Genomic DNA, 72089 nt, shown 5'->3' with positions numbered 1-72089 from the left:
CAGAGAGAAGGGGGAAAGAGGATCCGAAGCAGGCTCTGTGCTGAGAGCAGGGAGTCCCCCATGCGGGGCTTGCTGGGGGCTGCACCGGCCTCACTGGATGACAGTCAGAGCAAGGAAATGGCAACGTTTGCACAGCTCCTGCCATGAGAAGCAAAACTGGTGTCTCCTTCTTCTACTACTGGCTCATGTTGGAAATGAGCCTGCTGGTATTGACCTGGCCTCACAATATTCCAAATCAGACCAATATTCCCCACACAGATTCCTTATAAGGAAAAGCATATTCCTGCCTCTTCAAAAGAGATTTTAGATGAAAGCACAGTGGATGTTTGTCAAAAGGCTCTTCCTATGGGCCTTATAGACCCAAGACTTAGATAATAAAGGGGGTTAAGAACACAAGAGTTACAACTGAGCCTGGCCCTGAGACAAAGAGCCTAATTTAGAGTTAAGGAACAGATAAAGACAGAACTTAAGTTAATACTTACACCTTTTCTAACTGGTGATGGATGGCAGTCCCTTCCCTAAAGCCTACATTCCACAAACACCACCCCTTACACTGGCAGCTGGGATGAGGATAGATAAGAGTAGCTAAAACATAACCTCAAACAAAGGCTAACACATTTAGGGTCTCTATGGTGTTTACACATTCAGCGTCAAGCCAAAAAAGTTTCCACTAACAACTTATTAACCAGCTCAAAACCCTTCGTCCTCTTGTGAGCCAGACAGAATAACTCCTAGCCTATCTATATACTTAACCTATGTCCTAATCCTAGCGTTATTCACTTAGAACAAATATGTATGTCATCCTGTTTTTCACTAAGAATATCCTGTTATTTCCTTAGTTGTAAGATTTATTTAACCTCACTGTGATTGGGGTAATTCTGCAAGAATACTTCTATAAAACCTGTTTTTGTACACTTTCCAAAGCATCTTATCACAAAGAGTTTTCCATTGTAAAAATTCCTTTTTCTGATGTCATGTTAGCGTTTGACCTATAAATAAAGACACCAAAACCTACAGTGAAGAGATGCCCACCTGGTGATCAGAAAGAATCTCGGGGCTGTCTCTCTCTCTCACCGACACCGTCCATCCTTCAGGGACCCCTGGACCGGCCGGAGTGGGCCTCCATCAGGGGCTCAAAGTCACGAACTGTGAGATCGTGACCTGAGCCGAAGTCAGTCACTTAAGCACTTGAGCCACCCAGGGGCTCCCTCAGTATTGAGATGTTTAAAAGCTAATCAGATGAATCCCAAATGCAGCAAAGTATGAGAATCGTTCATATAGAACAGCAGTTCTTAAATTGGGGTCCCCAGACTGGCAACAGCTGCAGCATCCCCTGGGAACTTGTTGGAAATGCAAAATAACAAGCTTTCCCCCATACCTACTGGATCAGAACCTTGAGGGGTGAAGTCTAGCAATCTGTTTCCACAAACCATCAGACAATTCTGACACATGCCAAAGTTTGAGAATCCACTGATCTAGACTTAAAAAGATGTTTTTAGAGAACCAATTCCTCAATCTTCAATCCCTTTCCATGAATCTAATTCAGGATCTCCTAGTGTGTCTCTGCAAACTGTCTGTGTTTGAAAATCCCTGTTGTGGGTCTTATAGAAGAGGGTGGCTTGCTAAAGGTTTTAGAATGTGACAACCAAATTAATGGCATGTCTAGATTCCCTCCTAATCACTAGCCCAGTACTTTTTAGAAGAGAGAAGAGGAAGATAACAGGGCAAGATATTATTCTGACATATTAACCAAGATTTCATTAAGATGTACACCTGGCCCCTTTTCCCCAGTTGAAGCATTTTGAATTAATACCCCAGAAGTAGACAATGCTACAAAAAGTGGAAGAAGGAAAGAAGAGTTGGTTCCTTAGAATTTCAAAAGCCAAGTTCTTAAATGTAAATAAATAGAATTCAGAGCATAAATATTAGATTTCCAAATCAGATGCATGATGAATCCGAGAAGTGCTTAGAATCCCAAAGACTAAAAGAAAGATTCTCCCAGTATGGAAAGAAAAGAGGTAAAACCAAAGCAATGTGTGCTTATCAACTGAGTCCCTGAAAAAGGCAGTTCTATGATCTGTCCTGATCACCACCTCTGTGCAGAGCTGGAAGCTTGATAGAAACCCAAAGAATCCACCAAAGAGATAGTCTATGCCTCTTTGTCTGTGTAAGCTTCAGGGAGGTAGGAAAGATACCATAGTGTGGTAACTATGTGCTGGGTCTGGGAAGTTGTGATTTATAGCATTTCACTGAGTTTCGAATAACCCAGGATGACAAGAGACAGACCCTTGAATACCATGTTCCATTCAAGGACAGTTGCGAGACATGAGGTTGTCTTGAATTGTATGAAAGAAGTAGCAGCAACAACTTAATATGAACTGACAAACCTAAGACCAAATAGGATAGGGGATATCACAGAAGATGCCAGTATGGGAAAATACCAAAAGGGGCCAGTGATTTCCTCTAGACCTCAGATACAGGGACATCCTCCAAGTTAACTGAAATTTTCTCTGCCACCTGGTAGAACAGGGATTTATAATCTAAACTATAGCACCACAGAAAATTTCAGAAAGTTCTAGAAAACTTCATCTGAGGTGAGCAACGAAGATTGGTTCCTTTTATATAATGAATGATCCATCTTAACTTCAAGAACAGTTGGTCTGTGGGGCTGTGAATAGAAGATAATGTGTGAAAAGCCAGCAACAAGAAAATTTTGAAAAACAAAATCAGGGAAATGAGGAAAGAGATATCACCAGGTGGTGGGACATTGTCAAATGAGTGGCAAATTAACCGCTGAATACTGAAAAGATTTTGTGAACTCTAAAGCAAAATAGAAATATTGACTAGTATCCTAGGTAGAGGAATTGTTGAACAGTCCAAGTAAGAAAAGTTCTAGGAATTGGCAAGTACACCAGCCCAGAAGAGGGGGCTGGAATGCTGCTCTTCAGAGCAAAGTCTAACATGAAATGACTACAGTATTGAGCAGATTCAAATTTAGATCCAACTAATACATGTTGAGCTCCTGTAAACACTTAGAGTATTTGTCACTTTTTGTCACATGGAAGACCCTTTTGAGTTATATTTTACAACATCAGTAGTGACCAGTAATTCTTATGCCACTTGCCAAAGAGTATATTGTATCTCTCCTATTGGGTTATATACTCACTGAGAGCGTGGAGACTGACATGGGGCTCCATCCCACAAACGATGAGGCAAAATTAGGAGTCAGATACTTAACAAACTGAGTCACCCAGATGCCCTTGGGTTATACCTCTTGAAGAATAATAATGCCTTCAATATCTCTTCTTGCTGTTCTCACTTAATTGTTTCATTCTTAAATACTGGGATATGGTGCTTAGGCTTTGTCCTTGGTTGAACTGGAAGTGCTTAAATTTAATAAACACAGAATATTATCTCTCCTTCAACTAACAGGTATTAAGTGCCTGTTCTGGGTGAAGCATTAGACAAGTTGTTTAACCACAGTCAGCATTACTGAGTACATATTCTTCAACAGGCTCTGTGCTAGGCTTCTAGAAGCTTTCTATGTCACAGATACCTCATGTTTGTTTAACTTATAAGCAGTTGTCCAAGGTAGAATCTGGAAAGTTGTCTTCTTTTCCTTCTACCTTACCACCCACTTAAAATTTGTCAACAGATGCCATCAATTCTGATCCTAAATATCTCTGTTTTGCATCACTACCACTTAGGTCTTTGTTATTTGTTGTGTAGACATTTACAGTGGCCTTCTAGCCAATGATGCTTCCATTGGCTGCCCCTACAACAAGTGCTTTTCATCACTTGAAACACTCTCAACATTCCACATAATCTGCAAAATATAATCCAAGCCACGTGGCCTGCTAGTCAAAGCCCTTCAAGTTCCATAAACTCAGTGAAAACAAGAGGTTGTGACCACCCTATTTACTGAAGCAGTCCCTGACACAAAATAGGTGTTCAGTTAATACCTGGTAGTGTTGTTATTATTGCATCCGGCCCAGCCTGCTTTCCGGTTTCTCACCCTCCTTTGTATCTGTTAGTCTGTGCCCCAGCCACACAGGTCCTTGCAGTCTCCAAACAAGCCACACATCAGCCCCTTCACACAGTCAGTTCCCTCTAATGAGAATGGCCACCTCTCTAGGAGAAAGCTCAAATTCTACAAGTTGACTAAAAGTTAATCTGCAGGATGAATTGTTCTCACTTGATTTCCAAGGAGGGTTGGCTTTGCCCGAATACATTCAGGAAAAGCTGATAACTTCCTTCACCTGTTACTATAGGATGGCTTCTTGACAACTGGTCCTATAGCTTTCTCTTCAGTTAGAGCCCTGTGTGTCTCTCCTCAGTCACCTCAGCAGACTGTGTTACTCCAGAGTAATGGCGAGCACTACAGTCCACTCCTTTAAGATGAGAAGTCTTTCTCCCATGTTTGGGCATGGGCTACACAATGGTGAGTACACAGTTTAATTCCCAGCATGTGAGAAAGCACCTGTGCACAATGCCCAGATGGCATCACCCACAGGAAGTAGGGGACAGAGGATGAGATTAGGAAAGCAGTCCTTTACTTTCATTCAGGGAATTACAGTAAAAATGTAAACAACTTTTGGTAATCAAGATCTTTGTGTATAACAAAAATGGGAGTATAATTATAAAAAGTATCATAAGGAAACAAATATTCACTGTTCCTCGTTTGTGTGTGTGTGTGTGTGTGTGTGTGTGTGTGTTTTACAACAATGTACTTCCTAGTTGTTTTCCAAATAAATAGATGCAATCACAGGATATGATACTTACTAACATGTACTGAGCACTTATGTACCAGAAGCTGCTCTAAAGGCTTTCCACTTAAATTAATCCTCTGAGCAATTAAAAAAATTACCCACTATTGTTCTATTCATTTAGCAGGATGGTTACGAAACTTGTTCAAGGAGAGACAGCTAACAAATGGCAGAGCTGGGATTTGAACTCAAGCTATCTGACTCTAGGACCTGAAACAACATGTAACAGGTCACAAATAGAAGAGAGGCCACTTCAGTTGTTATCTCACCTTCTTCACATTATCCTAATGGAAGCTTAAAACCCATTTATATTGTTAGGGTGCCTGGGTAGCTCAGTCATTCGGGCATCTGATTTGATTTTGGCTCAGGTCATGATCTCATGGTTCATGAGATTGAGCCCCACACCGGGCTCTAAGCTGACAGCATGGAGCCTGCTTGGGACTCTCTCCTTCTCTCTCTGCTCCTCCCCCACCCACATGGACACACATGTTCTCTCTCTTTCAAAATAAATAAATAAAAATATTTTATAAGCAACCTATTTACTTTGTTCAAGTCTCTGGCATGGTATCACTGTTATGAATTTCTAATGCATTCACCCATATAGTAATCAAGATTTTGATAAAAATTATTCACATTCAGTGACATATTGCTAACCGTGACTTGTCACCAACACATCATTTTTTTAAAGGAACGATTTTGGCCCATTAGTAAAAAGTGTTAGTGGCAAAAAATATTTCACTTGTGCCTATAGTTAAGAAAAACATTAAAAATATTTAAAAACTGCCAGGCATGGGCAGTGACCAGAAAAAAACAAATGCCTGCAGTCATCCAGAACGGCCATTCTGGAACATGCTAGCTGAATGCTGCCCAGCTTTGAAAGGTTGTAACAACACTCAAACTTCTTATACATGTGGTTGAGCCCCAACCATGTAACCAGTGCACTGTTCTTTGATCAAAGTGGAACACTTTTGAAGGTAAATGTAACTTGTTTTTGAGTTTAGCCATAAAGGGAGATATTTCTGGATTCTTGAAAGTTTTCATAAATAGATGAATGAATGAATAGAATTGTCTAAGTCTAAAATGTATGCACAAAAAATATGAGCCTCTCATCTACCCACACCCTCATAACCCACCCTCAAACTAGTCAGCTTATCCAGGCAGCAATTTCCTTAAAACAAAACATCAAAAAGAAAACAAAACAAAATGAACAAACAAACAAAAAACCCACACACGATAAGTAGTGACTACTTTTTGGTTATAGCAAAATCAAGAGCTGCAAAAATTCTAATGTGGTTTTCTCTCCCAGCCCTCCTCTTGCATGTATCTGTGTCCCAGCTGTCAGCCTCAGTGTATCCTGACATTCCAGCATTTGTACATTTCTTCATTCATTCAGAGTCTTCGACATGCCAGCACTTTTTCTTCCAAATTCACTTATCAAAATTGTATCCATTCTTCCAGATTCTTTCTAAATCTGAACTTTTCCAAGAAGACTCTTGTGATTAGATGTCAGAAATGCTCTCTCCCTCATTTGAACATTGTCTCCATCTTAAGTCATTCATTTCACATTGCCTTATAATTATTTGTAAACTGAATAAGAAATCTCTCCAGCCAGAATATAGGTGCCAAGAGGTCAAAGAAAATATTATCTGTGCCTTCTTGTCACACAGAACAGTCTTACTCATTATATTTTAAAAGACTGAATGAATTCTACCAAAGAGGGCAATAACCATCAATTCTTACACAACTTGCAAGAAGATGTATTCTGTCTCCCCACCTAGATTGTACATTCTCCAGGAATAGTGACCCTGCCTTCAATTTCTTTTCTGGCCCTCATTCCCTGCACACGAACAAGTGCCTAGTTTAGGACTCTATATAAAAGAAGTGAATTATGGCACACAACTGGCTTTGAACAATAAACAAGAAATCTGTTTCATGACTTTGTCACAGGGGTAAAATGCCTTCAGAGATTATATGTGGTGAGAAACATTGAGAATGCACACGTTTCTTTCTGATACTAATTTCTTAAAGTTTCAGATATCGTATCTCTGCAGTGTTGGCCATTGCAGCAAGTGGCATTCATGATATTTTTTTAACTCTAAAAGTATTCAATTATACACCATGAATATAAAATGTGCTATGCAATTTTTCAATTTCTTAGGAGCCTGAATGAAAACAATGAAATGGGAAACAATCAAAACGTGTACAGTTGGAATACATGCTTGGATTCAGCATAACCGAGAAGTTTACAAAAAGGATGAGTTCAGGGCAGTCAAAAGCTAACCAAAAAAGCAGGGCTGGAACTGATAATAACTCTTGCTGTTCTGAGAGTTTCATTGACTCTAAATTCTGAAAAATTTACTTTGGATAGTTCTATACAGACAGTAATATATTAGCCAGTTTTATCTTTCCAGTATTCTTCAGGGAAACGGAGGATAAGAACCACAGAATAAAATACCAATTAAAATGATTAGCTAAGTAAGTTCAGAAAAAGAGCCCTTGGCTGAAACTCTATATTCACATCCTGTTGGTTTCACTCAGCCATGTAATCATGAACAAAGCACTGAACCTGTCTCTTTATCTCTAAATCAGGAATACTAACAATATTCTACCTTCGTTACACTTTGCTTTTACGATCAAAATAATTTTTGAGAAATCACACTACAAACTATAAAATGTCATAAAAATGTGAGACATTAGAATTAAAAAACAGTAAACGTCCATAATGAGGACTGCAACCTTATTCTCTAAACCTGAGAAAATGTCCGGTTTGTTCTGACAAAGCATTTTCTTCTTTTGAATATATACACCAGGTCTTAAATGGTAGTAAAAATTAAATCACATTTGGGTAGACAATAAGTTTAATGAAACGAGATTTATTTGCAACCAGAGCTGCCCTGGAAAATCATGAACATAGGTAGGTACGTGGACATGACAGGGTCTGGAGAGAGAAGCCAAGGGTGGGTGGGGACACGCTTGTATTCTCTTCACCAGTTTGTCATTAGATACCACTCAAGTCCCATTTCTTCCATGAAGGTTCCCCAGCTGCCTCCAGCAGCACCACACTGAACTTCCCCTCTGCGGGAACTGACGCATTACACATGCTCTCACTACATATGCTCTTCCTTGCTATTGCTCAGTTGTGCCCCTCTGAAATACACTGTACAATCCTTTTGAGCCACGGCCATGGCTTACCCTTCTAAATAAAACACCTGGCAGAGGGCTGGGAACAGAGACTGTGCTGAATACATTTTTGTTGACTAATATATCATTTTATCATCAAAATGTAATATTCACCCCTTAACAACCTGACCCTCTATCTCCACAGAGAAGCCATCAAGAGTTTACAAAGGTTTGATTTGTCAAAGGATCAAACAAAGAAAACTCCTCACTGCATAATCCTCTTCCTCCATGTCACCTTTCCTTTGTAAGTCTTTAACAATCAATCGGTCATTAATCCATACCCAATTCTCAGGGCACAATCTGACCAGGAGACCCAGACAAAACTGGCCTGTGGCCAGAGAACTGGGTCCCCACCTCTGTCACCACTAGCTACGGGCATGTGGGAGAAGCTCACCTCTTCCAGACCCTGGAGTTTCACCTATAAAATAAACCAGTTGGAGCAAATGGTTTCCTGGAACTCTTTGCCTTTCTAAACTCAATAAAAGTAGGGCACAGAAATAAGTGGCTTACTGGATCCTGGCTGGTGATTCAGTAAATACACTTGGATCATGAGACAACTGATTAAGTAGTAAAATGGTGGCAAGTCTTGGTGGAAAACCAAAAAAGAGATTTTGCTTCCAACTGTGGCCATTTTTTCTTTCCAGGAACACAACTGTGCTTGGGAATCAGACAGTCAGAAAAGCACAGGTGACCGACCGCACACTTCTCTCATTAGAGAAGGAGAAAACAGAGTCCTGGTTCCTTGCAAATTGCACGCGCATAGAAATAGGCTTCATGAAAAACAAAAATTACATCAAATTGCTCTTTAAAAAGAAATTCACCTTTATGAACAAATACAGCCTAGGGTATACTCGGAGTTCAGGGAAGGGCAGAACTGAGGTTACATTTGCAAAATCTCCCAGCAATGCATAAATGAGTTAGCTACAAATGAACACTAGATTTGCTTCAACCCTAAGAGCTTCTATAAAACATAAAAGCTTTTAACTCCCTGTGAATAATACTTTCCCATAAAAATCTGTCTTCCTTAGCTCTATTTCTATAATTTCTGTATCTATAATTTGGGGCCCTGTTGTTATTTTAAGATACAGTGAAAAGTAGTTTCAAAGAAATAGCTCTTACAAGCACATCTGCTTGCTGAGACGGTTAACTACCATCGTGTTTTCTCAGCAAAATTTCCGATTATCCATTTATCAATCACAGATTCAACGTACTTCCTGCTTGTCACCCCTGCCTCCCTTCTACTGTCCAGTTCTCAGCAATCTTTCAAGCCCAGATCTGGGAGGCATGCCCTCCTTCCTGCCGGCCACAGTGATCTCCCCTTCTCTAGCTCATTTTGACTTAGGCTACATCAGATAATTTAGCACTTGACAACATATTTGGAATTCTATTCCTCTCTAATAATTTTATAAGGCTTAAAAGAAGTTGCTTTTACTATTATTTCTTTGAGACTTTAAAAACATAACTTCTTATATATGAATCCATGGTAGATGCTTAACAATGCCTGTGGAAGAAAAGGAGAGAAAAGGGAGGGAGCAAGGGAATCCAAATACTTGTGGCTTGACTGATGATACTGAAAAATATCTGGTAGGACAAGAGCAGTGACCAAATAAATTCTTTTGATAAAATAACAGCTGGACCCTGAAGAGATCTAGATGTAGAACATTTAAAAGTAAGGGCCCCAGAGTCAGAATCCCCAAGTTTGAGTTCCGGCTACACACCTTTCTCACAGTGTTATGGAGCCTTTGCTCCTTCTTTTCGATAAAGTTATAAAGTAGGGAAAATAACTGTACTCACTTCACATGGTCTTGTGAAGACTAATAAACTGACATGTGGAAAGTACTTGGTTAGCAGAGGGCTATTATGTAGTACACGTTCCATAATGCTATTATCATTAAAACTTTGGCTTAGGCTAATAGCAGTTCTCCTAGTGATATGGGATTTACTTTCAGTTGTTTTTGCTTTAGAGAGATCAATTGACAAATAAGACACAAAAGAGGCTAGGTTTATAGCTAAAAAGAATTTAAAATGATTAAACCAGTGGGTTTTGAAATTAACACAAGAACTGCTTAAGGAATGAGCTTGAGGCATTAGAAAGAGATCCATGGAGGGTGGGAAGGGGTGGAGGAAGATCGATTAACAAACTTAGTGTGCAGGGACTGTATGAAAGGGAAGGGCCTGAGAGAGTCATCACAGTAGACCTAGATTAAGTGAAGAAGAGAAACCAGTTATCTCTTTCAAGCCAAAGAAAGCTATGCTCTATATCTCCATTGGTGAACTATATACCAAAGATGCATCAGTAAGGACTTACTAGGTTATATTATAGTAACAGACATCCCCAAAATCTCAATGGCTTAAAAAACAAAAATTTTTATCTCTTTCATATATGTATGAAAGACATATGTATGTCCACACCGATCAGCAGGGACTAAGGAGGACGCTGCTCATTGTAATTACTCAGGGACTCAGGTTACCAGAAGCTCCACCATCTTCTGATACCACCATCTCCAAACAGTGGTTCCTTGTGTTCTAGAGTAGAGAAAGAAAACTGGAGGCTTGTGTAGCATCATTTAAAGCCCTCAATACAGAAGTAGCACATTATCTTCACTCACATTGCATTGGCCATTGTAAGTCACATGCCCATGCCTAATTTCAAGGAGTTATATACTAAGAAGGAAAGAAGTAGAGATTTGGATGAGACTTAGAAAAGTCTAGCATTAGTAAAGTATACACATATTGCACATTCCTCACACTCTGAAGAGCTGAGTGGCAATATCATATATATAATACAGTATATTACAACACAGTATACCACTTTATTGAGCATGGGCAAATGCTAGACACTGATAAGCTTGGTGCTCAAGAAATGGTAGCTATATCATCATTGTGGTTGTCATTATCATTTAGTCTAATTCTAGGCACAGTTGTGCAAGATAATATTATTTCCACTCTGTAAATTTGGGGAGGGGGGGTAACAACCCTGAGACTCAAAGAGGTTAAGAAACTTACACAAGGCCATATAGACTACAAGCTATTGATTCCCTATCCATCTCTCTATTAGAGCATTCTATCTCCTCTAGAAATCTTTAGCACATCCCTAACTTATCTTTCCAAAGATATTTCCCATCCATCCCCTGTTGCAACTCACAATTTAACCAAACTACTCTCTCATCCTTCACAATCCTTCACAATCACATTATTTCCTACACTCAGAAAGATCTCTTCCTCATTTGCACACATCTAAATTACATCAGTCCTTCAAAGTGTGCTCAAAAAATTATTTCTCCATGAAACTCGTCCTCATACCCTCCAACAAAAATTTTTCCTGTCTTCTGAATTTCTATAATTCTTGATCACTGCCTATGTCAGCATTGGGTTTATGTCTGACTTCTTTCATCATACTGTGACCTCCATAAAGGCAAGGCATCTTCTGAATGTGTGTAAATCTCACTGCACAGACACGTGTGCAGGGTATGCTGTGGAACCTTATTATCTTGACATTACCACAGATCTGATTCTGACCCCTCACCCCTTCTTCGTGTCCAGTCAGGTAAAATATTCATATTCAGATCCTTCCTCTCTAGGGCCCTGTAAATGTCCCAGGTAGGAGGAAACATTCCTTAAGACCTTTGGTCTGGTTTCTCAGGAATCACTGCTGACATGCACATAGTCTCTTAGAGTCCAACTCAGTCCAGAACAGATGTTGGGGAGTCCTTAGCCTGTCCTGACAGAAGACAGACTAAGCAGTCACACCCCTCTCACCCCTGTCTCAGCATCCAAGCTCCTCCTGTCTGCTCTCCAGGTTACTAAGAGGGAGGTGACTACAGGGACCAAGGGCCATGCCAGCCCCTCTAGGTCTTGATGAAATCACCTCCACTGTGTTGGACTGTTTTGTTTTCTCAGTTCCCCCTTTGCCAACATAATTCCCTTGCTCTAGCTTTCAGAATACAGAAACCAAGAAACAACACCGCAGGCAACTTCCACTATGTGCTTTGCAATCAACCCTCCCTAATGCAAAGAAGGTCAAAACACTATCTACTCCTTTGAATGTGGACAGAAAAATACTTAAAAATAAATTTCAAGAAATTATCCAACTACACAAGCTAATGGACAGAGTGCTGATTTGCACAGAAGAGACTTTCTCCACCAGATTAAAGGCAGGGATGATGGGAAGATAATCCAGGAAACGAATGATTCAAATAAAAGAACCAGGACGAAAGCAGCTACTACACTTATTAATGGAAGTGACAATATTATCATGTGCATTTCTGTATGTGCAACAACACAGGTGACTGGCGTGTAGTTGCACAGAAAGTTAAAATGGCAGATCCCACTTAATGAGGCCCAATCAATAAAAGTGGGTTTTAAAACATTGTTTAAAAATATGACTGAAATAAATGTTGAGAGTTGCTTCAATACAATCGATATTGAACTGTTTTGTTTAAAATAAAGACTTTGAATCTACTCCTGAAATCATTGTTGCACTATATGCTAACATGGATGTAAATTTTAAAAATAAATTAAATAAATAAAATAAAACCTTTGACATATGAGCTCACATATATAACGTATTTGCCATTAGCCTGCATATCCAAGGATGTTCCATTTTGATATTTTCTTGGCCTTCAGTACATGGAATTAAAGAGATCTGTGAAACTCCTAGAGTTTTATGTAAATTTATGTATGTTACTACGTGTATGTGTGTATGAGAAAGAGAGAGTACAAGGAGTCCATGGAATCCGTCAGACCATCACAGGAGTAGGTAGTTTATAAATGACAATGTCGAACGTATGTATTTTTCTCCTTTTCTAGGTAAATTAAAAAAATAAATCAGAAAATTACCAAGCAGCCTTAAAATTGACACATGATTTTAAAGCCTTCTATTTAAAAGCCACCTATAATGACATTGTGCCTTATTTTGCAACCTTTGTCCAAATGAGAATTCTAAATCACTGGAGTTATAATATACACAGAAGCACAGTACAGAATTCTAAGTAAAACCTGTGGCTGTGTGAGAGGAGGTCGCATAAAGAAGCCTTGAGCTCAAATAGATGTGAAAACCTTTGCAAGTCAAGGTCACTTTGCTCCTGTAAATAAGAGGAAATTCTTCAGAGATATAGAAGAAATGAAAGACCACCAGCCACTAGTAAGCTCACTGTATGGTTGATAGAAAAATTTCTAACATCAAAACTGAATGTGATATGAAAGGTTGACAAAATGTTTACACCTCATCACAGAGAGGAAGTTTAAATCTGGTGGTTAAATGCAGCCTTTTCTTACCAAAGGAGCCACTTCTCCCTCAATGGAAGTGGTGGGAAGTGGAAGCAGGCCTTAGCCCCAGCGACTCCCACCCTTTGCTTTAAAGGAGGCATGTAACTTCTTGGGTTCCTGTCTTGACAATTCCTAGAGCAGTGACTCTCAATTTATTTTCTGCAGGGACACCCATGATGAAGAATGTTCAAGTGCAAGCTTCTTGAGGACAGGCAGAATAATAATAGTGACTGATACATTATCTCGTGGAATCCTTGTAATAACCAAGGGGATACTGCTATTATATCATTTTACAGATGAAGTTGAGGTAGATGTGTTAACCAACCTGCACAAGGCTAAGTGGTAGAGATGGAATTTTAACTCAGCAGACTATTTACTGAGTCAATTCCCTCAATCACTACCCAGTTTTGCCTCCTCTACCTGTCTCCTTCAGTGCTACATTCCCAACACCACGTATAGTGATTTTTAAGGAGTAAGCATTCAGATATTTGTCCAATGAATCAATGAGGCTCATGTGTGATTTTGCTGGCACACTAGTTCTAAAGCCACCCATTTTCCTTTTACCTAAGGAGGCATACCAGCATGAGAGAGGGCAGTTTTTCTAAGAAACAGCATGAGTTTGCCTACACAAATTTAGGTGTGTTCTCAAACTTCAGTACTCTCATAGTCTACCAATTAATAGTAACCAGAACATTACGACACCATGTTTAAGAGAACAGAGGCTAGTTGCTCTGTGTAATGACTCCCTGTTGTTGGCTGCTAATGAAGGACTCGGCAAAGATGATGTAACAGAATCTGCTGGTTCTCCACCAGTATCCCTCCTCCTCTTCTTCCAGAGTCAGAGAATATGGCTGCCCACCTAGGTGTGCATTTACAGGGCTCCCTTGCAGTTTGTGGCCACATCACTAACTTAACCGCTGAAATATAAGCGGAGGTGTGATGTGCCACTCTCGAGCCTGGTCCTTGAAACTTGCATGTGGACTTCTCCATGCCACCACCTCAGTAGAAGCTGAAAGACCCAAACTCAGGAAAGTAAAGAGGACAAGGTCTTCTGGCCTTCCTTACTAGAAATGCAGATCCTGGGGCTCCATCTCAGAGTCAGAAACTACATTAACAAGCTGTTCCATCTGTATGTGGAAAATTGAGGAACATTGAACCAGAAGTCAGAGAAACCAGATTCCCTGGACTCTCTCTCAGAATGATCTTTGGAACACAGCTGCCCAGTAGCCTTGACACAGCCACCTTGGACCATTCCATGAAAGAAAAACCAAATTCTACCTTTTTTAAGCCACTAAATTATTGTCAAGCCTCTCTGAGAGCACCCTAGGTTTACCTTAACACAGTGAGGAAATAGTCTACTTGATGAGTTTCTCCTTCAGAAATCAGAAGCAAAAACTTTTTTTCTTAAAGCAGTGAAAACCTTTGAGAGTATATGGACAAGAGTCAAAGGGAATTCAATCCTTTACTTCTGATAATGCATTTGAAGGACATCATTACAAGTGTGTCTTTTGTTATACAGCCCAGATGTCAGGCAGTTTCTCACCCCTTTCAGATCTGGTTAAGATTGACTCAAAGCACAGTTCTAAGACGTGGGAATATTCTCCTTAGCTTTTGCAAATTCTCTGATTTTCCTTTTCCCCATTATTCTCAGTCAATGTGTGCCTGTATTACTGCACACTGCCTTGCCTTTATCCCCTGTCAGTGTAGATGTAGAAACCCAGATCTTCCCCAGATGGTCCATAAAAAGCCACACTTCTCCCTGGATTCCACAGGGAGAACATTAGAAACATTATTAAAAATGAGGGCTATTACACAAAGAAATCCTATATGACCTGAGTCCTCTTTCTAGATTCTCCCTATATTTTCTCCCTACTTCCACCCTTACCCTCCCCTGGTAAATGTGTTTACTGCCCAGGCACAACCAAACTAGAGGATGTGATGAGGTAGTCAGCACCCATACCCAGAATCACTGTGAAGGCAAGAGTTCCAGATGCTAAGTGATACAAATGAACTCAGTCAGCAATTTAAATTCCTTGATAACTATCGCTACTGTGATATGAGTTTTCCAACAAACATAGAACAGCTCACGTTCCAAAACAAGACAAAATGTAATCTTTTGTCCGTTTGAACATCAGCTACATTCCTGGAAAACTCAGTGTCCGTGAAAACCTTGCAAAAGTACTTTGTGTTCATAGTGTAAGGAAGGTAGTTTACAGGTTCAGACCACCGTAACCAGTTTTTACCCTGAATGACTGGTGGGGCATCTCAAAGACTTGTGGACAGGGACCAGTTTACTGATGTGCATCACTGCCCTGTGCACTGCAGGATGTCTGAAATCTTGGCTGTAGATCATTTTCATTGTGAAGTCCAAAAGTTTACCCAATGACATACTATACTGGACAATATCATTCCTGTTGAGAATCATTAGTATAAAGTAGTCAGGATCTAAACTAGCAAGCTAGCACTGTGTGTGTGTGTGTGTGTGTGTGTGTGTGTGTGTGTGTGTGTGTGTGTTGGAGGAGAAGAGGAAAAATGGAATGGATTTGGAAAACTGCCAAGAGAAATGGCCAATTTTACAATATTTCTGAGGTCTATTTCTAAAAAGGGAAAGGTTGAGAGTGCTTATAAAAGGCTGAAGGCCTTGACAAACTAACTACTCTATCAATATCCAGATTTGGTTAGCAAATCTGGCTTCAAAAAACAAAATAGTTTTAAAAGGAACAGAAAAGATGTTTGCTCCACCAGCCTCTTCAACTGCACCAAAGGGGAAAGTTACCCTTTGACCTCTCAAGCCATTTACTAATGACCTGCAGCATGAGATTGGATGGCTTTTCTCATTAGTGCATGACTACATTGCAAATGTTATTGCCATCCAGCCGATTATAAAAGCATAAAGAGAAAGTAATTAGCACAATCATTTTACATAGAGTAAATTTTACTGCAGCCAGTTTGTCAGAGATGCAATTTCGTGGGATCACAGCCATGCATTAATGGAGTTATGGGAAACTGTTAATTTGTTATTTGAAATGAAGTCCTTATCTCTGGCCAGTTAGCTCAGTTAGTTAGTGCCTGATGCGAAGGAGGTCAAGGGCATGTGTTGGCCTCCTCTGCTGTCCAGTTTGACTTTGTGATGCTGCACAACTGCTGACTGGCACTGCCCGCCAACCAATTCATGTGGGAGGCTGTTCATTCCAAGCAGAATAAATTTCTAGGGTTCCATGAGCATAGATGACTCAGGAAAATTTGCTGGGAGAATTTAAATTCAAAATGCCTGTATGAAAAAAACAATATGAGGGCTCTTCATGATGATGAAACTGTTCTGTATTTTGGCTGTGAGGGTGAACACACCAACCTACTCACATGATAAAATTCTACAGAGCTAAATACACACACATACATGCACACTCATACACACAAGAATACATGTAACACTGGGGAGCTCTGAATAGAGCTACTGGATTATATCAAAGTCAGTACTTTAGTTGTGATATTGCACTTTTATTTTGCAAAATGTTACATTAAAGGGAAACTGAATAAAGGGCATAGAAGTTTCTCTGCATTATTCCTTACCATTGCATGTGGCTTTATAATTATACCAACAAAATATTTTTCTTAAAAATGCACATTTGGTTAAACCCTGTATTCCCAACATAATTCCTAATTCAGCAAGATTTTCAGTGGTTTCCAAATACTACATCTTGGTGCTCTAAAAACACAGTGTCTCTGATTTCACAACCAGCCATTTGTTCTGTTTCAAAAAAGATGGAGGCTAGATATTCTAAGTTGCCATTCTCTAATACTATCATTTTGGTTCATATTAGATATCATTATAGTCTCATGTACGAATTGATGGAAAAAGTCTAACAGATTTTCATGCAAAGAAACCACCATATTTTAGCTTCTTTTAAATATGAATCCTCCTAAATTCATAATTGTATCAAATTCCCATCTAAAGGTGGAATTACTTCTCAATGGAATCTTGTGAGAAAGCCAGACAAAAGTTAAAGGCCATATTTAGCCTTAGGCTCCAAGTTTCTTACTTCTAAAAAATAATTACAGATGAGACTTGGAATCACTTTGGATTGGACTACAGAAGGACCCTATGGAATTCCATTCTTAGAAGACTCTCAGAGGGAAATCAACAACCAAATATCTAGCATGGCTTAGCTGCTCATCTAGGTCTCTCCTTTGAAGAAAGAGTTCCCTGACCAATTGTGTTGTGGGAATGCTTCATTCCATACATATCCTTCTACTTCTATAGTGAATTGAGTAGTGTCCATCCAATATTCATTTCTATCCAGATTCTCAGAATCTCATTTTATTTGGAAATAAATAAATACCTCTTAGAAGAGGTAAGCAGTAAGTTAAGATGGGTCATAGTAGATAGGGTGTGTTCTAAATTCAATGAGTGGTGTTCTTATGAGAAGAGGATATACAGAGACACATATAGGGAAGAAGCGCATGCAACAATAGAAGCAAAGATTTGAGTGATACAGCTATGAGCCAAGGAACACCAAAAACTGCCAGAAAGCACAGAAGCTAAGAAAGAAAGATGGAATAGATTCTCCCTCAGAGGCCCCAGAAAGAATCAACCATAACAACCCCTTGATCTTGGACTTCTGGCCTCTTGAATTGTGAGAAAAGAAATCTGTGTTGTTCCTAGGCACCCAGTTTAATGGTAATTGGTTACAGCAGCCCTAGGAAATGAATAAAACCTTCCATCTCAGAAGGTTGAAACTTTTGAGAAATTTTGAAAGACCTGAAATGTATTTAATCTTGGAAATAGTTTCCCTTGATTTAACACCTAGTAGTCTTTCAAGGAAAATATTCTAAAAATGCTATTTGAGACCATTTCAAAGGTCAGTGTGTATATGAATCACTTAAAGATTTTATTAAAATGGGGGCACCTGGGTGGCTTAGTTGGTTAAGCATCTGACTTTCGCTTAGGTCATGATCTCACAGTTCGTGGGTTCGAGCCCCGCGTCGGGCTCTGTGCTGACTGCCAGCTCAGAGCCTGGAGCCTGTTTCAGAGTCTGTATCTCCCTCTCTCTCTGACCCTCCCCTGCTCACACTGTCTCTCTCTCTCTCTCTCTCCTAGAAATAAATAAAAAATATTAAAAAAATAAAATAAAATGAAGATTGTAATGTAGCAACTCTGAGGTGGGACCTGAGATTCTGCACTTCTAACAAGCTCTCAGGTAATGTTTATGCTGCTGGCCCTCAGACCAACTTGAAGTGCAGGCTTATACACCAGGAGGTAGGGGGCTATGTTGGAAAATCTTCAGCATCTTTTCCAGATCAAAGGACAATGACCTAGTCATTCTAGGATGGCTTGATTTTTGTTCCCAGTTCTTGACTTCCTTATAAGGAACTCTGCAGTGTCTCTTCTCACAGTGGACAGAGAAATTTCCCTAACTCACTCTTATCAGCTGACCCACGGGACTTGTGTTGAGTATTTCTGGATAAAGAACATACCCCAGAAATGTTAGCTGATAAAAAGCCTCTACCCCTTAAGACAGCACCCCAGAATTAAGACATGCAGAGAATAGAACACCAACAGAAGCCTTGGAATCCAGCCTGGCCTGGCCAACCCCAGCCTAAATCAGTCAAATCAGAGGCTACCTGTAGACTCCTGAGAGAGAAATAAATGCTTACTGCTGAAAACTACTGAGATTTTTGAGATTGCTGGTTATAAAAGAAAACTAAAAAAGTACACCATCTTGGTCTTCTATCCATCCACCCATAACTATGGATGCAAATGTGTGTGAATAACCTAGAAGGTATTCATTGACTGCCAACCATCCACCCATTACAAGGAAGTAGAAGAGGAAGTAGAAGATGTGATTCCTACTCAGAGAACTGACAGTCTAACTTAAGGAAAAAGTGGCTCACAAATGAATGAATAAATTATAGTGTAAAATCATATAAGATTAAGGGTAATAGAAGTTTGGTGTCATCAAAGTAGGCTGGAGTTGTCAGAGAAGGCAATGGATGGGCTTTGGGTAGGTAAGGAGAATTTGAGAATCCATTTTGAGGGGATGAAGGTGTCCCCTGGAGAAAAGGCTCTAATAGGGTAAAATGCTACAAGCTAACAAAATATTGATTGAAAAATTCAAACTACCTTTTCTAACCATTATGGGAAAACCCACATACATTATTACACTGTGGCAGGCCATCTGTGACCATTTGGAGGAGAAAAAACATTCTCCTTGTACATTATTCACTCCTGGCACAGTAACAATCGGAGGCACAATGAAGAACCGCCAGTGGCCAGTTTTTAGTCACCATGACAAAGCGAAGGCAGTGAGGCCAGTGGGCTGCAGGCTGGACTCAGTGTGTGTTATGTGCCCAGTGGAACTGACAGAGGCTGGAAAATATTGGAGCAGAAGAAAAAGTGCTTTGTACCAAATTACTTTTTATTCCTCTCTTAATAAAAATTTCCCAGGTTGCCTTCGGTTATCGTGGCTAAGTCCATGATTCATAGTTCATAAATGTATGCTTAGAGTGGTTTTGATGATGTGCTGAGGATTAGGGGAAGTTCAGAGAGAAGAGCGAGTCTGCACAGCCCCAGGGTCTGCTCACCAGCAGGACCACAACAACAGTCCTGTGTATGACAGAAGGTGGAAGCAACATCCAGTGGCTCCCATAAGAAGAAATGTAATTGTTTTAAAGATAGACCTTATCAGTATTTGATTCCTATATACTCATCTTATAGCTTGGGAAGCTGAGACCCAAAGAAAAGTGACTTGTCAATTTAATCAGTGTGGGCCCAGAACAAGAATCTCAGATTCAGGACCCCCTGCGCTCTTTTCCCACTTGCCACAGGAAGTTTCAGAATGACAAAGAGATGTATCTCCGGCCCCTGCAGAGATTCTGAAGTGCCTGCTCCCAGCCGTGTCTCTGCCACAGTGTTCTAGAGGCAGCTCAGCCTGGGGAAAAAGAAACATAGGACACACAGAAGCCCAGCCATGGTCAAAGGGAAGGGAACAGTTCAAATATAGGAGGGTCTATACTCTTCAGACTGCCCTCTGGCTCCACATCAATTCCCTCTGGTTCCCACAACTGGACCAGAACCTTCAGAATGTGAAGAAAGAAGGTAGTAACCAATAATGTAACAGTGAATATTTTTTGAGCACTTCATATAATTATTTTATTCAAGCTCACCAAAGCCCATTTTACAGAAAAGGAAACTCAAAGACATCAGTTAACCTGCCTAGGGTCTTGATAAGTCTATGTGGTATACAGTTTGAAGGTCAAGTTTTGACTCTAGGGCTCTTCCTCGTAGCCTCACATACACATTGCACTATCACTGCAGCAATCACTATTGCAGTGATATGCGGCAGGCCAGCACTTCGGTTCATGCAAACCTAGCCACATTCTCTTCCTCCCCACCTCCCCAAGAGAATTCTCTAATTGCCAAATTAACTCCCCTGACCCACCCTTTGTCCTCAGAAGAAAAGATTATCTTATCTTATAGGAGTTGAGAATGGATAAGTATTAGCTGGATCTGGAGGGAGAATACAGGGAAGTCCCAAGTCTTATGAGGAGTCACAAAACAAGGAGTATTGAAGAAAAGGAGAGGGAAGGAGAAAGTAAAGGTAGATGCGTCTAGTAATGGCAATAAGTGGTGAAGGAGAAGCCCCAGGCAGTGCGGAGTACAAGAGAACTGAAGAGTGAGTATCGGAAATGCTGCAGAGGATTAATGTTCTTCATAGATAAAAGTGAAAAATGAAGTTCCTTTCATATTATGGTATGGCTATTAAACTGTACTTTGGCAAATGTGATACAATTCCAGAGCTAAATAACACTGTGAATGAGCCACAGATTTGAAACAAAAGTGTGCAATTTCAATAGGTTCACAGGAAACACAAGTCATTCTCATGTCACAACATGGCATACGTACTGGGGTGGGGAACCACTTTCCAGGAACACAACAGGCCTCACAGCAAAGGCCATCAGCCCCACAAAGGACAGAAGGGTCCTCAGGGGACCCATCTGCAAGTCATAAACCTGCAAGTCCAATGTCTAGAGCAAAAAATGAGAAAATGGAAGAAAATAAAAGGCCATAAAACACACTGCTCCAAACACATAGACAGTGCCCTCTGGGGACTTCCTGAACTAGCTGTAAGATTTGAGGAGTGTATTTGCAGTAATTCTAGTGAAGACAAAAGCAGAGAAATGCTGTTGGTTTTGTTCTCATGATCTTAATGTACCACTAATTTGGGGAGACCTGAGGAAACATGGATCATACTCTCTATCTCCATTGAAAAGTTAGAAAAATAGAAACCAGAAATTGGTAATACATTTAGATGGTATGTATGAACTTTAAAGACACGTAGCAAGACAGATCTGTACACTTGAGCGATGGAGTGGAGATGTCAGTTTGTATCTTGAAGCAATGAGGGACCCTAAGATGTGGAGATAGGAGAAAACAGCAGAAACCATCCAGGCTGGGCAGCAGCACAGGGAAAAAAGGTCTACAGCATCTGAACCTTCAACACCCAGCTTCCTAGGTTGCTTAGCAACCACTTGCATAGAGATTAAGCAGTTACTCTTTCAGAACTCTGCAGTGAGCTCTTTGTTGTAAGTAACAAAATTGTATTGGAGTCCCCAAAGAGTTACTTTGGCTTTCAGAGGTGACAAACTCACCACAAGAAGCAGCCAGTCGCCATGTTTTATTAGGGTTTGACACTGTGAGCTGTCCTGGGGGATTCAAAAGAAACAGGAGACCTCCCCAATCAATCTCAAAGAGTTCACTGCCAAGGCAACATATACTTATATGTGTAAAGTTATTGAAAAGAAATACATCTACCTCTTATTTTTAATTAAGTGTTCCAAAAATTCACTGGATTATTTTACTCATTTATGTTTATGTGTGTCCTCATGTCCATTTTAATGTAAAGAAACTCAATCAACTTCTTTGCAAAGAAGTATCTAGGGCAAACGAAGAAGTGTAGTCAGCCAGCATCTTAGGATAAGGGTATAACAAATATCATGTGACTTAATCAGGCCATTATCCCCCTCGGTCATTACTATCCAAAGATGTTCACTATAAAGAAGTAATGAATTTCAGTATAGAGTACACAGCATTTGGAAGGAAAATAGTTGACACATCAACCCCAGCATCCCAAGACAAGGAGTTAAAGCAACTTGAAATAGATTCAATCAAACTCTCCAATCAAACTTTAGTGACTAGGAGGACCAACAAGGCTCTAGGAATAAAATTACTCTCAGGTAGAGGGAAGTCTAGAATGGATTCAAGGGTCAGGGTCTGTATAGTGAGTTGTATTCAGAACAAACCAAATGCATGATAGTGTAGGAATTCCTAGTCTTAAGTCTTTGCCTTGGGAATGACAGTGCATGTAAAGCAAAGGAGCACCACTGACCGCAGCTGGCACTCTGGAATGAGATCATCCTTTCTCCACAGCTGCACCCTGGAGCAGGCACAGCAGCAGACTGACTGCTGAGACCCTCACCCACACACATGGGGCAGCAGAAAGTGGTGGGCTTCAATTCAAGGAGTGAGAGGCAGGTGGACATACTACTTGGAGCAATGTTAGCCAGCCCATCCCAGAGTTCTAGAAGAAAATCAAGGGACCCCGCATCCCAAACTCAAAACCTCATTAACTAATCTGACCTGTTGAAATCTGGCTGGTTTTAATTTAAAGAATAAGGAGTGATGGTGCAATTGCTGGATCATAAGCTTCTATTTTTAACTTTTTTGAGGAACCTCCATACTGTTTTTCCGGAGTGTCCACCAGTGTGCATTCCTGCCAGCAGTACAACAGGGCTCCCCTTTCTCCTCACCCTTGCCGATACCTGTTGTTTCTTGTGCTGTTGATTTTAGCCATTCTGGCAGATGCGGAGTCATATCTCACTGCAGTCTTGATACCATATGATTTCACTTATATGTGGAATTTATAAAACAAAACAAATGAGCAAAGGGGGAAAAAAAGAGAGGAAAACCAAGAAACAGACTCTTAACTATAGAGAACAAACTGATAGTTACCAGAGTAGAGGTTGGGTGGGGGAATGGGGGAAGTAGGTGATGGGGATTAAGGAGTGCACATGTTGTAATGAGCCCAGGGTGTTGTATGGAGGTGTTGAATCACTGTATTATACACTTGAAACTAACATTACACTGTATATTAACTAACTGGAATTTAAACAAAAACTTCAAAAAAAAAAAAGAAGTAGAAGAAGAAGAAAGAGTGACATTACCAAGATGAAAGAGTAGTACACACACCAGCTTCTGTCCCCACAAAGAACAATTAGATAGCTTCCCGTGAACTCTGGGACATCTCAAGAGTCCACCACAATGGAGTAAAGCACCTGATAATAACTGGGCAAAAAGAGAAGAAAGAAGAGTTTTATTTTGCCTGCATCATCTCATTCTTCGGGCTAGCACTCCTCAGAGCCCCAGAGAGCAGAAAAAGGAAAGCATGGTGACTGACCAACTTCTCCAGTCTTTTGTGGCACTGTGCAAAGGACATGCTTCTGTTTCACACCACACAGAGACTGACATAGCCGAGGCATGTGGAGACAGCTGGGAACAAGAAGGGCAAGGACTGCCAGTATCAGCCACACAGTGAGAGCAAGTGTGTTCTCAACAATCGGCTCTCTGAAGGACCCCCAGCTTTCACCACTGAGGAAACTAACAGCCAGCACAGCTACCATGGGGGTCCTAAAGCTTTCTCTGCTGAACCTTCCAGTCTTTCAAGTTTGCACGCTCTACCCGTCTGAGTCCCTCCCCAATCCCATATCTTTATCCCTGATGGAGCCGCCCCAGCCCCTAGGATCCAGGCAGTCACCCCTCCCAGAAACCATTCCCAGCCTCTCTGGCTACATGTTTACACAATGTCAGACCAGGCCCTGGCTGCCAGTCTCCAACACAACGCTCACTGAAGAAGATAAAAATAAATGAAAAGATACCCATATTTATAGATAGAAAGAATACTGTTAAAATGTCCATTCTCGGGGCGCCTGGGTGGCTTAGTCGGTTAAGCGTCCGACTTTCGCTTAGGTCATGATCTCGCGGTTCGTGGGTTCGAGCCCCGCGTCGGGCTCTGTGCTGAGTGCCAGCTCAGAGCCTGGAGCCTATTTCGGAGTCTGTGTCTCCCTCTCTGTCTCTGATCCTCCCTGCTCACGCTCTCTCTCTCTTAGAAAAAAAAAATGTCCATTCTCCCCGAAGTGATTTATAGAATCAATATAACCGCAACCAAAATTCCAGTGGCATTTTACCAGATATATAAAAAACAACTCCAAATTGCATATGAAACCACAGAAGACCCCAACTAGCTAAAACAATCTTGATCCCGAAGAGCTAAGCTGGGGACATCATACTTCCAGATTTCAAACTATATTACAAAACTACAGTAATTAAAGCAGTACAGATTGACATAACAGAACCATAGACCAATGAAACAAAATAGAGAGCTCAGAAATAAATTCACACACATACAATTAATTTATGACAAAAGAGACAAGAATATTCAATGAGGAAAAATATTATCTTCAAAAAAATGACAATGGAAAAATTATATATCCACATGCAAAAGAATGAAATCAGATTCTTATCTTACGCATACCCAAAATCAATTCAAAATGGATTAAAGACTTCAACATAAGACCTGAAACTATAAAATTTCTAGAAGAAGGCCTATGAGAAAAGCTCTTTGACACTGGTTTGGCAATGATTTCTTTACATATAACACCAAAAGCAAACAAAATACAAATCAAGAAGCAACTCAATAGCAGAAAGAAAGAAAGAAAGAAAGAAAGAAAGAAAGAAAGAAAGAAAGAAAGAAAGAAAGAAAGAAAGAAGAAAAAACAAACCTAATAAATATGGGCAAAGGACCTGAATAGAAATTTTTCCAAATAAGACATACAAATGGCCAACAGATATATAAAAGATGCTCAACATCACTAATCATCAGGGAAAAGCAAAACTGCAATGAGATATCATCTCATATCTATTAGGATGGTTATTACCAAAGAGTCAAAAGAGAAATGTTGACAAAGATATGGAGAAACAGGACCCTTGTGCACTATTGGTAGGAATGTAAATTGGTACAGCCATTATGGAAAACAGTATGGAAGTTTCTCAAAAAATTGAAATAGAACTACCACATGATCTAACCTTCCTACTTCCACTCTAAGTGTGTATACAAACGAAATAAAATCACTATCTCAAAGATATATCTGCACTCTTATGTTGACTGCATCATCAGAGTAGCCAAGGTGTAGAAACAACCTAAAATATATATGCATATATATGTAATGCATAAATACATAAACACAATGAATGTTATTCAGTCTTTAAAAAGAAGGAAATCCTGCCATTTCTAACAATGTAGATATACCTGGAGGCTATTATGTTAAATGAAATAAGCTAAACACAGAAAAATAAATATCACATGATGATGTCACTTATGTGTGGAATCTATAAATAAATAAATAGGTCAAAATCTCAGTACCAGAGAATAGAATGGTGGTTACCCAGAGGTTTGAGGGTGGGAGAAAAGGAGAGATATTGACCTAAGGACAAAAAATTTTAGTGAAAAGATGAAAAAGTTCTGGAGACCTAATATAAAGCATGATTACTACGGTTAATAATAATGTATACTTGAAATTTGCTAAGAGGGTAGATCTCAAGGATTCTCAACCACATACACACATAAAATGCCACCTGTGGAAGGTGATGATATGCTAATAAGTTTAATTGTGGTAATCACTTTACAGGTATACATATATCAAAACATCATGTTACATACCTTAAATATATATAATTTTTATTTACCAAAAATACATTTTAAAAAACTTTTAAGAAAGAGAAAAAGAGGGAATGGTCATGCACCCAAAGTGTGGGAGACAGTTCATGTCCTTCCTTAGAGCATGAAGCAGGCCAATCCTCTTTCCCACATCCACGTACCTAGGGCCATGTGTGCTGTCCTATTCAGATACCTTAAGGTGATATTGAACACATTTGTTTTTCAAACCAGGGGTATATATTTTGCCTTTTAAGTACAAACATTCCTGGAAAACATCAATTAACATAAAAAGTAGATCCTAAGTAAAGAATCAGTAAAAGCCACTCGCCATTTACAGCCAAGGGGTGTTAACCATAAACATTGAGAAAGGCAAATATTATTTTTAGAGATACCTACTGAAGGATTTAGGTGTTAAATGTTAAGATAAGAATTACAGGATGATATGGAGAAAGGAAAAGTAAAACAAGTGTCACATAACTTTGACTATGAATCTCAGGGGTGATGAGTTCATAAGGGTTCGTTATATTTTTCTTTTGCAAGTATTTAGAGATGTGTACAGCAAAAAAATTTTAAAACAATGTGTGTGAGTGGAAGAAGGAAAGGCAGTAGGGGGTTTTCAGTAGTTTCTGCATGCTTCCCTTTGTGAAAAAAAAAGTCAGAAAATATGGGACAAGTTACAGATGGCTGAAATTCTGTATCTTCACAGTTATCATGTCTAATTATTTAACATATTAAATTTGTTTTATTTCAGATGTCAAGGGTTGAGATGACCATACTCCTCAGTTCATGTCATATTATCTATCAGTAGTATATGGAAGCCTTCTTCCTTGTTTTGTTTATGTGTTTATTTCTCCCCACATCTACATGAGCAACCTTTCTCACGTGTTAATGTAGAAGTCTTTGCACGTGTTCTTACAAAATACACATTTTACATGTATGCATATATTGTAAATAAACTCAGTCTTAAAAATACCAAACTTGATTATTACAGATTAGATTATTATTCTTAAAAAATCAATTACTGAGAAAGATAGCTTCCATTTATGTGGATAAAATTATTAAAAATGGAAAAACTATATAAGATATATAGCAATTTGGCATTTAAAATATATGTCAGGAGCTGATATATGTTTTTCATATTAATGGTGATAAAATATCTATTCAGTGCTATTTTTTCAAGTTCTATAGAGAAGATACGATGTATAAAATGTGTTTTTATGAAACATATCAAATGATTTCCTTACCTCCAAGAAAAACTAAACAAAATAAAAGTATACAATAAGTTTCTACTTTTTCCATTACCTCTGCTTTGCACATGGGCAAGTATCATCTGACAACCTGCAGATTTATGAGGTGATTCATAAATGAATAGTCCAGTTGTCAGCTACACAATAAATGCTACTTTTGTGGGTATTATCATCGCATATGAAATTCCATATGAAAAGTGGCATGTAGCTAGTAGATGTTCATTAAACATGGGGGGGCGGGAGAGCACTATAAGTTAACACAGTCAAGACTGAAGAATATGCTAAATCTAGTTTGTCACGGAATAGGAGAAAAACTTGGTTTACAGCAATTCCTGTAAATGAAGAAGAAGGAGAATAGGATTTACAATGCCTGCAGGTAAATGTCTTGGGGGATTTGACTGAATATTTTCAGTAATTTTGTTATTATGTCCTAAATATTTTTTTTACCATATTCACTCTGTTTAGAAATGCTTACTGTGAATATTAGTGCATTACAGCACAAGCACATGACTTAATTTTTATCTAACTCACTGAAATCTGTCTTTCTTTACCTTTCTTTTGAGAAAATTAATTTTATTTAACTGTTTTTTAATTACCTGCTTCTGTTCAGAAACCTAAACATCTTGTAAATTAGGAGACAGGTGCATTATGCAAACTATTAACATACAGTCAATCCCTACGTATAAATCAAGTGACCTTTCAAAGTTTCTTAGTAAGTCAGATTTTGAGAATTCAGAATATTATTTTTTCCCATGAAGATTTGTTGCACTAAGTGGGTAGTTGTCTAAACGTAATAAAAACCTTTCTATCCCTATTAACACTGATGAAATTATTTTCTTGGAACAATGTTGTCAAAGTGGAGTCCACTGTAATCCTGGAGACCCTAAAGAAACCAATGAGACACTTTCAAGGCTTTCAAGGTCAAAACTATTTTCATAATCACACTGAAATGTTATTTACCTTTTCGCTGTGTCAGTATTTGCTCTGAGGGTCCCAAAGCAAGGGAGAACGGAACAACCAATGTGTTAGTGCAAATCAGGGCAAGGGCACTAAACTAATAGTTTTATATCCTTTCCCACCATTCATGCACATTAAAACAAAAACACCAGCTTCATTTATCCAGGATAATACGGTAAACATAATTTAGTTTATTAAGTCACAACTCTGAGGGCACATCTAGTTAATATTTTATGTAATAAGATGGGAAGTATGCATAAAGTGCTTCTGCTATATACCAACATAAAACAATTGTCTCTAGGCAAAAAGCAAAAACCAAAAAATACATGTGTGATTGTTCAAGTTCTAAGTGAACTGGCCACTTCTTTTGTGGAAAAAAAAAGAACTACTGTCAAACTGTAATTACTCAGACCTGTGATTCCAGCAGATCTTTTCTCAAAACTCATTTAAGTGAGCCTGACACTTCCAATAAAATAACTAATCTATTTGATGCTGATGATTAAATTTGAGTTTTCAAATAAAAATTAGAATTTTAGAAAACTTGTATCCATCACCATGAGCTTGACAGAGTCCCAACATTTACAGATTGATAGTTTCAGATACCACATTGCAACTTATCTTTAACAAATTACCATTGGTTGAATTTTGGTGTAATATCAAAGAACATCCACAACAATCTGAAAAGGCTATGAAAACACTCCTTCTTTTCCAACTACATATCTGTGTGAGGCCAGATTTTTCTGCATATGATTCAATCCAATCAACATACTTCAACGGACTGACTGCAGAAGCAAATAAGAGAATACAGCCACTTTCTATAAAGCCAGATATTAAAGATTTCCATAAAAGCAAAATAATGCCATTCCTTGCACTACATTTTTTCATTTTAGAAAATAGTTATTTTTAACTTTGAAAAATGTTATTTTTTAAAATGACAATTTATTATTTTAGTGAATTAATAAATATATTAGCTTTCTGTTTGGGTTTCTAAAAGTAAATTTCATACAGCCTACATAAAACAAAAACTCTTCAGTTTCTCTAATAATTTTAAAAGTGTAAATATGTCCTGAAATTGGAACGTATGTAAACTGCTGCCCTATATTAAACACCATCTGGGAATACTGAAGAAAAAACTTCTCCTGCCCTGTACCAGAGATGTTTCTTCCCCCTATCCAACACACCTATTCTACAGACCTTCTTCATCAAGTCCTAGGCAAACCCAACTCACAGGGAGAAGGTGCGGCATAGGGGCACAAATAGGGATGGTTTCTACAGAAAGAAGGACCTTCCCAAAGGTGCTCATATAAATACAAATTAAAGGTTGATGCTGCGTTAGGGACTTCAAACTTCTCTGGGTCATAAGAGATCAGGAAATCAACATAAGGGCTCAACTTCTCCAAAACCTCTCCCAAACATTCCAGATGGGAAAATACCCATTTTATTTACAGGTAGGTATATTCCTAGCATCCAGCACGGTATGTAGCACAGAGCAGCTTTCTGATGTATATTTGTTGGATCACGGATGGGTGGATGGATATATGGATTGATGGATGGGCCTTTGAATGGATGGTTAGGTGAATAGATAGATGGGTGGGTAAACAGATGGATGGGAAAGCTTCCTTGAAGAAGTAGGAGCCAAGAAATAGAGAAGACTTTAGCAACTTGAAAACAACAACAACACCAGTATCACTAGTAATTAATATCAATTAAATATTTACACATTAAAAAGGCAACTAATCTTATAAAGAAGCATCTAAATATAAGACTAAATATAGAATGTGTTTATACACATGGACTATTTTCCTTTAATTTTTTAATGTTTATTTATTTTGAGAGAGACAGAGACAGAGTGTAAGCAGGGGGAGGGGCTGAGAGGGAGAAGGGAACACAGAATCGGAAGCAGGCTTCTGGATCTGAGTTGTCAGCACAGAGCCCAATGTGGGGCTCGAACTCAAACTGTGAGATCCTGACCTGAGCCGAAGTCGGATGCTCAACTGACTGAGCCACCCAGGTGCCGCTGGATTATTTTTAATGATTATGAATAAACACCATACTTAAATATTAGGGGCCTCAGAGGGGGGAAAAATGAATGAAACAAACTGAGATGAATCAGAAAAGATTTTCTGGGAGTATTGAGATTTTGAGCTGAGTCCTGACTCTAGACATGGGTTGGCAGAGAGGAAGTGGTAGAACACCTCAAGGACAAAAACACATGATTCTTTCTGAGCTAACAATCTAAGGCCATTTATCCAATACTGTCTTAAACGGGAAGATCATACAGGGAAGTAGGAGATTTGAGACCATAAAGAAAGAATCAGATTTATCTTGCCTCCAAAGAAAAGTGAGATTCCCAGTGTGACTCTCCTCTTATTCCACTTTGAAAGGCATCTATAGCTATAAAAGGTTAGATTTATTGCTCCTTTATCATCTTCTACATGCAACACAGGGATGGTGATCTAGCCTACCGAGAAAAGCAAATGTTTTTAGATACCATTTGGTTTCTAATAGCATTTTATCCATGAGCATATCTGATTTTGGGGGGGATTCGATTTGAATCAAATTGGCATGCATTTACTGAACACTTGCTGTATACCAAGAACCACTCTCAACACTAGAAATGCAAGGATGAAGAAGTGATGCTTCTGCCTTCAAGGAGCTCACAAATTTACAGAGAAGGCAAACATGTACATCAATGAAAACGCTATGTGCTGAGTGGTACAACGGAGCCATGTGCCAGGGCATCCTTTTGGGACAGCACTCCCCCCAAATTTAGCTTTCCATTTATTCTTCATAAATTAATTTTCAGCTTTCTTCATCCCTGTTGAGACCATCTGAAAAGTCCATTAAAATTGTATCACAAGGGGTGCCTGGGTAGTTCAGTCAGTTAAGCACCAGACTTCAGCTCAGGTCGTGATCTCATGGTTTGTGAGTTCAGGCCCCACATCGGGCTCTGTGCTGACAGCCCAGAGCCTGGAGACTGCCTCAGAGTCCGTGTTTCCTCCTCTCTCTGCCCCTCCCCCACTCACACTCTCTGTCTCTCTCAAAATAAATAATTTTTTCAAAACGTCTATCACAAATAATCCTAATCCAAGACATCTATTTATTGGATGAGAGTTTACTCCAATAAAGTGCCCTACTGAGAAACTGAATGCCAATGAGCCTTAAGCAGGTCAAGTTTGGAGCAGCTGTGAGATTCAGGAAAGCAGGCAAAAAGAGAGAAAGCAAGAGGCAGCACCCTAGCTCATCATTTTGTCAATGTCTCTGGCATGGCAGAAATTACTTTTCTTCCCCACCCAGCAAGCACGTAAAGCAACACCTCTACTTACCTCTGGAGAAGCCATCTGCTATGGCTAAGATAGCTCTGCACTGCTGAGCCTCCCGACCTCCCAGCCCAGCAAGGGAATCCAATGAGACCTGAGGACTAGTCATCCAAATCCAGAGCACCTGACAAAGTCGTAACCTTGGCCAGCCAAATTCTGAGAATCGTGGGGCTCGGCGAGTTTGTCAAGCATGTCTGCTCTACATGTGAGCTGAAGGAGCAGCGACCCACAAATAAGAAGTGGGAGCTGAGCAGGGAGGTCTAGCTGGAGAAGCAACTTTGATACAGGCAAAAATAAAGATTCTGCTTGTGGCTAGTGGAAGCGGCTGATAGGATTCAAATAGAATCCAGAAGACAAAAGCCAGTCAAGCAAGCACAATGATTTGTTAAATCACGGAGGTTCTCCAAGGCGGACAAGGGCCAGAGGTGAACAAAGAGACACAGACAGTGCCCTCCTGGACCTCAGACATAAAAAAGACAAACACAGAAAGTGTGACTACAAGCACAGTAAGTAGAGGGAAATACGGGGGTGTGGTAACAGGTCTAAAGGCTTTAGCCTAGTTTGGAGGATTAAGGAAACCCCGCTGAGGAAGTGATATTTAGGCAAAGATAAAGATCAAACAGGAATTAAGTAATGAAGGAGCCCTAACAACCTGACCTGGGCGGAGACCAATCCCAGACACCTGCCTCAAAGCACAGGATTTGAAGTGGAGCTTCAGTAAGGAAGAGAATCAGCTTAACCATTGACCTGCTGACAGGCTTCATCTTAATTGAACTTCTAGACACCGGTCAGAGACAGACATCAGCCTTGTAGGGCTGAGACCCAGGCAGCCTTGAGGAGAGACCTGGGGAGTCTCATCAGAGAGGGAGGCCCACAGGCCACCAGCCTCTAGACAGGTCTGAATGGATATCTGTGATTCCACAGGTATTATAAGCCTGCACATGGGCAAGTAGGGGAAGGAGTGTCTTTTTGAGCTGTAAAGTCCTCCAAAACAAGAATGGTATCCCCATAAAGTGGGAAGCAGTTAGATCTACTCAATAGGGGTGCACGTGTGTAGAAAAAATGCACCTCGTGAGAAAGAATGATGACGGCTTGGTTTCCTCTCGTTCCTATTTTTTTTAATGCAAGTAACCTGAAAATTGGCCATGCAAGCACACAGTATCACAATAAAGAATTAACTTCTGACCTACAGTAAAAATTGATATAAATAAAAAATGCAGACTTAATGCAATTACAAGTAAAATTCTGCTACTTAATTTTCTGCTCCCAAATTATGTTTTAAAAAAATGTAGGCAAACCATGAGAGACTCTTGAATGCTGACAAAAACTGAGGACTGATGGATATGGGGGGCAAGGGGGAGATGGGCATGGAGGAGGGCACTTGTGGGGATGAGCACTGGGTGTTATGTGGAAACTAATTTGACAATAAACTATTTGTAAAAAAAAAAAACCAAAAAAAAAGAAAATGTATATCCTGGACTTCCAATGCACAGCATAGTGAATAGAGACAGAAATGATGTATTACCACCATCAAACTTGCTAAGAGACTAGATCTTAATTATTCCTACCACAAAAAAGAAATGCTAATCATGTGACTTGATTGAGGTGTTAACTAACGTGACAATGGCGATCATATTACCATATAGAAATGTATCAAATCAACATGTTGTACACCTTACACTTACATTATGTTACATGTCAAATAGATTTCAACTAAGCAAACAAACAAAAATGTATGTGAGTTTGGGTTAAAGAAAGGGTGGTGGCCAGGGAGAGGAGAGCTCTTCCCACATGTGGAACGTCCCCTCCTCTGTGTCTGCAGGTCCAGCCTCCATCTCTCACTGTCCATTGCCCTGGAGGCTAACTTTTGATGGACTGACCCTATGGCCTGTCTTGCCTTCCTGCTTCCGGTCCAGAGGCACTGGCAAGAAGTTGGGAGGCAAGAGCGTAGGTTCCAGGTGTTTACCCTAGGACCGTGAGGCTCTGGGCGATAGCACCTGCAGGGAAGCTGTCATCTGGTACCTGCCCCTACCCTGTGCATCGCTCCCCTTCAGGTCTGGGGTAGCGTCAGCTCCCCACTGTGCTAGCTCAGTGTTTCTTCACTACCCCTTGCTGGTACCTCATAGAGGTGCCTGCACGTCTACAAGACAGTCCTTAAATTCTCCATTCCTCTGTTTAACCTTGTCAGAATCCTGACCAGGACACCAGAGGACTTTACACCACATGTCACAAGATTCTTGAGAGCAAAGGATGGGCACTGAGGTCAAGGAAAGCCAAGAGAGGAGCAAGGAAATAAATGACAGTAAAAAGCAGTTACCTTTCCATCTCCTGGAGCTGCAGGGCCTGCCCAGGGTGCAGAGTCTATCATCTCCAGCTAAGGGGGAAAGATCTGATTCTTCAGAGGAAAAGAAGAATGAGGGGAAAGGAACAGCATAGCAATAAAGCTACTCTTCACAAAGAACCTGTGTGGAGCTCTGTGTGCAACACTCTACCTGCATTATGTCACATGGTTTCATAAAATCCCATTTTCCAGACCAGGAAAAGAGTCAGGAAGAACCTGGATGTAATGCAGGTCTCTCTACTCCAAGATCCCAAGGCCTTAATCACATGCTTTCCTGGTACCATTGTGCCCAAAGCTGACACTCTGAGGAGCTTCATCCAGTGATTACCCTTGGATGAAAAGAAATAGGGCCTGATCCCCTATAAACATTTGCCAGCCCAGGGAACCTGAGACTGGGTTTTAACATCAATCTCTTTATTTGATTGCTTCAATATATGGATATGTGGCTTGTTGTTTCCTCATGTTTTCTTTATTTTCCATCTTTGTTTTTTCCTGTAACCCCCTTATTCCCTAAACAACAACCATTAAAACAAAAACCACAACGAAATGTATTGAAATAAAGGGGAAAGAACACTTCCTCACATAGGCCAAGGATTCTAGGAATCCAGAGAAACTCCAGGGACCCACAATGGCAGTGAGAGAGCGATGCTCTGAACCCTCCTCTTTGTACCTTGAGGGAGCCTAAAAGCAGGACTCTGGCAGAAAATTTCAAACTCAAAAACGCAAATAGGGGAAGACCACAGCTGTTTCTGCTGACCTTATTTTGACAGGATCGACTATAGGATGTGCACAGACCAGTGAAAAATGAAAATGCAGGGGCTCTTGTTCAAAAATCACTAAGAATGTCAGGAGGGAAATGGCAGGGCATTAAATCAAGTATGGGATCCTCCAGAGCATGGGGTTCTTTGGGATTGCACAGGTCCCAGGTCGTGGAGCTGAACCTATTTCCTGCAGAGGACCTTTCCTGAAAAAGGGAAATCAACTTCTGTTGATCACACACACACACACACACACACACACACACACACACACACCAACCAATAAGACTATACGGAAACTATGACTGGCAAGCCAAACATCATATGAAATATAATACTGCTGTGCTGTATATATGTGGGAAATGACATCACATATGCTAATCCAAATGCTTGTGACAATCCACCTTGAATCTCAAGTTCTCTGTCAGAGAGAGGACATCCCCCAAATCACCCACCAGAGCCTTTGCTGGAAACAGTTCTCTTCACTCATTAAACTCAGGGCCAACACAGCTGTGGTTTCCAGGAAACAATGGGGACCCTGAAGATCGCAGCCACATCCTCAGAAAACAGTCATTGGAATGGACCTCTGTTGTCTAAAAAGTCAATTAACAAAAGAAAACAATGTTAATCAACAAACTCTAGCGCTTAGAACTTGCCTCACATTTGCCTGAAAGTTGATAAATTGCTATTAATTTTGCACAGTGAAGGTCAAGTTATCATTTGCTTCTATCTGCTTATAAAAAATGAGTTTAATCTCTAAATATTAATGAAAAGTGTTCATTTATAACCAAATAACTTTGTCGCTTTCTAGATATTACCATCACTAACATAAATTTATCAGAAGTGTGGCAGCAAAGTCAAGTCACAGACCAATCGAAATCTTCACTAATTGGAAAATCAAATCTGGCTACACACCAGGTTTGGGCAAAAGCCCACTCATCTCGCCCAGTGTGGTCTGCAGAGCTGAAGGCAGGCAGATAAGTACCTGTTACTCTGACTGTGCAGTCAAACCTTTATCCTCAAAAGGCTCCCTCTGTAATGGGCATTTTGTTTTTGTTCCATTCTCTTTTCCCAGCAGTAACAATACCCCAAATTCCCTTAGCCTCTCCCTTGTTGTGTGCAGTGGGGCTGTAAATCAAGGTGCCTCCTGCCCTCCAAACAAAGCATGAGCAGTTGACTGAGCTTGTATAATCAAACGAACCCTCTCGGGGCTTTGCATGGTGATAGAAAGAAAAGATACCGTTTGAATGGCATTCATTCCAGCAGTGGGGCTGTGCAAAGAGAACTGGCTTCTTTCTGCTCTCTGGATCTCCAAATCTACCTCAGTTCCTGCAATTGTCAACCCTTTTTCTCCAGCTTTGCTAGCGTTTCTATGAGTGATCCAATATCCTTGCAGTAAGTTACTTTTCTGTTACACTTAGCCAGAGCATCTGATGCTTTGCCACTAGAAATACACTTAACAACATGACTTGCTCTCTGTTGTGACTGAAGAGTGTTTTAGCTCCGAAAGGCATAAGAGATCAACGGAAGGCAAGCTCACAAAGTTCAGCATCTCATTGGAGAAGTTGAAAGCATTTACAAATATGATGGAAAAACTGGCAAAGCAACACACCCATCTATTCAATTCAATGTAGCATAACCTATGTTTACAGGTATATATCAGAAATCCACTAAGGAATACCCAGAGAATTCGGTTTTAAGGCAATTGTCAAGGAAGAATGTGAGATTAAGGGGTGAAAAGCTCTTCGTTTAACAAGATCAAAGGAATGATCTACCCAGATCAGATGCATTTGACAAGTATCCCAAATCACTTGCAATTAGCATTGTAGGATCACCTGGACACAAAGAAAAACAGATTTTTACATTGCAGAGCTATGTCATTAAATCACCAGTGCCCTACCTATCAGTTCGGCTGTGACACAGCTGGTTAGGTTAAGTGATGCACTATGGTTTTTATCCACAAGAGGTGTTCTGGGATATGAAATGTGTGACTTATGAAGAAAAAAGCCTACAGGCAAATTCCATAGTGGCATTTTAGCATTTCTCATCTGTGTTCAAATTTGAGTGGTTCAGAAACATCTAACTTCAAACTCTATTTCCCCCACTCTGGGAACATTAATATAATCGCTGTGAATACGGATGCCTATTTGAAGCCTACCTTGAGAAAAGAAATTTCAACCTGCATTTTCTTATTGACTCTGATTTTGTAAGAGGATATAAAAATATCAATTTGGGGTAGCAATATTTTGTCTACTCTGCTCTCTATCCTAATGGACGAAGGCCAAAATTAGGCCTGTCTATATTCTGACAAGGACTTCTTTTCTTGGATGCTAGCCATGCCAAGGGATCCAGTGCCCTAGTTTTGGCCTTAAATTCTTGTGGCATTTCCAGCTTCCCTTCCTTCTCTGGATGCCATGATCCTGTGGTAGCAAAGTTAAGCCTAAAAAGTTGTAGAAGTGAGAGAACACTTCTCATTGAAATATACGGAGACTGAGGTGCAGAGGGCCTGACCAGTCCATGGCCAAATCAGCCTGCACTCAGTATAGTAGGTATCGCTGCTGCCAATCGAGTATGACCAACCCTCTGCCACCTGGGCCCAGAACCTCCTGGTACTTCTTGGCCCCTTGTGCTGGGAGAGACCACATAATCCTGGCCAGGGAATTGAAAGAAGAAGGAGCATGTATCACCTCCAGCCTAAGCATCAAATGGCCAGTGAAATACCTTCTGGAGTTCTTTTTCTCTCTAGCACATAGACCGGAAGCACTCGTATTACAGCTGTCCTGGCACCAGAAGACATGGAGTAGAGCACCCAGCTGAATGTCACTGGTGATGCAACACTAATGAGAAATCATACTTTGCAGCTAAACACCTCTAGGACTCAGGAGGTTACCACAGCATAATTTCGCCTAATTGGACAGATGTAGGGTATTAAAATGTCAATGTTATCACCACTGTAGTGCCTTCAAACAGCAAAACTCAGTTCTCAATCTCATCTCTAAGAGAATGAATTCTCTAAGGAGCAGGGACTCAATGATGTAACTATAGGAGTCTTACTGATAAAAGTCACAGCTTGTGCAAGTAAAATAAGGACTTGGAAATTTCCATTGAATTGGGCTCCAGCAGGTAATTGTTGACAAGAAAAGCAAATGTCCTACCTGAGTGTAAAAGTTGTGTAGGCAAAACCACAGCAGGTCACGTTCCCTTTTCTGCCAAGCCTGCTCCTGCTGCTCCATAAGCACGTGTCTCCTCGTTGTTGACACTGAGCATTACCTCTGCTTATTGTTGGACTTGAGATGTTAAGCTCATTAAGGCACTTGGATATATATAAAAACTTTGCCAAAAACTTATTCCTATAAGTTGAACTAGGCTTGTTATAATGATGTGTACTATAAAATCAAGACTTCTTCTAAAATCTGGTACACATACATGTGCATGCACACATAGACAGTTTTTAAAGAAATTAGGGATTAAGTTTCTGTGATATTGTGATTTATTTTTTTTAATATTTTATTTATTTCTAGGAGAGAGACAGCGTGAGCAGGGGAGGGTCAGAGAGAGAGGGAGTCACAGACTGAAACAGGCTCCAGGCTCTGAGCTGGCAGTCAGTACAGAGCCCGACACGGGGCTCAAACCCACAAACCGCGAGATCATGACCTAAGCGAAAGTCGGACCCTTAACCGACTAAGCCACCCAGGCGCCCCTGTGATATTGTGATTTATAATAAGAAACATATTTGGCCTTCCTCTGCATTTGGGGCATAGAGCTCCTACAAGCCTTGGAAAATTCTAAGTGTGAAGAGCCACAGGGACATCTTTTTGTTATGTTAATGAGGTGCTTTTGGCCAACAACTAAGGATGGGAGAGGGTGGCAAGGAAACCCAACTACATGAGTCTAAACCAGCCTCCACCTCCCTCTGGGGAAAAGGGAGCGGTAAGAGGTTGAATCAACTGTTAAATCAATAATGTAATCAATACTTTCTATGTAATGAAGACTCTCTATGTAATGAAAACCCAAAAGGATAGGTTAGGAGACCTGCCAGGTCAGTGAACACATGATACTCTGAGAAGAGTGGCACACCATGTCTTGCCGCGTGCCTCTCTTCCATCTGGCTGCTCCTGAGTTCCCCATTTTCATAATAAACTGGTAAGCTAGTAATGTTTTCCTGAGTTCTGTGAGCTGTTCTAGAAAATTAACTGAACCCAAGGAGGGGTCATGGGAACATCTGATGTATAGCCAGTAGGCTCAGAAGAACAGGTAGCAACCCAGGTTTGTGACCGGCATCTGAAGGGAGGTGAGGTACGGTCTTGTAGGACCAGGCCTCAACCTGTGGACCTGATGCCATCTCTGGGTAAATAGTGTTAGAATAGAGTTGAATTCTAGGATGCCCAGCTGGTGTCTAAGTATTGTTTGCTGGTGTGGGGAACCCTCCCTCCCTCACACATTCAAATTGGGTCCCGGAACCTTTTTAGCTCCACAGCGAGAAGCTAAAACATTAGGAAGGTGAAAGTAATGAAGATGGAAAAACTAAGGAAGGCTTGTACTATGGATAGAAGGATGGGTAGATTTGAAACCACGGCATTTATAGACATCACTATGCTGGCTACGCACACTTTTGGACCACTATTTAGTTTCTCAATATGCCCATCTACTTAGCTACCAGCTGATAAACAATAAACTAGGTCTTTATTTTAGAGTGAAGCAATCGCTTATTCCTGGGGGCGGGGGAAGATTGTAATATGTTTATGTCACACCCTATTAAGTGACCTTGAACAACATTCAGAATTCATTTGCGCACCAATTTCCTAGTCTGTGCAGTGCAGAACGCTGAATTCCCTAACAGTCTGGTGATTCTCTGATGACCACATGCTATGATCTTCTAGACATCTATTTTCTTTAAAGTTGCCACACACGCACAAAAAAAAAAAAAAAAAAACCCACCAAAAAAAAAAAAAAAAAAAAACTCCCATTACAATTGGCATGCTATTCATCCCTTTGGCCAAATGAAGAAAGAGAGAATAAAAAACAACCATCACATTTAAACGAAAGAGTTATCAGTCATTCTGGTATATTGCAGCTGCTTGAGAAGCCATAGGGCAAAGGCATTTATATGGAAGATAAGCTCATTGTGTTGAACAAATTAATGCTGGATTGTGAATTAAATGGCATGTCTTCGGACAGCTAATTAGCTTTGTGCTGCTCAATTAAGTTTTGAAAGGACATGTTGTGTTTCTTGATGGAATACAGACTATACTTCAAGGCTATTGCTGCTCTGAATCATTTCAATTTCAAATCTAGTGAAAATGAGCAAGAAAGAATCAAGGGCTTTGTAAACCCACAAACAATTCAGACTTCCCAAAGAACTTGAATTTCAAACCATAAATAGCAAAATAACACATTTTATTTTTAACTACATCTGGAAATCTCAACAAAGCCAACAAACATGAAATTAGCTATAACTTTATTTTTTGTGATATCATTTACATTGAGAATAAGTATTTTAAAATTAAGGATGAACACTAAATTAGAATGTCTTCTAGGCTGTATATAATTTTATTCTACAAACTGACATCATCAACATCCCTTATTCCCTACACTGAGAGGAAAAGTCTTGTTAAAGGAAGTGCTTAGGCTTTGGAATAAGAAAATGTGAAAAACAACTAATTTCAGATTTTAATTCCGCTACTGACCCTGGGAAAATTACTTAACCTCTGTCTGGATTTTCTCACCTATAAAATGGGGCTATTAGGAAGACTCCAGTAGTGCAAGAACAGAGTTAACCCCAATAAAAAAACTCCTATCGCTTAGTTTCTTTTCCTTGTCCATATTGGTTGTAAATTGACCTAATTCGTGTGTTGGTTTTCTATGAAATACCAGGAACCTCCTGTGATTGGGCTTGTGTCTACTCCTACAGACATATGGCCACCTGGTACTCCATAGGAAAAAAAAAATTCAGATTGAATTCTGTCAGTCATACAAATATAGTAAGTAAACACAAAATCAATCCCACTACCAGTTTCTGTAAACTTGGGGATGTCCCTGCTTCTCTCCTAGAACAATCTGTCAAGCCCCTAGAATAGAAAATGGAGCTCCCAGGCAGACTCAGTGGTGCTCTGAAAGCAGGGTATGCTAATCTTATCAGGTCAGGTGACAACACCCAGGAGGCAGGAAAGCACAAGACCAAGACAAATCCAGACCTAGAACCAGTCCTTGCATCATGTGTAAAAGGTTAAGACATATATATATATAAGTATGTAGATATATATACACATATATACATACACATACATACATAAAAATATATACATATATATGTACATATATATACATATATGTAACATACATATATATATAACATCCCCAACAACACCAGCACAACCATCACCACTACCAAGATTTGCAAGACCCTAGTTTAATTGTTTCTTGCTAAACCCAAAACTGAGAAATGTGCTGTCCTATACTTTGTAAATGCCCATTTTCCTCACTAAACTTGAACCCACAGTTTTCTTTCCTAAATTTTCTTCTCCTCAGACCATCCACTTCTAAGAACCGAAAACTGAACATTTGTCTTGCTCCACATAACACATTCTTGTTTTGTTGTTTCTTTTTCTAAAATGGGAGACTATAACCCCATGAAAATGTGCTAACACTAAAAAATAGGGCTGTTTCCCTTTCAGACACCCGCCAGCTAGCAATGAGCATAGGCTCTTTTTAGCTCCACTTAGGTGGTCTTTTATTCCAGGACTCTTTTATTTCAGGGCACAAGTGATGCATTACTGAATTTGCCAGATTCTTATACTTTCTAGCCAGTCACATTCCTGGAACACTAATCATTACCCCCAGTGAAAAATGTCTTCTAGCATTCTCCAGGCAAATGAAACTCCTTAGGGTAGGTCAGAAATAGCAATGTTTGAAGCATTTGTAGGACCCACCTCTGAAGCTTGGATTCCCGATAAGATTTCTTCCAACTGTTAAGCAGCCACATACACAGCACACTGTTTATACAAAATGACCTTAAATATGTGACAAATAATTACCACATTGTCAAGTTTTTCTAATCATACTTCATTTTGTGACATTCATTTTTTAAAATTTACCTGATGCATAGAAACATGACATGGCAAGGGATAGGAGACTGCATCTATGCATACAGACTAGTTTGAACAAAAGCAACATATTTCTTTAAAAAGTAAAAAAATTTAACACATGACAACTGAATTTATTAGTTTCATTTTCACTTGAGAAAAAGGACCACAGTGGCACAGGCAGACAATGGAATATTATTTAGCACTAAAAAGAAATGAGCTATCAAACCATGAAAAGACATGGAAAAAGTTTAAATGCACGTTACCAAGTAAAAGAAGCTAATCTGAAAAGGCTACATACTGAATGATTCCAATTATATGACATTCTGGAAAAGGCAAAACTATTGGGACAATAAAAAGGTCAATGATTGCAGGGGGTTAGGGGAAGGAAGAATTAGAATGAGTAAGCAGAGCACACATTTTTTTTAAGGCAGTGAAATTATTCTGTGTGATATTATAATGGTGGGTATATGTCACAGTGCATTTGTTCAAACCTATAGGATCCACAACACCAAGAGTGAACCCTAAGGTGAACAATGGATTTTGGATGATTACGGTGCATCAATGTAGGTTCATTCTTGGTTAAAATAAAAGTACAATTCTGGTGAGTGGCATCCGTAAGAAGGGAAGGCTATCCGTATATAAGGGCTGGGAATATATGAGAAATCTGTGTCTTCCTCTCAATTTTACTGTAAACTTAGAACTGATATAAAAAAAATAGTGCGTTTATTAAAAGGACTAAGTAGCCTAGTATGCCACAGGCTACATTCTGGGGACACGAAGAGGAAGATAGGGCCCCCTCCTTGGGAACACACAGGCTGGAACTCATGGAATCCCGATAATGTCCTGATCAGTGCAAGAGTCTCCCTTGTAATGTCATTAACAAGTGGTGATCTAGCTGTGACTGAATATATTACAGAGACTAGAACCTTCTCTGGAACTCCTTTCTTTAGGGATAAGCTAATGGACCCTCTAATACAAGGTGTTTTTAGTTTTTTTAGTTTTTGTTTTTCTGAGTATCTGGTACAGATACAACTATTACCTTTCCTGGAGAATGCATTTGCATTTTTATAACAGGTTCTTGTCTTTAGACTCAGGCATGGTAGTTCGAATTTCAGCCATGGTGGCAGGCCAATCAGAAGGCTATTTCTTCATTGAGGTGGAAAAGAGATCTGTGCCCTTCCATTCACACACTATGATTGGCTGCCTTTCCCATAAAAAGAACTGATCCTGCTACCAAAGGATGAGTAATTGTAAAGAATAAAACACTTTTCTTTTAAATCACAAAAATAACTATCTCTACGTTCATATCATTTTCCTTACTTCTTCTACTATAATTTATGAAAATGATTTAAAACTTTGGACTTCAGTGAATCCTGCAAAATCCGGTCTGCAATTAATTCTGTATGTTTAAGGTTTCCTTCATCAGAGCAAATCATAATTCTTTGGAAGCAAAGTTAAGCCTTAAAAAAGATATGAATCTGCAAGCTCCCATTTTTAGAGAAATTGATTTATAAGAGAAAAAGACTTTACTATGATTTTCCAGGTAGAAAACTACCTAAAATAAACCTTGGGGAAGTTGGTACAGGAAGCTACCATCAAATTCTAGCTCTCAACATTTATGACCAACTTTTACTATTACCAGGTGCCAGGGAATGTGGTGGGTGCTGTCTCACACATTAGGTCATCAGTCTTGGGGTAATCTTAGTGTAATCTAAACTATACCAGTGTTGAGACTACAGTGTGAGGCTGTCATAAAATCCTGGTCCATGGAATAATCTTTAAGAATCTACTTCAGGTCATTCTAGGACTACAATTCTTGCTCATCCCCTCTTTGACTAGCATGGTGCTTTCCACTTAATGGTACCCCATAAATGCTTACTGAACTGAGCAAATGCTCTATAAAAGCCAAAATCTGCTGCCTCCACCACTTCTCCAGGTCTTCAGAAGGTTTATTAGAAGGCAGTACATGTTCTCCCTCAACATCCTGTCTTGGTGATTGATGATATGGGAACTGATTAAAGATTCTCAAACGCAAGTCTTTAATATATTGGTAGTAATCCTTTCAAATAAATCACATGTAAGTAACAAGTTAAGGAAGCCATTCAAAAATTACAAAGGAAGTCAAAACCTATTTACTGGGACTTGTCAGAATGGAGATTTATTCTTGTTATCAGAAATGTAATACAGACCTTCTTCAACTTAAGATGGGGTTATGTCCCAGTAAACCTATTGTGCATTGAAAAGGTCATAAGATGAAAATGTATTTACTGCACCTAACCCCCAAACATCACAGCTTAGCCTCTCCTACCTTAAACGTGTTCAGAACACTTATATTAGCATGTAACATAAAGTCTAAGACACTAAAGTATTGACTATCTCCTACAACTGGATAATGTAACTGAAAGCGGGAAACAGAATGATTGAATGGGTGCAGAGTGGCTGTATGCATATCAGTTGTTTGTCCTCATGATCAGGTGGCAGACTGGGAATCGCCACTGACCAGCATCAGGAGCAGGAGAGCATCTGATGCCCTCACACGTTACTATTCGATTCAAAATCCCAAGTAGAGGGGTGCCTGTGTTCCTTGATTGGTTGAGCATGGAAGTCGTGATTTTGGCTCAGGTCATGATCTCCTGGTCATGAGATGGAGCCCCATGACGAGCTCCATGTGTAGAACTGCTTGGGATTCTCTCTCCCTCTCTTTCTGCTCCTCTCCCTGCTTGGGCACACATGTGCACTTTCTCTCTCTCTCTGTCTCTCCCAAAACGAATAAACACTTTTTTAAAAATCCCAAGCACAGTTTCTACTAAATGAGTATCACTTTCGTACCATCATAAATCAAAAATTGTAAATCCAACCATCGCATGTCAGGGACAGTCTGTACCAGGTTGTGTTCCGAACTTGCTTCTTGAATGACTCTATTTTGTTGTTGTCTTGATGATAGCTCAGTCTTAATGAACATAACAGCATTTGGCAAGAAAACCTCTAAATCTGTTTGCAGTACATGAATTTCATCCTGTACTGTCATATTGGTGTACATTGTCACATCTGTGAGACCAAAGAAAGAGAAACAAACGGCTGTGGAGAAGAACCACCAAACCAGCCCTGAAATAAGTCTGAGTCTGGTTATTTTCTTGATTTCCAGGTCAAATTAAATAACATAAAAATCTAAATGAAATTACTTGCCTTCATAGAAAAAGACTTTTCCACCCAAAAGTTTAAGCTGTTTTAATAAAAGAAATTTTAAAAGTGTCATATTAGCAATAACTTCTGAGACACTAGAAAGATTCAAAGTTAGAAAACTGAACTTCTGCTCACCTGGAGTAGAGAAGGCAAACAGTTGAGTGACCTTATAAACTCACCCAATATCCCTGTCAGGACAATTTTTGCAAAGATTTCTCTGATCTAACCTTACAGTAGTATTTCATTATTTCTCATTATTATGTTTTATTCATTTTTAACATATATATTTTAGAGCCTACTATGTACCAGATGCTGGGAATACCACAGAGACCCCAATCAGATCAGGTGCTTCCCATCAGGGATCTAACATAACATCAGCAGATAAAACTGCTGCAGAGGTAATGTAGAACAGAACCACTATTAGGGATTTGACCAAGACAAGGAGATCAAGAAGGGACTCTGGGAAGAAGAGATCATTAACTCTGGAAATGTGGAAATGAGACATGGAAAGAGTGCTCCAGCAGAAGAAACCATAGGTACAAGTCCCTATCACGGGAAGGAGCATGGTGACCAAGAGGGACAGAAAGGGGACCAAGGTGGGGCTAACACACAACCTGGGAGGGAAAGCATGGTACAAGGTGAAGTGGAGAGGGTCAGAAACCAGACCATACAGGCCTTGCTAGTCTGTTTAAGAGTTTTGTCTTCATCTCATTAGTAATGAGAAGCCACCAACAGTTATCTGGAATGAGGTGTTATGACCAGCCTTGAATCTTTAAAGATGGTTGCAATGTGGGAGAACAGATTAGAAAGGGGGTCAGGTATCCATTAGTGGGTCGGTTAAGAGGCTCATAGCTCAGGCAGAAGATGCGGTAGCTTAGACTAGAGGTAGCAGTAGCAGGGGATGGGTAGAGTAGAGAGTTTCTCCTACTCACCTCCATTGCCCAACTCACATCCTTCAATCCTCACTTATAAATAGCTTCACTTCCATCTACATTGATTTTCTTGCCTACTTAAGCTCCCCGCGACAGTACCAGCTTTTAGCGCTATACTTTATAATAAAGATTCCATGTGTATTTGTGTTATGAATCAGTTCCCACTTTCATTATGCTCTTTCCTATGCCATAAAATCCTTCCAATTCAATCCATCCTACAATACCATGTAGGCATACACAGAGAGGTCACAGAACTGGCCAGTGGCCCTAGAGTACAATTGGAGATTCCTAAGCAGTAGGGAAAGAGTTCCCCTAACTTCACCCCCAAGCCTCAAACTTAAATGCAAAGCCATTATGAGAATGAGTAGTCACAAGAAGGTAAAGCCTTGAGGAATGGATTTCCTGGGTTTTCTCCATAACACCTGCTACCATACCATTAACATCCATCTCATAAACCACCTTGACTATGATTTTCATAAGTTATCATAAATTGAATCTCTAGATTCTCAGATAGACTCTTAAAATTCTAGTAGTACATATGCCAGACTACACAGCACCCTTAATACAATGAGATAATTCATAAATTAATAATGACAATATTAATATGAAACCTTTTTAAAATGGCCTTTTATCTATATTACCTCCTTTAACACTTACAATAACCGCATGAGGTAAGCAGACTGGGATTTACCCCCCAATGGGGGCTTGAGGATGCAACCAACTCTTTCAGTCAACACTAAATGAGCAGTTGCTGGTCTGACTAGTTGGGGAGACTAAATATGGCTTCCTTGGGAGACTTGGTCAACTCAAGCCCGGGTGTCTAAGACTTAGAGTGTAAGCTATTTCCCTCACAGACTCTTCCTCCGGAAGATGCTTATGTTCCTGTGATACTTAAGAAAGTCTCATTGTAGCCACTTCACTTAGACAATGGTCTTAAATTGGAAATAACATTCACAGCTTTTGTCAAACAAAACCAGTTTCTGCTAATATTCAGAAATTATTCCCACTGGATTTTTTCATGTGGGCTACTTACCACAAGGGAGATGCCCTCCTTCATGAATTATAGAGGTAGATGTGGAGGGTGGATGGCATAAAGATAGTTTTGACACTTTCCACACTTTCTCTGACTAACCATATTGAGAGCAGAAACCAAGAATTTTAGAATTAAAAAGGTCCTTAGCAGATATCCAGTCTACTTCCTTGGCCCCTGGTCAATATCACCGTGCACGTGCGTGCATGTGTCCAAAAATGTCACATCTGAGTCATCCTTTGGGAGTTCAAAGATCCATGCCAACAATGCTGCCACTCCTCAAAATTTTGGAAATCTTTATTTTGGCGGGGGGGAAGAAAAGAGTCATAGATTCTTTGAAGTCTTTAGAGTCGATTTATAAGCTGTAGGAAAAAGTGATGACTTTGCCTTAAAGAAGTCATGATTCCTTTCAATCAGAATGACTTCAAACAGTGACCCAAATGACAAATGGCATTTGTCAATGAACAAATACACCCTCAAAGAATAAAGATTTGCAGCCATTAAAGACCATCAAGGACATGTGGCTATAGCTGTTGCAGGCCTCACAGATGTTCCCAAAAGGTAACAGAAGTGTCACTCTTGTGGATACAGAGCCCCTAAGGTACCTTTGTTAAGAGGTCATATTCACCTGGATGTAGAAGTCCTAGTGTCTGTACTTCCAGAAAACATCTACTGTCATGTTATAGTAACATTTTGAACCTCATTTTACTTCCGTACCTTTCCAGGGTTCTGACCACTCTTGTCATCTTTCCTCTGCTTGCTCAACAATGTATGCATCAAATAGCATGGTCTACAAGACTGCATGTGGAGACATTTAAAAGAACTGTGAGGACAAGGACAAAATCCCTAACATTTTACTCTCTGTGTTTATTAACATGTGGGAAATGGCCATATATTGTGTAAGTGGATCTAACTATAAAAACTAAAATATGTGACTCTTAAAATTGTCCACTGGCAATTAGCCCAGTGTGTGGGTAACGGGGCTGGGAAGATAGGAGTGTGAAAATAGTTCATCTTACCCAGGAAGCCATGATTTTAAGTGTTATTTTAAAAATAAGAAACAAAAACAAAAATGGATTACACTTTCAGAATTTTTCAGGGAATACATTTCTCCTCCGCTCATCCCATCTCAGTAAAAACCTAACTTCGGATCCAGTCATTTTACCTATAAAGCTTTTTGAAGAAATAAGCAAGAAGTGTCCATACTTTATCTAAAAGTATGCTTATCACAGAAATACTTATGATTGAAAAAATGAAAACATTTCTTTATAAAAATCAAGAGGTTGATTAAACAAATTATTGTATAAATGTTGGTATAATAGTTTGCCACTGCTAGAAATTATGTTTTTGTAAAGAATTTAATGACAAGAAGAAAGACTCACCCCCACAGGTTCTAAGAAGCAGATGACCCAAGATTCAAGCATCTTTTCAATTTAGGCAGTCACCTTCCTCCTCAGAACCACTTCTGTCTCAAAATGCACCTTCAGGATTTTAGTTTATAGAAGTGACTGAGTGACAACGCAGAGGCTAATGTCATCAAAAGAGCTCAGTGTAGAATTTTATCTTATTACTTAAATTTGTCAAGAGGACAAGGCACATCACACCATGCATGGACACATGACAAAGCACCAGTTCTGGCCAGGTGCCCAAGGGGACAAGTGGAAAGCATGGCCCTGAGCCTTTATTGTGTTTTCCACAGGAAACAGTTAGGATGGACTCATTTGAATAATATCAGCGGGCTCTGGGTTACAAAGGTCATCTCTAGTTGCCTGGTTCCTAGCCCTGGCTGATTAGAGCAGGGGATTTTCACCTCTTAGACTTTAACAGTCAGATGGAGGGAGTGGTTCTGAGTGAGGGGTCTGGAATGGTTAGTTGGCAAATGAAAGGCACACTCTTGGGGGTGAGTCCTCTGGTAATCTCTAAGTATTGACTACCCCTGGGTAGGGGGCAATCTCTCCCTAGTCAGTGAGGCCTCAAACACCAGTTCATAAAAAAAATGGAAAATAGGGAAATGGAGTTAACACAGCCTCTATGAAGAAACAGCTATCCCCCAAACCTCTGGACCACAGAACAAAGCATGTATTTATCCTAGGCATGCATGTCTCCTTCCTTTAAGAAACGATCAGACTAATTCTCTCGACCTCCTTAAGGACACCATGTCCCCAGTTTCCCAATACTTCATGTAATGCATGTAACTCTGATACAGTCTATGGCCCTCTGCCTTGTTGATTTGCCTCTGGATGAAGGGGGACCATGATTTTATTTATCTCTACAACCACCTCAGTTCCTTGCACTTCATACAATGTGTACATTTTCGAAGGAGACAGTTCTGACTGCAACCATTCCTACCTACAGCTGGTGGATTATACAAGGCCCTGCTTTGAGAGTTCTGCAGAAGATGGGCACAAAGGGAGTAGCACATATGTTCCCAAAGTGCTGAGACTTGTTGGACATATATACAAGGCCATGTGCATTATTTCCAGTTGAGGCTCCAAAGCTTTCAATGTGCTCTATCACTCCAAACACATTTAAAAGCCTATGCTTAAAACAATTTTGCCAGATTACCTAGGTCAATTTTAGGGAATGAGATGATGGAAAGACTATAGGGTGGGAAGAAGGGCATGGTAGGGTGCAGTCAGAAGAATGAATGGAAATCACCGCCAGAATGGAGGAACGGGAATAAAAAAAAATCCGAAAACCTTGTAACTGGCATAGCCCAGTCAGAGCTCTAGAAATTGTATTTGTCTAACAGATGAGTGCTGCAGCCACTCTATGGGAACAGATGACATGGGCGAACATCATGTGTGATTAGGCCAATGCGGAGCCATTCGCATTTGGAGGCTTGTTAGACAATTTCACATTCTTCTGGAGTTCAGCCAACTGATGGGCTGTGACGTGAGATAATCGGTGTCACTGATGTGTGAAGGTCCCGTAAGAGATGACAGGCAGACTGTGCAGAAACAAGCAACCCAGGGTCTCTGTGTATGAGCAGACAGAATAACATGTAATAACACGATGCCCATTTGCAAAACGACAGCCTGTTTCAGCAAGCTGACAGCAGCAACAATTTTTCTGAAGTGTTGCTCTTAATGATTTGGAAGGAAAAAAAGGAACTGCATTTTCTTTCTGGATGTCAATGATAGGCAAAGTATGTTCCTGTGTTTCTGTTTAGGAAAAGTGGATAGTAAGGGGAAATTGAAATATGTGCATATTTTTAGTGGCTTTCAGTTTAAGAGCATAGGATTTGCCATGGGTAGCATGGGGAATGCCTGTAATTGTTTTCCCTGTGCCTTTCCTCCGCTCTGCATCCACCCCCTCTCCACTGGCCTCTATCAAGCCACGTCCTGACTGAGAAGCTCCCACTCCTGATTCCCACTTTCTACATCTCCCATTCCTTTTTCCACCCCCCCCCCCAACTCTGGCTTCTCTGAGCTAAGGTCACCAGTGAATGGCTCCCTAACTATCAGATCCAGTACACATATTTGTCCTACTTGCATTTCTGTTGCATTCAAAAGATTCTGTTGACATGTTTCTAGTTTTAGGGAACTTGATGATCCAAGGGAGGGTTTTCCTATCATGAACTTAAAGATTTACTTTAGACTTGGGGAGCAGCAGCGGCAAGAGGGCAAGAATCACTTCCAGTTCCGGTAGCCTGACGAGGCACCCACTGGAAGGGGCAGGAGAACTGAGTATGAACTGAGTATGAAAACTAGATTCCCTGGAGGCCTTGGTCTATGGGGCAGGTATCACAATTTTCCAGGAAGCTGGGACAAAGTAATCATCATTCTAAAAGGTTAAATACTGCATGTTTACTCACACATTTGTTTTTGTTTTTGTTTTTTTTCAAAGTAGTTTATTCATTCTATGTAAAGGAAGCATGATTTAATTGAAGGAGTCTGGACTATAAACTTGGCTAGAGCCTGGGATTGGGTTGTCTCTTGCACATTTACTCATCCAAAAGTTACTGGTTTGTGTTTTGAAATCTGAAAATGCCCCTCAGTAGTCACACAGGCATATCCAACTGCCATGTACCTGACTTAAACATGTTCTTGTCCCTTCCCCTTTTTCCCTTTCCTTTGGGTAATTCATATGCCTCCGCCCTTGCGAAGCCTTCCCTGCCCAAGTTTGGAATGGGTGACTCTCACATAGCCCTCTGCCTCACACTGCTGCAGAGCTTAAAAAGGACCATTAGGATCAAGTCAGCTGAGTTTGTCTTGCCTGGTTGACTGCAAAATCATTGACAATGAAGATAGTATGTCTTACTCACCTCCAGTGCCAAATGCAATGTCTGGCAATGAGTAGGCGCTCAATAAATTTTTGTGGAATGAATGAAGGAAATAGTATTATTACTAGCCAACAATAGCACCAATTGGAGTTCATAAATGTTCTAAAACCAAAATGCTGAACTGTCAAATGAGAAGCAGTGTGCAGGTGAAATTACTGAGCCATTAGGAACCAAGGATTTAATGCTGTGCATTGAAAATATACTCAATACAGGAAAAATGTAAGTCCCAGAATTAGTTTAACACCATTTGTGCTGATAACACACATCTGCTATCTGTCTTCATTTAGCCTCATAGCAGTAGGTTACAAGAACATAGTTTGAAAGGGTGTCATATTCTTTTACTGAATATTCAATAAAAGTATAATAAAATTGAAATGCTGGAGTCCATAATAAACATTGTACACTTTTGTTATTTATTCCACCTTAAAGTACAATCTTATTTTAAAATCATTTAAAAGCATGTCTTCTGTTCTTATCTCTCCAATAATGTTCAATGCCATGTGATACAGATCTCCTGGTTGTTCTGGGAAATTAGCAATCGTACTTTGCAATATAAGTAATTCTAGATATTTCATGAAACCAGACAATACATATGTTCTTGAGAAGGACCAAAGGCACTGGTTGTGAGAAGGAGAGAGTAGCTTATACGCCCTGCAGTGAGCTCTGGGAGTGATAATAAATAAATGCATAGAACAAATCAGCATCAGTGGGGCTTCCAAGAGGTCACTCTCCCTCATCCCTCAGTCTAGTGGTGGGCAGAGTCAGGGCAGGGGGTGAGGGGTGGGGCTCATCAGTGGGGAGAGTCTTTTGATCCCTCCTGTTTCTCTAGAATTCTCCAAAATTACTTCTCCTTAACAAACCCTATAGGTTCTCCTGAGCAATTAAGCTTTAAAGAAACCAACACAGAAGGACCATTAGGCCTCTTTCACTGTCTACCCCTCACTGCAGCTCTTGCGAATCAATGAAGTGCTGAGCCAGCTGCTTACAGGAAGGGGAGTACAAAAAAGGAAGACATGTACCAGTTTATATCTCAATTGAGATCAGAAAGCCACACACATAAGTTTACAGAAATGGATTTTTGGATGTCTCTTATAAAGCAGAGCACATAATCAGAGTCTTGGTTGTGACACATGTGGGATTTTATTAGTGGTAAAGATGCTCTCCATGATTCTGAAGGTTTGCTCAATCTTGAGTAGCTGCCAGACTTCCAGGAGAGCAAATGGAATCCTAATCCTCTGCCTTGTCTTGAAGCTTTTGCTCAGTGAACCAGACAGACTGGCAGTCCTACAAGCATTATTAGGACCCAAGCTCTCCACTTGTCTACAGACTGTAATCAATCCAATTTGCTCACCTCCTGAAGTTACCGGCCCCTGCTACTGCTCTTTGGGAAGTGGAAATGAAGCCCTCTCATGAGTCCTGAGCATGATGGATTTTACAGTAACTGACAATGACAGAAGAAGGATAATAGTTGGGTGTAAACAGGGAACAAGCCACCCAAGCCACAGCGCAGCACCACCACAGTCTCCTTTGGAGAATAACATGAGCAAATCTCACCTCGATTTGTAAAAGAAAATGTCATTCATGGGGGAGGGCGATGTTTAAATCCAATTACCTTTTCTTCTCAAACTGCCAAATTATTTAATCATCTTCCTTATTAAGCTGGGGAGAGCTGACCTTTTAAAAGCCTCCTGCAAGCAGAAATATTTAAAAGCAAAATACATTCCAAGTACCTAGGAGCTCAATGTTATCCATTCATGCTCTTTTCTGCTCTATGGAATTTGCTACAATCCCAGGTCAAGCATCTGTGCCATGGCACATCCCTGTGAGATCATTTACCAAGAGCCTCCTCTATGCCCTGCTCTCCAGTCGGTGCATTTGCAAATCTTAGTTCACATAACCCCTCAGGTAGGAATTGCTATCCCCACCTCGTAGATGAATCATCTGAAGCTCAGAGGAGTTAACCAGCTCTCCCAACAGTTGGTGAAGTCCCACTAGTCAGGAGTCAGGCAGGCCTGCAATTCTTTTTCCTTTTTTTTTTTTTTTTTAATTTGAGAGAGAGGGAGGGAGATGGGCAGAGAGAGAGAGAGAGAGTGAGAGAGAGAATTTCAATTGGGTTCCATGCTCAGCACTGGGATCATGACCAGAGTAGATATCAAGCGTTGGATGCTCCCCCTTCTGAGCCACCCAGGCACTCCATGCTTGCAACTCTTATGGTGCCTAATCTAATGCACCCAGGAGACTTTTGATGAAAAGTGAAACAGGCTACTTTCCTTGTCCCTTTCTTATCCTTGCAGATCTTCTGCCCCTCATCCAACTTTGGCAGCCATCTCCCCATGGTAATAGGAACACACCAAGCTTCATACAACCTAATATGTCTCAGACCAAAGCTTTGATATACTGGTTTAAAGTAAACAGGACTGACCTTAGGACCAATGTCCCTACTTCACTTGGGTCCCTTTCAGGTGCTGGTTCCCTGTGTTCTCACTCCACCCCTTCCTCCATTACAATAAGTGCTACATCATCAATTTATCCTAACACACATATGTGGAGTTAGCAATGGAGGGCTTTCAAGATTTTCTAATCCAAACCCCTTATTTTTTTTTTAATGTAGAAAATTTGACACAGAGAGAGGTGATGACTTGGCTGAGGCCACCAGAGATGAGGTCCTTCTCTCCAGCTCCAGCCCATTGCTCCAAGCTCACACCCTGGTGCTTTTCGAAGGATGTGAAAACCACTTTGTCAACTCCCCAAAGATACCCACATGTCCCCCCTTATCTTCAAACTTGGGACATGGCATAAGACTTTGCTCATATCAAAGGGAACTTCTGTCGTCGGTCATCTGGTGGGAGAAGTGTTTGCCTCTAAAATCACACCACTATTAATCTTGTGTCATTACTGATAAGTCAATATGAAGCGCCTCTGGAGAAGCAGGTGGACAACCAGCAGTGGGAAGAACAGACAAGGGTCCTTTTCCATTATCCCCAGCCTGCACCCCAACCTCAGGCCTATTCCTAGAGTTTCTGAGTGGAAGATCTTATATCCCAATGTTGGCCTAGCAGCACATCCAATGTCACCCCTAATCTGAAACTTCTATCTCCCTCAAAACTCCCACATGCGTGCAGCCAGAGCCTTTTGTCTTAACCCCATGACTCCATCCTTAGCATGAAGCAGAAGATGCTGGAAGTTCAATGCACTGCTGAAAAAGGGAGAAGCAGGGATGGGAAGTGGTAGCTTAGAGCCCATGAGGAGTCATAGTCCAGGGCTAGAGAAAACAGGAAACTGCATCATTTGAGACTCTGGGAGTTTTATTTGCAAGTGTGTGAGCATGTACACACAACACACACACATACATGCATGTGCAAGGATTAGAACCTCAGTGATATTTTATATGTATGTGAATCTGTGCTTATGTCTGTGTGTGAAGGGTTGTATATATGCCTGTGTGTTCGTGTGTGTGTGTGTGTGTGTGTGTGTGTGTGTGTGTGATGAGGGTGAGATGAAATGGCATTGGAAAAAGCTATCAACCCTAATGCCATTACAGGTAGAAAAGAATGAACAAAAATAAGAAAACAAGTCCTTTCTCAAGGGGTGTGAACGTGTGAAGCAATAGGGCACCAGTAGGAAAGATAGACTCAGGATTTGAAGACAATCAGCTCACACTCCTATAAAATGCAAACTATTATATTGAGTACCTCCTGGGGGTCATTGTGATGAATGCTGACTGAGTCTCCCCAAGGTCTGTCACACAGTGAGGGCTCAGTGAATGTTGTCCCTGGATGTGCTAGTGAGGCAAGGGAAAGCAATATGGAAGGAAGAGAACACATCGCTCCCTTTCCCCCTCAGACTTGAAGAATTAAAATTCTTCTACTATGTGTCTCTCAATATTTCAGAAATTTAGTACACAAACCCTCAGGAGCAAACTATAATCTGCTTTTTCTTCTAAATGATTTAAACTTGTAGCAACTGTTGCTGGTGGTCTCAGCCTGGAGACCTACTCAGAGCAGACTGTTAAGAGAGCCCAGGAACTCTGAGACAACAAGCAAGAGGAAACCCTTCCAAGGGAAATAAAGTTCTTACCAATCACTGCTAACTATGCCATGAAAGGGAGAACACTCTTTCAGTTACCAAATGTCAGCTCTAATCCCTACTTATGAGCGCTAGATATAAAACGATGCAATCATTACACAATCTTCAGGGAAACTGACAAATATATTCCCAATACAAATGATTTACTGAGCCAGCCTGGCCACAGACTAGCTTCACTCCTTAATGGAAGCTGTAAAAGCAGTGCCCTGTGCTTCGATAATCACAGTGATTTCTTACAAACCACTGATTAAGTAATAGATGAAGCAAGCATTTTGGAAACTCTAAAATATCTCTGATTCATTGGAGATCTCTCCAAAATGATTGCCAATCTGCTTAGATGGCCTATTAAAGAATCGTATCATGGTATGTCAGGAAGGACCTTTCACAACTGAAGCCATTTCAGAGATAAGAGGAGGTTAAGTGTCGTGGGGAGGGCATACAGGGGTAAAGCTGGGATGAAACCCAAGGGCCCTGATTCCTAGTCTTTTCCACAGTCCCCCATAGACTCACCTATTAACAAGATATAATCAAATGTGGGCCATTAACCTCCATTACTTCCTACCTGAAAGCTAAGCCAATCAATATGTTACTGTCACCAGCAAAATGATCATTTGGTAGCAGTTACTCTTGATCAGAAAATTAATGAGTTGGGTAATATGGAAAGAAATGTGCAGCCCATTCTACTCTTGGGCACAATATGGAGAGGAAAGGACAGGTGAGAATCAGAGTCTGAGTGGCAGTATTTTCCCAGGAAAATGCTAGTGGTAGAGCCACATGATTTTTCTCTAGGGAGATATTTCAAGCTCTTTGAATACTCTAAGTAGTAAGAGGAAGTTAGCCTGGAGCTAACAAAGATTGTAAAATTAAGACTTTGAGATAAGATTGAGGCTGCAAGAATTAGTAGATATAGAGAAGCAACATGAAACAGATTTGGAATAAAAGATAAATATATTCTCAAGTCATGAGAAGTGTGTAGATTAATGAAATACTTAAACTGATACATCATTATGAGTTTGCAATTGAACGGTGGTAATCCTAAACCATAATTTATGCTACTCTATTTTTCATTTCAGGTAAATAACTGAGACTCTCTGAAGAGTGATTAGTAAACTATCTTGGATGACTGATTCTTTGCAAATGCAATGAAAGGTGTGGATGTAGTCCCAAGATAAGTTCACATCTACATATATATTTTCAAGGTATTCAAAGACCCTTTTGAAAGCTTATCACTGGTTCCCAAGATATGACACCGTGTGCTAGACTGAGAAGTTTAACGAATGATATAAGTACAGGGGCGCCCGGGTGACTCAGTCAGTTAAGCACCTGACTCTTGATTTGGCTCAGGTCATGATCTCACAATTTGGTTCATGAGATTAAGCTCTGACAACTCAGAACCTGCTTGGGATTCTCTCTCTCCCACTCTCTTTGCCCCTCCCCCCTCAAAACAAATAAACTTAAAAAAAATTATATAAGTATAAATATATCCCCCAAAGTCCTGAAGTTGTTTTAGCGCTGAGTTTCTCAAAAGTTCTGTTCTAAATACACCTTTGGTGAGAAGCTTCACCAACCTGAAACGGAGCCTATTATTTCTGTCCAGCCTCAAAGATTTCAATGTGTTACACTCTACATATTCTCAATAATCGCATGATTTTTTAGCTCCCTGGTCTTTCTCCTTTCTGAGGAGAGATAGCTCTTCTTCTATATGTAGGTGTGTGTGTGTGTGTGTGTGTGTGTGTGTGTGTATGCACATGGGTGCATGTATGTGTATGTCCATGAGGCAGTATGCAAGGCATAGTCTTTCTGAGGATCAGTTTTCTTTCTCTGTCATTTGAGAATTCCAGTATCTGTCTTGTTTTTCTCAGAGTTGCTAAGAAAATAAAATAACATCATGGATGGGAATATTTTTTAAACATTTATAAAGAACTATAAAAAATGCATGGCACTGTCATTTTTAGTGTCTCCATATTGTTATTATTAAGTGTGACACTTAAGTGCAACTTGCAAGTCTCCGTATCATTTCAGGAAATTAGTTTAAAATGTTTGTCCATTTAAATAAAGGTACTACACATTCCGTTTAGTCACACAGGCAACACCCACTACTCCTTCAAAGAAGCTGGTCGTTGCCTGAGTTGATTTTATGAATTAATGAACAATTCTGTACCCCACATGGCTGACATTCAGTGAGTTCATGGGGCATGGCTTTACTGAGTATTAGTCTCCAGTATCTATTCCAAAGGACTGGTGCCCTAGTTGTAGCAGTCATTAAATATTTTTGATATTACACCTGGCACCAGCTATGTGTGAGATACCATGCTGGGTGCTGCCGGAAAAAAAAAAAAAAGATTTGTAAGACATAGCCCACATTCCCAAAAAGAGAGGATCTGATTGGGGAAACTCAGGCCATTAATAACACAAGATGGTAGGGGGTGGAGAGGATGTGACACCTGGGTTGCTCAGTCAGTTGAGCAACCAACTCTTGATTTTGGCTCAGCTCGTGATTCCAAAATTATGAAATTGAGCCCCATATTGGGCTCCACGCTCAGCATAGAGCCTGCTTGGGATTCTCTCTCTCTTCCTCTGCCCCTCTCCCTGTCTCACACCCTCTCTTTCCAAACTAAATAAAATGAAAAGAATTAATAAAATAAATAATAACACTAGGCACTTAGTATTTACTTCTGTGTATTAAGTTTTTCATTAGGTCAGAAGAGGCAATCACTTCTAGAAGGGCTGATGAACAAGACTCCATCAGGTGGGATTCACTATAGTCCCAAAGAATGTTAACTCAAAGTTAGTGGTCACTCATAAACTCCATAAAAATGCACACTGGGGCAGAGAGAAACACTCCTGCCAGCAGTAAAAAGGGACGAAGAAAGCCAGAGTCTTTGCATTTTATTTTACAGATGGCTTCTTCCTCCCCCTACTTCCAGACAGAGATTTAATTAATTTAGAAGGGTAATTTGCAAAATTCTTTAAGACCTCCAGCCATCAGGTGTCACAAGGAAGATAAGTGCTATGCCTACTGTATCTATTTTGGTGCTGTGGGTAATGCACCATTATATTAGATCAACGCAGTCCTCATTTCACGCTACCAATTTCTATTCTGTTAATTCTTTACTTAAATCTGCTAATACCTCTTCATTTGCCTTACCACTGTTATAATTTAATATGTACAACCAGAGTTGGAGTTTAATTGTTTCCTGAGCAAGCTGAAATCCAATATTTGTAAAATATATCCATTTAAATGAAACCCCAGCAAGGTTCTACCTCTTACTGCAGTCCTGTCTGACACCCTCGCTCCACTCCCAGGGAGCCCCCCTGCTTTGCAACACTGATTTCATTAGCCCGAGAAGGCCACTGCCACTTGGGGACTGCCCTGTCGATGGCTCTGCATACCCACCAGCCCGAGCTTCCCTGTTCTCTCCTTTGACTGGAAGAACTAAATGTGGCAGGAAAAATACATTAATGTTTGAGCATCACCAGCCTGTCCCCTTGCCACACACTAAGGAGAATGTGGCTTCGCTTTCTTAGATCTAGAAGCAAGAGTCCAGCTGGATTTTCACCAAACTGAAGAGTAACAGGAAAGAAAGCAATAAAGACAAGGGAGAAAAGACATCCATGTGACCTAATAAGCATCCTCTGAGCTGAAGCAGGAGGGGGAGAAGCCAATCTCTGTTTGAGAGCAAGAGAAAGAGAAGGAAAGGGAACAGGGCTTTGAAAATTCGGCATTGTGCATTGAAGGTAATCCTTCTCTGGCATTTTCTCAAGACTGAAGTTAAGATCTAATTGCTTTTCAAGTATTATTATATGTTGGACTGGAATGTCTTTGAATGAGGCACGTCAAAGAGGATGGGCCTCGGGGTGGCTTACAGAGCCGGCCCTTCATGAAGCTAAAGGTACATTGTGCATTCCCATTCTACCTCTGAGGCACAGAGCAGGGCGGTATTGGGGTCTTGCAGGACCTCTTCCCAGGCAGGATGATGCTGGCTGGAACACAGCATAAGCTGAGGCTCTTCAGGATGGATTTTCTCTCTCACATCAGCAAGTTTACACATCAAATCCAAAACAGGATGGAACTGAAGAGCATCCAGAATGATATCCTGTATGTGGCAAGAGAGACATCAGCCTCTCTCTCTTTACTCATCACCTACTGCTGACAATTCCTAACAAATTGTCCCAAGATTCCCCTCCGGAAAACTCTCCCACATACTCATCTTACTTCATTAAGACCAACCCCCTGCATGAGCCTGCCCACATCTCGTTAGTATACACTAATTTGTACTCTTTCCAAAAGCTGGACTTCTGTAGTTATCAGTTTATAGGACAATTATTACCTTGGGTGAGAGGCAGTAGGGCAATAATATCCAGAGAGAATTAAAAGGTAGGGATGGTGGGGCATCTGGGTGGCTCAGTCAGTTAAGCGTCTGACTTCGGCTCAGGTCGTGATCTCGTGATTCGTGGGTTTGAGCCCCGCGTCGGGCTCTGTGCTGACAGCTAGCTCAGAGCCTGGAAACTACTTCAGATTCTGTGTCTCCCTCTCTGACCCTCCCCTGCTCACACTGTCTCCCTCTCTCTCAGAAATAAATAAAAAAAAAAAAAAAAAAGTAGGGATGGTTCCACTTAAAGTTCTAAAACATTGAGAACATTGAGCAACTAACTGACTCTGATACTCAGACAGGAACCCTTGCCCCTAGTTACCTGTGGCATAATAATGGCCTCTCACAGGCGTCCACATCCTTCTCTCTGCAACATGTGAATATGTTACTTTACACGGCAAAGGAGAATTAAAGTTTCAGATGGACATAAGTCTACTATTCTGCTGACCTTCAAATGGGGAGATGAACTTGGATTATCCAAACAGGCATGATGTAGAGAGGGGTCCTTATGAAGAGAAGAGGGAGGCACAACAGAGAGGCCCAAAAAGATGGCAGCATGGGGAGGACTTGACTTGCTGGATTTGAATATGGGGGAGGAGACTATGAGCCAAGGAACGTAAGCAGCCTCTAGTAGCTGGAAAAGGCAAGGAAATAGACTCTCCCCTAGAGTCCTGATAATGACTGAAGCCCTGTGGGCACCTTGCTTTCAGTCTAATGAGGCCCACAGAGGACTTCTGATCTCTAGAAGTTACAGGAAACCTTGCTCACATTTTTGCAAAACAAAACAATAACAAAAACAAAAAACCCATGTTGTCCAAGTGGGACAAGCAGGGTTCTGTGGAGCCTAATAATACAGCACACTCGGGGTTTAAAGAGCTCTGTTGGCAAGCCTGGGAAGTGAATTAGGACTGTTTTTTTGAGAAAATAAACAGTGTCAAACAGCCTACTTTCTAATGAATATTTGGAATATTTGTAATTCCTCATATTGATAAACTGTACAGTGCCTGTGATCTATGCTGATGGCTAAATGAGAGCTGTTTGTTTCAGACTCCAGGCATGCAAGAGGCCAAACTGTTAGTCATTTTGAAAAGTTTAAGACCCTGGTTTGCGATCTTGTCCAGAAAAGCAATGTGCTTCAGCAGAGGCCTGCACACTGCATGGACCTTTGGCTCAGACTAAATGCTTACTTAAGGGAAAAAAAAATCTTGCAAAGCACATCAATGACTACCTTATTAAGAATCCAAACCAGTGTATCACCTTGCTTGAAAAACACATGTAGGTCTAAGGCTGTTTTGCAAGGCAGCACATTGAACCATTCCTGGAAACTCTTCTTTAGAACTGTAGATGCCAGAATGTAATTCTAGACTCACATTTCATCAAACAACGGGGATTGGTATGATAAAGCATATACCATACATTTTTGACATTTGGTGTCCAAATCAGAGCATTAAATAGATATCTTAAAATATACTTTATTCTTCTTTTATGAGTAGCCTTAACTTATGTCTCAGTTTTCCTCAGCCAGGTCCAGCTTTCATCGCTGCCTCTTCTTAATCATTAATAATTTCTCCTTTCACACTCAGAACTGTGTCATTTTGATGACAAATTATATGGTCACCACACGTATAAAAGCTTCAGTTATAGGTGTCTCATACATTTAATTATTTTCTTTTAGAGAGTCTGCACAAGCTGGGGAGAAGAGCAGGGGGGGGGGAGAGAATCTTTTTTTTTTTTTAATATTTTTATTTATTTCTAGGAGAGAGAGAGAGAGAGACAGTGTGAGCAGGGAAGGGTCAGAGAGAGAGGGAGACACAGACTCTGAAATAGGCTCCAGGCTCTGAGCTGGCTGTCAGCACAGAGCCCGACGCGGGGCTCGAACCCACGAACCGCGAGATCATGACCCAAGCGAAAGTCGGACGCTCAACCGACTAAGCCACCCAGGCACCCCGAGAGAGAAAGAATCTTAAGCAGGCTCCACATCCAGTGTGGAGCCCAATGTGGGGCTTGATCCTGTGACCCTGGGATCATGATATGAGTCAAAAACAAGAGTCAGACACTCAATCAATTGAGCCACCCAGGCTCCCCTCTCATACTTTTCTTCAGTCAGAGTACAATTCCTTACAGTTTCCTCTAGGTCTGGTGAAACCTGCATGTTATAGAGTTGACTCCACTGGGGAAAAACAGGAAGAGTGGGAAGAGAGTGTTAACTGAGAAGTAGGTGATTTGTAGTGTATACAAAATATATATAATATACATTATATATTATATAAAATGCACTATATATTATGCAACTAAGTGCCAAAGCCATGCCTGACTCTGTGTGTGTGTGTGTGTGTGTGTGTTTGTGTGTGTGTATGTCATAAAAATAAACTCACTCCCCAGGACTTCCATTCCCAAATCCCAGCACTAAGCCATGAGCCTTAATAGACACTTGGAGCTAGAGGAAATTCTCACTCATTATTAGTAAGAAATTTAAGCATACCATTCAGAAAAACATTGTTGTCCAAGCCAGTAGAGCTCTGTGGAGTCAATAATACAAATATTTAACATATATATAATAATATCATCTTATGTGCATAACATATAATTAAAGTTTTTAATGTTTTTTATTTATTTTTGAGAGAGATACATAGAGACAGCGTGAGCAAGGGAGGGTCAGAGAGAGAGGGAGACACAGAATCTGAAACAGGCTCCAGGCTCCGAGCTAGCTGTCAGCACAGAGCCCAACACAGGGCTCGAATCCACGAGTCGTGAGATCATGACCTGAGCAGAAGTCTGATGCTTAACCAACTGAGCCACCCAGGCACCCCAACATAACATATAATTATATAGTAATCTCACATATCATATATTTTATATATAAAGTGTGTATTTATATGTATGTCATATAAAATTTATGACATAGTATGGCTAGATGGCAAAGCAAAAAACTAAAGGTGTTGGTGAAGATGACAAGAATGCCAGCTCTCATCATTTCTATTCAACATCATACTGGAGGTCTAGTTAAGACTACTAGGCAAGAAATAGATACAAAGGCATCCATATTTGAAAAGAATTGGGGCACCTGGGTGGTTCAGTCAGTTGAGCATCTGACTTCGGCTCAGGTCATGATCTCACTGCTTATGAGTTTGAGTCCCATGTCAGGCTCTGTGCTGACAGCTTAGAGCATGGAGCCTGCTTCAGATTCTGTGTCTCTGTCTCTCTCTGCTCCTCTCTCTCTCTCTCTCTCTCAAAAAATCAATAAAAAAATTTTAAAAGAAGCAAAACCACCTCTTTTTTACAGATGATATGATTTTGTACATAAAAAATACTATGAAATCCACAAAATAAAAAAATTACTAGAGTAATAAATGAGTTCAGCAAGATTACAGAATACAAGATCAATGTACAAAATTCACCGTATTTCTATACACTGGAAATGAACAATCCAAAACTAAAACTAAGAAAACATTTCCATATCCAATAGCAACAAAAGGAATAAAATACTTAGAAATAAAATTTAACCAAAAAGTGAAAAACTTTTGCATTGGAAAACTACAAAAAAAAAATAATTGAAAAAAATTAAAGAAAACCTAAACAAGGGGAAACACATCCAATATTCATGAAGCGGAAGACAATATTACTAAGATAACAATACTCACCAAAGTGATTTGTAGATTCAATACAATACTATCAAAACCCAGCTGTTTTTTTTTTTTTTGCAGAAATTGACAAGCTGATCTTAAAATTCACATAAAATTAAAATTCACATAAAAATGCAAGGGACCAAGAATACCCAAAACAATCTTGAAAAAGAACAAATTTGGAGGACTCACATTCTCAATTTCAAAACTTATGACAGTAATCAACACTGCTTGATTCTGACATAATGATGGATAGATAAATGGAATAGAATCCAGAATCCAGATGTAGAGACATATATTTATGATCAACTGATCTTCAACAAGGTGCCAAGACAACTCAATGCAAAACAGGTCTTAACAACAAATAGTGCTAAATAGTGCTAAAATGGGTGCCTGCGTGGCTCAGTTGGTTACACATCCAGCTTTGGCTCAGGTCATTATCTCATACTTTGTGGGTTCAAGTCCCATGTCAGGCTTTGGGCTGACAGCTCAAAGCCTAGACCCTGATTTGGATTCTATGTCTCCCTCTCTCTCTGCCTCTCCCCTGATCATGCTCTGTCTCTCTGTCTCTCAAAAATAAATAAATGTTAAAAATAAATTTAAAAAATAGTGCTGAAACAACTGAATCCACATGCAAAAGAATAAAATTGGACCCCTACCTCACACTATATACAAAAATTATATACACACCATACTAAAATTATAGCAAAATGGATCAAAGATCTAAATGTATGAGCTAAAGCTATAAAACAAATAAAAGCAAAGGAGTAAATCCTTGTGACCTCAGATTAGACAATGTTTTTCAAACAACACTAAACGCACAAGTAATAAAAGAAAAAATAAAAACTTTTTATAGTTTTTATATCCTTTTATAGTATCAAAGGATATTATTAAAAAAAAGTTAAAAGACAGCCCACAGAATGGGAGAAAATGGCTGAAAACCATATAACTGATTAAGGTCTAGTATAGATAAAATATAAAGGACTATTATGACTCAACAATAAAATAAATAAATAACCCAATTACAAACTGGGCAAATAATCTGAAGACATTTCTCCAAATAACATATAAAAATGGCCAATACGATATTATAAGATGCTCGACATGATTAGTTACTAGGGAAATGCAAGTCACAATCATGAGATACCATGTTGCATTGGCATGGATGGTTATAATCAAAAAGAGACAATAACAAATATTGGTAAGGTTGTGAAAATTTTGAAACTCTCACACGTTGCTAGTGGAAATGAAAAATGGTGCAACCACTGTGGAAAACATTTTGGCAGTTCCACAAAAAGTTAAACACAGAATTACCATATGATCTAACAATTCATCTCCTAGGTATAGACCCAAGGGAATTCGGAGTATATGTCCACTCAAACACTTGTGCATTCATGTTTACATCAGCAGTGCTCATAATGGCCAAAAAGTGGGGGGGAAACAGTGCATAAACAACATATGGGATGCTCATACAATGAAATATTATCCAGCCACAAAAAGCAATGCAGTACCAATACATGCCACAGCACAGATGAAACTTGAAAACATTATGCTAAGTAAAAAGTGTCAGTCAGTCACAAAAAGTCACATTTTATATGATCCCATTTACAGAAAATGTCCAGAAGAAGCTAATACAGACACAGAAAGTAGACGAGTGGTCACCAGGGGCTGTGAGGTAGGAAAGAACAGGAATGACGCTAACAGGCATGGGGGTCCTTTTGGGATGATGGAAATGTTCTAGAATCAGATAATGGCAGTGGTAGTGCAACTCTGTGAATTTACTGAACCACTGAAACGTATACTTTACATTTTTTAAATGTTTATCTTTGACAAAGAGAGAAAGAGAGAGAGTGAGCAGGGGAGGGGCAGAGAGAGAGGGAGACGTAGAATCTGAAGCAGGCTCCGGGCTCTGAGCTGTCAGCACAGAGCCCAGCGTGGGGCTTGAATCCACAAACTGTGAGATCATGACCTGAGCTGAAGTCAGATACTTAACCAACTGGGCCACCCAGTTGCCCTTAAAATGTATACTTTAAAAGAATGAATTTTATGATTTGTGAATTATATTTCAACTTTGTTTAAAAAATGGAAAGAAATGTGAATAACAGCAATATCTCTCGTAAAAGGTCATTGTGAAAATTAAAAAAAAAAAAAAAAAAAACTAAGGCAACTAGCACAAATCCAGAATGGATAATAATGATGGGGGCTGGGGCGAAATCGTCATCTTGGGAAGTATGTTGTGCTTACAGGCTTAAAGCCCAAACTTAAAACCCAAGAGTGATCCATAGACATCTTGCTTTATTTTGTTCTGCCTCTATTTCTCCTCACTCTCCTGCCGCACTGTTTCCAGCCTTTCTGGATCCGGCCCTAGTTCCAAATGCTTCTTTCCAATTCGCTCTCATCCCACTTTCAATAGTCTCTGACAGTCTTCTCTCCTGCTTTACTAGCAAAATTAAGATATGTCACAACTGTCCCAAGTAGCTGCTGCTTCTGACATACAGCACTGGCAGAGGCTCCTTCAACACCCACCCGCACGACAAGACAGAAACCTCAGTTTGGTCGTGTGAAGAGAGGAGATAATTTTGGAAACTAGGAGCCTGTGTCATCAGTTTAATGAAATAATAAAAGATTTTTGGATTTGCACCCATTTGCAATGTTACTGCGCGCAGACAAGCTCCTCGGAGAAGGTGATTCATCAGTCAGCCATCCTGTTGCGAGCAGGGGAGAAACAAATCTCCACCCAGTACACATCATAAAAATGGAAATCAAGGAGACTGTTCATTAATGCAGATTAGTTTTAAGCTTGGCATGGCTTTGCTCTGCCGAGATGAATACTTACAGGAGAAATTCTCAGTGGGCCTTGAGTCCTTGGTAATATATAGTCCTTATTACCTCACTGACTAATGAACCTTCAAGCTCGAAAGAAGCAATTTGTGATCATCCGTGTTTCCTGCAGACGGACCAGCGATCAGACATGCCTGGAATGGGCCTCCCCAGCAGACTCTGAGCCCCGAGCCACCACGGCCCTTCTGATCTGCCATCCTGAGCTGGTTTGTTCTCACCAAAACCAAAGAAAAACTTTGTATTCAGGGTCTCCTCAGATACTTTTCAACCAAGCAAAGTAATCCAATGAGCTAATTAACAAAAGGAGTTAATGGCTGCATATGCCCTAAGGTGCTCTCCCCGCACCGCCCCTCCATCCAGAGTACAAATGTATGTTCAAGAGAGCCTTAAATCCCATAATCTGAAGGGTAGATGGACTAGGAAAATTTCGGTTTTTGAGAAAAAGCAATTGAAGATAGTTTTTTCTTTCTAGGAGGATGGCTGGAGCTTTTTAAATGCTTCAAATCACACCATGCCAGCAGCTCGTACTGCAATCAGATTAGAGCTGACTTTGACTCTGAGGTGTATTCTACAGCTCTGAGCAGGCACTGCTGGTGGCAGCTAGCCAACCTCTTTTCTTTCTCTTTCCCTCCCTTTTTCCTTTCCCTCTCCCTCCCCCCCTCCTTCTCTCCCTTTTGGTATTAGGCACTCTTAATGTGCCACTGTTCTTCTTTCTCCCACAGAATTTGCATAATAATAATATAAACCTTGCCCAAAACAAGATGTGTGCCTTTCAAGACACCGACCAATGCAACCAAGGCAATCATTTGTGAGAATTCCTTAAATAGAAAGCTTAAAACCTGTGGTGTCCAAAAGTTCTTAAATGTGCCCACGTAGGAGTAAGTGATTTGTTTTATTGTTTATTTTGAGAGAGACAGAGAGAGTGCAAGTAGGGAAGGGGCAGAGAAAGAGAAAGGAAGTCCCAAGTAGGCTCCACACAGAGCTTGATGTGGGGTTCAAACCCATGAACACTGAGTTCATGACCTGAGTCAAAATCAAGTTGGTCACTTAACCAACTGAGACACCCAGGTGTCTCTGTGTAAATGACTTTTAAATGCACCTCCAGTATGTGTCTATATTCATTTATAAATTACATACAAGTACTACTACTATATGTTATATAAAGTACAGTATAAAACATTCAAAAATGTAAAGGAAAATATTAAACCAAGGGTCAGCAGACTTTTTCTTAGAACAAGAGATAGTAAACATTTTAGGCTTTTCAGGCCATATGATCTTGGTTACAACCACTGAACTCTGCCATTGTAGCATAAGTGCACCCATCGACAATAGGTAAGCAAATAGGAAAGGCTATATTCTAATAAATAAAGGTTTATTTACAAAGACAAGTGGTGGGTTGGATTCATCCCATGGGGCCATATTTTGCCAACTCTTAAATTAAAACATAAATGTTAGTAAAAGTCCTAATTACTTTTTCTGTAACCACACTGAACAATATGAGAAGAAAAAGGATTAGATTTAATTCACCAATTCTCAACTGCTATCCAGAATATAATATCCTTTTTGTCTCTATATACCGAGGCACAGGGTACAAAATACTGTACCAAGTTAGCATGCAAATGCTATGCTTTAGGCTGACCTTACTTCTAGGTGTATAATTTATTCTACAAATTATATTTCTCATCAACTCTGTGGTTCAAATTTATGCTTCAATGAAATGTCAAATTACTATGTGTCTTGGACCTTTGGGGTTTCAGGCAAATGATCAAAGACCTAGATGTCAAATTAAAATATCCCAAAGGACTACTGAAAAATGAACAATAAATTCCGGATAAAGTCATAAGACCCGTGCATGTGTATATATGTGTATATGTTAGACTGAGTAAACAAATCTTGTCACCTTGACCTTTATAACTTTTATTGCTGATGTTGTAGTGATGAATCCAGTATGGCTCCTTGTCAGTCTATACATAGGAATCTTGGAAATTTTTGACAAATTATTAAAGTCATCTGTATTGAATCCAGCTGAAATGGTTAAAAGAAGACCAATGAATGTAACAGTGTTTGAGTATCAGGTACCAGTGAGTATTATCAGCATTGGTGATTTTTTTTTTCTTGCTTCCCTGGCACAGAAATTCCTAACACTTCACCTGCATGTTCAGAAGTCAACTATTCAACCCTCTCAATAGAGCCCTCTTTATGATGCTCTAGTAATAATTTCACCAAACAAAATGGAAGTTACTTTAATCATTTTAGTCAAATTGAATGTGTCAAGGAGAAATACTATGAATAGAGGCAACACTAATTCAAGAACATATGTTCAGTCCCAACAAAGCCAAGTGAAGCAGAGAAAATAGATCGCACGGCCCAAGAAGATGATGCTAGCAATTAGGAAAATTTGGTTCTAAAGTAGTCCGAATACAACCAACTTCTTTTTTTTTAAGTTTATTTATTAATTTTTAAGAGAGAGAGAACAACAATTAACCCAAACTGTCTTGATACATTGCTACCTCCTCATACTCCACACACAGGCTATCTTTTGGTCACCTGAAGAAAAAGAAATTCTCTACATCTCCTCTTCAGAAGAGTTTGCCTCAGGATGATGCTAAAAATCCCTTCCCCTTTCCACGTCTCTCAACAAAGTCTCTTCCTTATGCCATGTCAACCATATACGGAGAATATTATGCCCCAAAGACCACTTTTTTGTAAGCATATCAACACCAAACCTGACACACCCAACCCAAGCCGAAGGTGATTAAGAAAAATAAAGGAAGGAAGCAATTCCTTCTGCTTCCCCTTCTCCAGCCTCTCAGGATATCACCACAGGACTCCAAAGCATTTACATTTTTTACATGGAAGTTGTGCTAGAGGGTCATTCATGTAGCATGACTTGAGGGAGGACAAATAGCCTGAATATTCAAAACTGATTATCATACATGACTTAAAATCTAATCATAACCAACTTTTTTCTCATGGATAAATTCATCGGATGTTTCTCGTTTTCCAGTCGTTAAGGCACATAGTGGGATTGTGCTTCTAACTCCCAGTTCTTGTGGTTGGGTGTGGCCAAGTGACTGGTTCTGACAATGAGTGGCAATAGAAAGTCTCAAGTGTACATGCCAGTGGGAATGCTTTCGGAGTGCCTTCTCCCCAATAATACAGTGACTTGTACCACTCAAGATGGTGGTTGCTCTGCAAACCAAGGTGAAGATATATAACCAGCGCCCATAATCACTTCTTGAGAGATACATGGCATGAGCATAAACTTCTTTTGTTTCAAGTCACTAGGATTTTTTTCATGTTTATTTATTTTTGAGAGAGAGACAGAGACAGAGACAGAATGCAACTGGGGGAGGGACAGAGAGGGAAGGAGACACAGAATCTAAAGCTGGCTCCAGGCTCCACAATGTCAGCACAGAGCCCAATGCAGGGCTCAAACTCAAGAACCATGAAATCATGACCTGAGCTGAAATCTGACACGTAACTGACTGAACCACAAAGGTGTCTCTCAAATCACTAAGACTTTGAAGTTATTTGTTAATGGAGCATAGCACAACCCATCCTGAGAGTTACTCTAACGAAACTAGCCAATGAGTTTCCCTTAAAACATTGATATTTAACTCAATGTTATCGCTAATTAATATATAAACAATCAATTAAAAAATTAACCCTAGGATGGGGCGCCTGGGTGGCTTAGTCGGTTAAGCGTCCGACTTTCCTACTTTCGCTTAGGTTATGATCTCGCGGTTTGTGGGTTCGAGCCCCGCGTCGGGCTCTGTGCTGACTGCCAGCTCGGAGCCTGGAGCCTGTTTCAGTCTGTGACTCCATCTCTCTCTGACCCTCCCCTGCTCACACTGTCTCTCTCTCCTAGAAATAAATAAAACATTAAAAAAAAAAAATTAACCCTAGGAAAGAGCACATTTGTAAAGAAATGAAATATAGATAAAACCAGAAATCATTATCACTCAATATTCCAACATATGGCATAGTGCCAGGGAAGACAGAACAGTATAGGAATTTCCTCTGAGCATATAATGGCCTGAGAACTATAATATATCTAGAGTTCACAATTAGTATCATTATAATTGCAAATATTTAAAGAGAACTTACTATATATTAAACATTGTGCTAAGCACTTTACATCAAATGTTACCTCATTTAATCCTTACAATAACCTCACGAGGTAAAAAAAAAACTATCCCAGTTTACTGGAGAGAGGCAAGATGGTGAAGTAGGGAGCTCCATACATTTTGCTTGCCCCCATCTCTCAAATAGAAAAGGCCTGAAGCCATAGGACACTGAACTGCAGGAGTCTGGGAGGAAAAGGGACAGAGCCCACTAGGAAGACAACCTCATAGGTATGAACTGGGGAAGATAAAAACAGGCCAGGACCCAGAGACATGGAGCGTGGGGAGGGAACTCCCTTCGCGGAGAGCCGCAGAGAGTCGAGGGGAAGAGAAAGAGTGGCTCAAACTGCTAATAGAACTGTCCCTGGAGAAGAGAAAAACCTCTGCTCAGGATGGAGAGGGATCCTATTTCTAGGTATGGTGCTGACTTTGGGCTGAGTGCCCCGGTCCCAGGCAGCACCAGGAGAAACTGTTCTGCTGGTCTCCCAGCTTGATCCCCAACTGGGAAGCAGCCCGGCCTGTGGAATTATATTTCGGGCGGTATCAATAAAGCACATGGAGTAAGATCTAGAAACAAGGTGGGACATAAAACACAGCCTACCTTGGCTAAGCCCACAGCACAGGGAGATCAGTCCCAAAAGAGTGATTTGCAACGCTTGGTTCTAGAAGGGACTGGGACACTGCCACTTTTCTCCCCACAACCACCAGGTGAGACCTCAGGGAGCAGCCCACGAGACCGCAGTGGAGGCTAAGACTTACCTACACCAAACCACTCCATCCTCACTAGAGAGCTGCCTTTTTTTTTTTTTTTTTTTTTTTTTACCAGAGCCTGGGGCAAGACCAACATGGATGCACTGCTGTGATTAATTCTAGAACAATTCTTTCTATTCAGATATATTTTCCTTTGTCTCATTCGTATCCCTCCCCTCTGCTGGACTGGGCACTCTGGTCATTGGTTTGCTTAAACAGTCACATTTCATCCATTCTCTGGATGTATAATGCACACCTCCACTGCTACCATTCTATATCTCTCTCTGGAGTAATCAGACTATATAGTTTCTCTGAGAAACATTATCTTTGTTTCCTTCTCCTCTCCTCCTACCATATACTCCTCTTTATCTCTCTGAATTAAGCCTCTTAGTCTCTCTGCCTGGTCATTGTCCAATTTCACTTTCTTCCGACCCCTGTCATTTCTCTCTTTGTATATGCTCTTCCATTAGCACTGAATACACCTGGCTCTTTATTTGTAACTGGGAATTCTGGTTTTATGCTTTTAGACTGTCCTTTGTCTTCTGGATTTTTTCTTCTTTCTTTTCTTTTTGTTCCTTCTTCCTTTCCCTTTCCGTTTGCCTGTTTGTTGGATTTGTCTGTGTGTTTGCATACCTTTGTTCCCTGTCTATTTGTCTGTCTGTTTGCTTTTTCAGGGCTACCTCAAGAAAGAAGCCAAAGTACACATGGTGAAGAGTCCCAAATACCACTACGAGTAGGGAAATAAAATAACCAAAGACTCAACAAGAGAGACCAAGAGACACCTATCAAAGAACACTTCCTGAATGGATAGTCCTGAACAGTCAATGAGCCTTCTTTAATACAGCAGTACTCGCAGGTACAGAGCACATAACAAGCTTTTAAAACTAACAAGAGACAGCAAGCTAGCCAAAATGACAAAACAGAAAAACTCTCCTCTAAAGAAATTCCAGGAAGAAATGACAACTAAAGAAATGCTCAAAACAGATATAAGCAAAATAACTGAACAAGAATTTAGAACAATAGTCATAAAATTAATCGCTGGGCTTGAAAAAGGCATGGAAGACATCAGAGAAACTCTTGCTACAAAGACTATGTAGCTTAAAAATAGTTCTGATGAATTAAGAAATGCTATAAATGAGGTGCATAATAAAATGGAGGCATCCAATG

This window comes from Hyaena hyaena, unplaced genomic scaffold (genome assembly GCF_003009895.1).
Source record: "Hyaena hyaena isolate Hyena2069 unplaced genomic scaffold, ASM300989v1 scaffold_41, whole genome shotgun sequence".
Classification (NCBI taxonomy): domain Eukaryota; kingdom Metazoa; phylum Chordata; class Mammalia; order Carnivora; family Hyaenidae; genus Hyaena; species Hyaena hyaena.
Note: the sequence above shows the minus strand (reverse complement) of the source record.